General features: G+C 39.9%; 3 protein-coding genes across 3 annotated transcripts; 2 read left to right on the forward strand and 1 right to left on the reverse strand.

Moving 5' to 3' along the window:
• Positions 1-8,425: 8,425 nt before the first annotated feature.
• Positions 8,426-12,336, forward strand: LOC100773191 (olfactory receptor 52E4). Its single transcript, XM_027405024.1, has 2 exons — positions 8,426-8,476; positions 11,398-12,336. Exons 1-2 carry the CDS (start codon positions 8,426-8,428, stop codon positions 12,334-12,336), a joined length of 990 nt encoding a protein of 329 aa, XP_027260825.1.
• Positions 12,337-21,958: 9,622 nt separating this feature from the next.
• LOC113834607 (ubiquitin carboxyl-terminal hydrolase 17-like protein B) lies at positions 21,959-23,603 on the reverse strand. The gene has a single exon (XM_027405023.2). It carries the CDS (start codon positions 23,531-23,533, stop codon positions 21,959-21,961), a length of 1,575 nt encoding a protein of 524 aa, XP_027260824.1. The 5' UTR covers positions 23,534-23,603.
• Positions 23,604-41,028: 17,425 nt separating this feature from the next.
• Positions 41,029-41,994, forward strand: LOC113834604 (olfactory receptor 52N1-like). Its single transcript, XM_027404978.1, is given in 1 exon segment — positions 41,029-41,994. A coding segment is annotated over 1 exon segment (966 nt).
• Positions 41,995-64,621: the final 22,627 nt, after the last annotated feature.

Consider the following 64,621-nt stretch of genomic DNA (forward strand, 5'->3'; position numbering starts at 1 on the left):
GGGGCCCTCCATTTGGAGCATCTGTTGGAATACTTATTTGAGGTAGTATATGAGGACCTCTGAGGACCTAGAGAGAATTTAGATTATATAAGAAGTCATGGTACTTTTTCATTGTTATTTCTGTTCAACTTTAAGCAACAATTCCACAGTTGAGAAATCGTCTGCTTTATGCAATTTTTTACAGAAAAGTTAAATTGCATTTATAATACACTCCAGGAATATAATGCCATATATTTCCTAAGATATTTGTGTCAAAGGTAAAGCAACATTCAGGTAAGTCACTAATTGAAAATTAGACTGAACCATTGTTGTCTTGGATAGATTTAATTGAAGAATGACTATACCTTAAAAAATGTGCAGTAAAGCCTTTTATCAAACCATTATAGACATATTTTATATAAGTATATCATATAGTGTTTATTTTAAGGGGGAACTGCATGCCTAAACTCTTGATCTAGTTGCCTTTTCTATATATTCAGATCATAATGCCAGGATTTTTTCATATTTGGTAATTTTCATGAATTTTCAGGTGGCTGGGCTGGGTGTTTCTCCTGCTTTCTGTGACACTCAGGGAAGTCAAAACATTAAGCATTATTTGGCTTTGCCAGTTTCATTCTCTTATTAACAACCAACTTCTCTACTATTCAGATGATATGTAATACTATATGATGAATGGTCCACAATTTGACATTTATAGAACATTTTCAATGACAACAACTTGATGCTACAAATGTTTCATAATTAAAATTAATTTAAGTGCAAGATAGAGTCATTATTTTTAATGTAACAGTATATGAAATTTCATTTATTTGGGGACTAGAGAGATGGCTCAGTGGTTAAAAGCATTTACTGTTCTTCCAGAGGACCTAGTTCAGTTCCCAACACCACTATGGTGGTTCACAACCTTCTGTAACTACAGTTCTAAGGGATCTGATGCCTTCTTCTGACCTCTGCAGGCACCAGGTATGCATTAGTTGTACAAACATGCAGACATAACATCCATACATTGAATAAGTAAAGAAATATTTAAGCTTATCAATATAGCTTCATATTTTACATTGCAAATGACCTTTGAGTTGCTATTTCTTATTTATTGTATATGGAATGTCAAAAGCCCTTCAATTATTTGAAAACTTTATCAAAACTCAAGTCTTCTTTGTTCTAATTCTGAAATTGTGTATAATAATATTTTCCTCAAACCATCATATTTCAAAAAATTGTTTTCAGAAGTAGATACAAAAATTAAGTCACCATATGTTAAAACTTATTAATACACTTTGGATATATAAAATCTTCTCTGATTTTTAGCTTATTTTCACAGATACTTTATGAGAACATTTTATAGACATTTTCAGGGTTAATTCTGAATATAGTCACATAAGGATATAAGACATATAAATAAAAGCTTTCTAGAATCTCAATAAAGTTAAATGAGTATAAAAGCTAACAATCCTGAGGATTGCTGGTTAAATATATTAGAAGCAAATTCTCCACTTTCATTGTGTATTCACTTAGTTAATTACTAATGTGCTAGGGAGTTAAACTAAGGGCTTACACCTAGACACACACACACACACACACACACACACACACACACACACACACACACCAAATAAAGTTTATATACATACAAAAAATCTACTGAGGCCATTTAGTGTAGCTCATCTGTACAAATGTTTTAGGATTTATAGCTGATTGTTTGGGATTAGATAAGCTATCTGAGAGACCTTATCCTTGAAGAAGACTGGGTCTCTCTACCTCTGAACAGTCCTTTATTGTCTGTGACTCTTCATCTAGGGGTGAGACCTTTTGAAATTTCTCCCACTCATGTTGGCATGTAGACTAGTATGGTCATTATGAATGCCTTGTTTAGGCAACTATATTGTTGAGATTTCATGTATGTATTATCCCCATCATATCTAGAAGACACTGTCATGAAGTGAATATTCTAGACTTCTGACAATCAACAACCTTTGTGTTCCTTCTTCCATGTTCCCTGAGCCTTAGTATAGGTGTTGTGATTTAGATGTATCAGTTGGGATTGGGATCCTTGCCATTGTCTATGGTGGATCTCTGTAGTAGAAGATGGCCACTTGATAACATCACCTTTATAAGTTTTCTTTTCTTTTTTAAAACTTGATTTGCTAGGAATAAGACAGACTATACATATAATTTTGGATATTTCTTCTGATTATTTCTTTTGGATATGTGTGTGGAAATACAGTTTGTTAGTCATAAAATATGCAGATTTCATGTGAGATTGTGTCTACTGGAAATGACAGGGAAGCTTCATTCATGATAAATCAACAATAAGGCTCTGTAAACAAGACTTGAAACAGTAAACCACCAATAGACAGGACAATACAGAATGGTGTGATTTCACCAGGCCTACCTCTAAGCAAAGAACTACAGGGAACAAGAAAAACTGGAAGGGGGAGAAGTAGTCTTCTCCTACAGATAATATCGTTAATTCTATCCGATGTCACATGGTCAGTCCTGATGTCATAAACATGTACAAGCAACATTGAATGGATTAAGAGGGATGCATTTATATATTTATACACATATGGAAAAGGCATTTATATATTTATACATACATGGAAAAGGCATGAATTAGAGAGGGGCAAGGCAGGGCATTGAAAGGGTTGAGGAATGATATGGAAGGGAGAAATGAAGTAATTTTGTTTTAATTTAAAAACATTTAAATATGTGCATTTAGTATTAGTTAGTTCTGACACTTATACAAAATACTTTTTCTAATTTTCTGCTTCCACCAGAAATATATGAAGTTTTTATTCATTCTACAAACTTCTATGAATTGGTATTTTCAGCTCTTTTAAAAATCCCAATGCAGAGGATGAAGAAATGGACCATAAAATTATCTTATGAAGATGATAGAGACCATTAAAGCAGAAACAAGAAAATCCCTTAAAGAAATAGAAGAAAAAAACAAGCAAAAATTACATGAAATGGAGGAAACAACAAAACAAAAAATTCAAGAAAAAAGCGAATCTCTTAAAGAATCTAAAGAAAGTCAAGAAAAAAAACAACCAAACAAGTAAAGGAAAAAAATTAAACAGTTCATGGCTTGAAAGAAGAATTAGAAACAATAAGGAAAACACAGAATGAGGGGATACTGGAAATAGAAAAGCTGGGTAAATGGTCAGGAACCACTGATGTAAGTATAACCAATATAATCCAAGAGATGGAAGAGAGAATCTCAGGTGTTGAAGCCTCTCTAGAGGATATACTGTCATCGACCAAAGAAAATCTCAAGTCCAACAAATCCCTAACACAAACTATCCAGTAAATAAGGGACACCATGAAAACACCAAATCTAAGAATAATAGGTATAGAAAAAGGTGAAGAAATTCAGCTCCAAGGTACAGAAAACATAATCAACAAAATCATAGAAAAAAAACTTCCCCAACCTAAGAAAGGATATGTCTATGAAAGTATAAGAAGCTTACAGAACACCAAATAGATTGTACCACAAAAGAAGTCCCCTTGCTGCATAATAATTGAAACACCAAACTTACAGAATAAAGAAAAAAATATTAAGAGCAGCAAAAGAAAAAGGCCAAGTAACGTATAAAGGCAGACCTATCTGAATTATACCCAACGTCTCAATAGAAACTTTGAAAGACAGAAGGTCCTGGATAGATGTTCTACAAACTCTAAGGGAACATGGATACCAGCCCAGACAACTGTATCCAGCAAAGCTTTCAATCACTATATATAGAGAAAACAAGATATTCCATGACAAAACCAGATTTAAGCAATACATATCCACAAATCCAGCCCTACAGAAATTATTGGAAGGAAAACTCAAACCCAATGAAGATAACTGTGCTTAAAAAACCATGGGCTTGGGTACCAAGGTAATTGTAGCCTCATAAAAAGAGTTTGCAATGAACCTTCTACTTTTATTGTGTGGAACAATTTGAGGAGTATTGGTATTATCTCTTCTTTGAATTTCTGGTAGAATTCTGCACTGAAGCCCTGGGCTTTTATTTTTCCTGGGCAGACTTTTGAGGAGTGCTTCTATTTCCTTAGGGGTTATAGGTCTGTTTAGGTTTGTTATCTGTTCTTGATTCAATTTTGGTAAGAGATATGTGTCCAGAAAATTGTCCATTTCCCATACATTTTCCAATTTTGTGGAGTACAGGTTTTCAAAGTATGACTTGATGATTCTCAGGATTTCCTCGGTGTCCCTCGTAATGTCCCCCTTTTCATTTCTGATTTTGTTAATTTGCCTCTTCTCTCTCTTCCTATTGGTTAGTTTGCATAAAGGTTTGTCTATCTTAGTGATTTTCTCAGAGAACCAACTCTTTGTGACATTGATTCTTTGAATTGTTTTCTTTGTTTTGACTTTATTGATTTCTACCCTCAGTTTGACTATTTCCTGGTGTCTACTCCTCCAGGGTGAATTTGCTTCCATTTTTTCTAGATATTTCAGTTGAGAACTACAGACCAATATCCCTCATTAACACTGATGTAAAAACTCTCAATAAAATCGATTCCAAGAACATATCAGAAAATTCATCCTCCATGATCAAGTTGGCTTCATCCCAGGAATTCAGGGATGGTTCAACACATGAAATTCCACCATTGTAATCAACCATATAAACAAACTGAAAAAGAAAAACCATATAATCATCTTGCTAGATGCTGAAAAAGACTTTAACAAAATCCAACACCCCTTCATGATAAAGGTCCTGGAGAGATCAGGAATAACAGAAACATGCCTGAACATAATAAAAACAATATACAGTAAACCAACAGCTAAGCATCAAACTAAATGGAGAGAAACTCAACTTGATTCCTCTAAAATCAGGAACAAGACAAGGCTGTCCACTATCTCCATATCTCTTCAATATTGTACTTGAAGTCCTAGCTAGAGCAATAAGACAACAAAAGGAGATCAAGGGAATACAAATTGGAAAGGAAGAGGTCAAACTTTTGCTATTTGCAGATGATATGGTAGTCTGCATAAGTAAACCGAAAAACTCTACCAGGGAGCTCCTACAGCTGATAAACCCCTTTAGCAAAGTGGCAGGATACAAGATTAACTAAAAAAAATCAGTAGCCCTACTATATACAGATGATAAATGTGCTGAGAAAGAAGTCAGAGAAACATCACCCTTTACAATAGCAACTAACAACATAAAATATCTTGGGGTAACACTAACCAAAAAATATGAAAGACCTGTAGTAAGAACTGTGAGTCTTTATAGAAAGAAATTAAAGAAGATACTAGAAAATGGAAAGATCTCCCATGCTGTTGGATAGGAGGATCAACAGTAAAAATGGCAATCTTGCCAAAAGCAATCTACAGATTCAATGCAATTCCCATCAAAATTCCAACACAATTCTTCACAGACCTTGAAAGCACAGTACTTAACTTCATATGGAAACAACAAGAAAAAAATCAGGACAGCCAAAACAACCCTATACAATAAAGGAACTTCCGGAGGAATCACCACCCCTGACTTCACGCTCTATTATAGAGCCACAGTCCTGAAAACAGCTTGGTTTATTGGCACAAAAATAGACAGGTTGACCAATGGAATTGAATTAAAAACCCTGATATTAACCTACACACCTATGAACACCTGATTTTTTACAAAGAATCTAATGTCATACATTGGAAAAAAGAAAGCATCTTCAACAAATGGTGCAGGCATAACTGGATTCGGACAAGTGGAAGATTGCAGATAGATCCATATCTATTGCCATGCACAAAACTTAAGTCCAAATGGATCAAAGACCTCAACATAAATTCAGCCACACTGAACCTTTTGGAAGAGAAGGTAGGTGGTTCCCTTGAACAAACTGGTACATGAGACCACTTTCGAACATAACACCAGTAACACAAACATTGAGATCAACAATTAATAAATGGGACTTCCTGAAACTGAAAAGCTTCTGTAAGGCAAAGGACAGTCAGCAAGACAAAACACCAGCCCACAGAATGGGAAGATAGTCACCAACCTCACATCTGACAGAGGGCTGATCACCAAAATATAAAATGAACTCAAGAAGCTAGCCACCAAAACACCAAGCAATGCAAGTAAAAAGTGGAATGCAGAGAATTCTCAACAGAGGAATCTAAAATGGTTGAAAGACACTTGAGAAAGTGCTCAATATCCTTAGCTATCAGGGAAATGCAGCTCAAAACTACTCTGAGATACCATCTTACTCCTGTCAGAATGGCTAAAATCAATAACACCAATGACAGTATATGGTGGAGAGGATGTGGAGAAAGAGGAACACTCTTCCATTGCGGTGGGAGTGCAAACTTATACAACCACTTTGGAAATCAGTAGGCAGTTTCTCATGAAAATGGGAATCAGTCTACCTCAAGATCAAGCAATTCCTCTCTTGGGCATATAGCCAAAGAATGCATATTCACACAATATGGACATATGTTCAACTAAGTTCATAGCACCATTATTTGTAATAGCCAGAATATGGAAGCAACCTAGATGACCCTCAACTGAAAACTGGATAGACAAAATGTGGTATTTTACAAGATGAAGTGAGTACTACTCAGCAGAAAAAAACAATGCAATCCTGAAATTCACAGACAAATGGATGGAACTAGAAGAAACCATCCTGAGTGAAGTAACCCAGTCACAAAAAGATAAACATGGTATGTACTCACTCATATATGATTTTTAGACATAGAGCAAAGGATTACTAGTCTACAGTCCACACTTCCAGAGAAGCTATGAAACAAGGAGGACCCCAAGAGAAGATTGCATAGTTCCTCGAAAAAGGGGAGAGGAACAAGAACCCTTGAACAAAGTGGGAACATGGGGGTGGAGAGGAAATAGATGGGAAGGGAAGAAGGGGAGAGGGGGGAGAACAAGAGGACTGAGACAGGGGAGGAATAGAAGAGAGTAAGAAAGTAGATGCCTTAATAGAGGGAGACAGGTTTGGAGAGATGTCTGGTACAGGGGAAATGTTAGGGGATCCACTGGGATGTCCCCAACTAAGAATCCAAGCAGAGGTGGAGAGGATGCCATTTATGCCCTTCCCCTATAATGAGATTTATGTCTTAGTTACCATTTCTAGAGCCTTCACCTAGTAGCTGATGGAAGCAGAAACAGTCACCCACAGCTAAGCACTGAACCATACTCCTAGAATTCAGTATGGAGAGGGAGGAGGGAAGAGCAAAGGATCCAAGATGGTATTGCAGAAACCCACAGAAACAGTTAACCTGACCTAGTGAGAGCATGGAGACACTAGTCATAAAGCTAGGGAAACAGCATTGGACCAAACCAAGCCCTCTGAATGTGGATGCCAGCTAGGAGGGCAAGACAGTCTATGGGACCTCTAAGAGTGGAACCAGTCTTTAACCCTAGAGGACAAATGGACTTTGGGAGCCCATTCCCTATGGAGGGATACTATTGCAGCCCAGATACAGGAAGGAGGGCCTAGGCCCTCCCCCAAATCTTATGAAGACTTTGAAGTTCCCTGGTGGAGGGCCTCACTCTCCCTGGGGAGGAGTTGGAGAATGGGTTGGGTGGGTTGGTGGGGAACATGGGAGGATGGAAGGGCAAGGGAATGAGGGGATGGATATGTAAATATAAGTAGTAATTAAAGAATTAAAAATAACCTCATACCAGTGACACTATTTTTATGTGTGTCAGCCTGAAACAGTAAAGGGAAAAGCAAACACTGCTGGCAGGAGTGGATTTGCTGCTGTAAAGTGGGGCTTCCTGTTCACTTTCCACAGAATTGTTAAATTGTTGAATTTCAAGTTTAAACATGACTTATAAACTGAAGTGATATAACAGCTGTCTACACTTATCTACATGCAATAATAAGATAAATAAAAGATCTCACTGAGAAAAAAAAGAAAGTACAGTATGGACTTTTGATGGCAAGGTTTGAAATTAAATTATATTCTTTGTTGTTATGCTCTTTGTGTCTTGTTTCCACCAATTTGTTTTCCTATATGTAAGTCTTTATGATAACCTTTTGGCCTGACACCCAGTGATTACAAAACCAAAAATCCATCTCTTTTCAGAGTTCTACTATTGTTCTTTTGTTACAGAAAATGCTGCCCACTTTATCTGTTTCTTGGTTCTTCCACCACCATAGTACTTGGGAATACAGAGAGTAAATATATAAATAACAAAAGTGAACATCACTCAGTATCAGCTTCATTTTTTGTCTACTCTTGGGAACATAAGCCCTATCTGAGGACCTTGTCCTTGAGTATATATGCCAAGATGTTGAAAGGGGAAATAATATTGTGAGGGATATTGAATGTGATTGAGATGAAAGAAATTGTCATTCCTGTACTAAGAGTTATGGAAATGGCAATGACAGGAAACTAAGACGTGGGAAGTACAGATATTTAGCTGTTCAGCACAGTTTCTACTAAGATTGGCTTCAACAGAGAGATGAAACAATGTCAATGGTGAAATGCTCAAACATAGATCACTTCTCCCTGAGTGTTCAGGTAAGGATTAGGTAGTAGAGATTTCTTTCTGTCAGTCTTCACAGGATTGGTACTGACTAAAAGTCTACAAGAAATTTTGTACTCAACTGATTTCCAGAAGCAGAAGTTTCTCTTAGTAGAAAACACATGTTGAGTTGGTTTTCAGGTCTTTCAGAAAAACCAACTGAAGTTATTTGGTCACAGTCAATGCAGCAATCATTGACAGATATTGCCACAAAAACAAGCATTCCTAAACAGAACAACAGATGTCATACATGTGAACAAAGCACCTGGAGAAACTTTCAGTTGGGCATTAAACTGTTAGCTGGCCAAGGCATTAGGTATAATGATTATAACCAGGTCCATATCAACCACAGCCCAAATGCACAGAAAATAGTACATAGGCTGGTACAGTGAGTGATGCCTCTTGTTAGACGATGAAAATGTTGAAACTGGGTTGTGCTGTTTGACATCATCTATGGTTGTGAATGTCTTAGTGCTCTTGCTCTACCATTGCTCAGCTTCCCACATCACATTTTCCAACATGTGTTATTCATATAGAGAAGAGTTTCTAAATTTCACAGAAATTTATTCTATTTAGCCAAATTGCCCATGCCTTACACCGGTTGCTGGGGGGCTAATTTATGTTTCTATGAACTAAAATAATTAGGAGCTTTGACACCCCAATAAAGAATGGCTGTTTTCTGAATTCTAGCATAGTAGAATAAGGTTTCCAGTTCTGGATCATGTTGTTTTTGTATGCCAGGAGACAGGTGGTAGATTCATTTTCATGGATGCTTTATGAATGGGGGAACCTAAAAAATTGCTATTTCCATGCTGCTTGTGATCTGGTAAAAATCCTCTCACCTATGCTCATATAAGTCACCCTAATTTAAAGTTGTTAATTTTCCAGGAGTAAAACCTTAACTACTTTAGTTTTTTTCAACTCCACCAGTAAAATTTGTCCCAGATATGGAAGATATACCATGTGACCATTTCCCCTTTGTTAACACTCAATCAGAAGATTACAGTAGAGCCTGGAGCCTTCCTTCTGTGTGTGTTAAGATCTGTGCTCCATTCTATAGCATAAGCATTGTTTAATATCTTCGGTTTCTCCACAGTATATTACACATTTCCAATGACAAAATCTTGCTCTGTAGTTGTAAATCTGATTCCTCTTTGATGGTTTTAATACTGCTCATTGACAACAGAGCTTAATGGAAAAGTCTCCAGGATTAATCAGGGTGCAGACTAATATTAAGTGGGAGGTGGTTGTCATCAATTCCAGGGTTCTGAAATGCAGTCTCAGGAGGATTACCTATTACATCCAGGAAGAGGAAAGTTTAATAAATCTTCAAGGAATTACGATTCTGTGGGCTATGGGTTGGCAGTAAAAAGTCTGCTATAAGAGAACGATAAATGTTGCTTTTCAGGACAACACATAAAATGAAGTCAGCAGGGGAGGTCCTTCCCTGCCTTCTCTGAGAGGCTACAGATCATGGCCAAGGCAGTGGCTGATGCTCAGGTCCAGGCTCTGGAGTAAACTACTTCATCCAAAAAGATCAAGTCTGACAAACAGAGAGAAATGACACTTCTAGCCTGCTGCAAACCTGTGGGAAAGAGGACTTTTTTAAAGACTATGTAGCACAGACAATGGCAGATGTTTGAATGTTGGGGTAATTGCAGTGTCTTTTATGTTGTTTCTTCTCAGTTTCAGATTATCTAGAAGCATAGATTAAATTTTTAAAAAGGTTTAATATAAGGTGCATTATTTTATGTCATTGTAGATTTTTTATTAGTTCTTTGATGATTTCATGCAATGTATTTTGATCAATCTGGTCCCCTCCCACTGCTCCTCTTAGGACCACCACCCATTACATATCCACTCAATATTGTGTCCTCTTTTGGACAAAAAGAGTCAAAGTAGATTTTGTGAAGACTTGAATATCTATAGGCATTTCAATACAATGTATAAAATGCTCTTGGAAATATATATATATATATATATATATATATATATATTTCCCTCATCTGTTTGTTTGAATCCTGTTGTCGCTTATATCAGAAAGAAACAAAATCTCTGATAGCTTTCCTTTTCCTTCACTCCTTCATTCTTTCTCACATCCCTGATTCCCAATCCCCCAAGGAGAAAGGTACTGGGTGTCCTAAATCCTTTTCTTCCAAAGTGATTATCCTCACTGTCATTCCATGTTTCAGACATCTACAAAAATCTTCTTCCTTCCTTCCTTCCATCCTTCCTTCCTTTTTTCTTCCTCCCTTCCTTTCTTCCTCCCTCCCTTCCTCCCTTTCTTCCTTCCTTCCTTCCTCCTTCCCTCACTTCCTTCCTTCCCCTTTCTTCTTTCTTTCCTTCTACTTTCTTCATTTGTGTTATTACATTTATTTAAATCTCAAATCACTACCTAGCATTCATAACACTTTAATTTTGATCCCAACACTGCAAAATAAAATGATGAAAACAAAGTGTGTGGGGGTTATAATACTGATTACTTTTGGAAGGGTGTGGGGAGTTGTATGAAGATTTCTGAGATGCTTCTTCACTGTTTGAGATGGGGACACCATGGTGAAGTCTGCCTATTCATGGTGTTGCTTACTAGCATCAGCCACCATACATATTTCTGGAGAGGAGTAACACTGGTTCCATGAGACTGCAGGACAGCTAGTGCCCACAGAAGTACATTCTTCTCGCAGATGGGACTGTAGCTCAGCGGGAGAGCATTTGCCTAGCATATGCAAGCCTTGGGTTTAATTCTCAGTGTAAACAAAGATTCTTTCAAGAATGAAAATCATTGTTATCCCATGTCTTAAATGTTTAATGTTAATTACTAACTTGAGTGTGTTCATATGTTCACATGTATAGTTAATACCTGCATATGCATTTCAAATGGTTGATTTTATTTGTTTCACTTTTTTTTCTCTCTCAGATTTCAAAATACAGAGGCACTGAGTTCCATCCCTCTGTTTTCCTCTTGCTTGGAGTTCCAGGCCTTGAAGTGATGCATGTGTGGATTGGTTTTCCTTTTGGCTTTGTGTATTTGATTGCCCTTTTTGGGAAAATCAGTATTTTGTTTGTGATCAAAAGTGAACACAGTCTTCATCAGCTCATGTACTACTTCTTGGCAATGTTGGGCTCTATCGATCTGGGACTATCCACATTCATAATTCTAAAGATGCTAGGCATCTTCTGGTTTAATTTACAGGAGATTAGTTTTGAGGGATGTGTGACCCAGATGTTCTTCATCCATATATTTACGGCAATTGAGACTGTTGTGCTGGTCGCCATAGCCTTTGACCGTTATGTTGCCATCTGTAATCCTCTGCAGTACAGCCTGATTCTCATGAACAAAGTGATTGGTCTCATCCTGGTGGTGGTGTTTGGAGCAAATTTCATGTTGGTCATCCCTCTTGTGTTTCTCATTTTAAGACTGCCTTTCTGTGGGCACCATATAATCCCTCACACATACTGTGAACACATGGGAATTGCTCGTCTAGCCTGTGCCAACATAAAAGTAAACATGATATTTGGGTTGATTCTTATATCATTGGTGCTTGCTGATGTTCTTCTAATTGCCATCTCTTACATTCATATCCTACGAGCTGTCTTCAATCTTCCTTCCTGGGATGCCAGGCTCAAGGCTCTTAACAAATATGGCCCCCATATCTGTGTCATCCTGGTCTTCTTCACTCCAGCTTTTTTCTCCTTCATGACCCACAGGTTTGGCAAGAATGTTCCTGCATACATTCATATTCTCCTATCTAATCTATATGTTGTTGTGTCCCCTGCCCTGAATCCTGTCATCTATGGGGTAGAGACTAAGCTGATTCAGGAACAGGTTTTAAACATCTTTTGGAAGAAAAGTTGACATAAGCCATCTCAGAGATATGCATCTTCTCCCGGGGAGAAAGGATTATATTTGTTAACTACAGAATATTTTAATAGGAAAAAATAACCTGTGGCATTAGTATTATTACATTGATTATTTCTAATACAGAACATACCTAATACAGAACACATAGTATAATGAATATGAAAACAATCATTATGAAAATATATGGAATGCTGGCCAGAAGGATGGGCCAAAGGGTAAAAGCACTTGCCCCCAAGCCCGACAACCTGAGTTCAATGCCAGGGAACTGCTTTAATTAATTAACTTGTAGAATGACTAAGGCTTGACACAATTGATCAGAAGGGTTTCATTCCCTTCCAGTTTAACCCTTAGATGGTGCACAGGATGTAGTAAATTCTGTTAATATTATCATATGCATGTTAATATTATATATTACCAGTTTTTAATAGTTTTAATATTCTTTCAATGTTTCTAATTGCTTGTTTTTAATCCATAATTTTACTAGTATTTCATTACATATCACAAACTAAGTTCTAAAACTATAAAACCAAGGTACTTAACATTTTTAAGGGTTTCTGTTTTCTATGTCTGTATCATCTATGAGCTCTTCCCCAAAGTGAGCTAATGTTCATTTTCTGTAGAGAAGTTGGGGTTACATAAACATAGAATGTAGAGGGTATAGGAAGGGAGAGATGATAAGCAAGCATTAGGAAGGATGAATGGGAGAGGTAAGAAGAAGAGAGGAGAAGTATCGGGAAGACTGACAATTTCATAGATGCATCAGTGAGTTAGAGAACTTAGGGTTCTCAGAAGTGGATGCAGTCACATACACATAAATCATATTCTCAAAAGAAGAGTCAAACCTAACTCTCCCTATAGCAATTATTTCCAGACTTGAATTTAGTTCTTCATCCATTGACCTTATGTTAAATATGTTGTAATGTCCAATGCTTTCTACCTTGTGTTTCTTCTTGTGAATTATGAGAGTGAACCTCAGCAATAAACCCACTTTTCACATTTTTGTTTTGTGTAGATATCATATTATCTTCTTACTCACAGAGTACTTGCTTAGCAATGCACTTTTTTGTTTTCCAAATCTTATGTACAAAATACACACAATGCAGTTATCTTAATAAACTTTTATAAAGATATAAACAATGGACTTCCAAATATTGTTCTTAAATATTGTTTTCTTTCAGTGACTTGAAATTTACCAGACATCCACAAATCAAACTTAATCCCACCTCATTTCCCATTTGGCTACAAACACTCACATTTGATTTGTATAATGTGCTACATCAGTGGCTGTATCCACTATCATACCATCTTGCCAAAACTAATTTCCTTCAATAATAATGGATGTGCTACTACAAGGCCTAACTTCTGCTGTGGCAAAACAGATTAAACTTCTAGTTCAATCTTTTCAAGAAGCTTGATAAAAGCCATCATTTTATTATCCATTTCTCACTTTCACTTTTGAAGTACTGAGATCCATTTGGTTTTTTTGCCTACTCCCAAAACATAGATGCTATTTCTTGTTCCCAAAGCAACAATGGCATGGTCATTTCTAGAACAAAGACTCCCTGCAAATATCTTTTGTAATAAATGGACTACTAGTGATGTGAACAACTTGGTCCAACTCTCTGATTCTTCTCCCACTTGAAGGGTGGTTTATTAGATAACCTTATGATAATTAATGCTTCAAAATTGCATTATATTTCTCCTTTGTTCAATTCTAATTTTAATGAAACAATTATACAGGATACCAGTGTGAAAATGAAGGGACTCTGGCCAGCTCAAACAAGGCAAGCATGGCTCTGGCAGGCCTTGCCCATTTCTCCCATTCCCTGTGCCTTGCCAAAATCTGTTGGATTACATTGCTAAAGCTAGCCCCCAGGTCTATTTGCTTGATCACTTCTTCATCCTGAGGCTGACTACCAAGGTCCACCTATGAAAGTATTAAAGTCCATCAATCAAAAGCCCCTTTGGTTCACCTAATTAAAGTGCACAATCAAAATTTTGTGCCACATCTTAGCCCATTCTAGCACAGACCTCTCCTTTTTTCTCTTATTAAAAATCAACCTGCAAGGTCATTTGCTGCTGTTTTGTTGCCTGTGTCAGAAAACAGCCCCTTTAACTTTGCTTCCCCACTTAATAAAGGCGCTCTCTGTGGAAACAGGTGTTTGAATATGGTTTGTGCCTAATCTAGAATCCAGGAGGGATTCCCAACTGTAGAGGGATTCCTTCATTGGTACCAAGGTGTGGATAGGCCAGGAATCCCTTAAACTTTTTTCACTCATCCCAGTCTTTCTAGCACCATAGTCTCTCATCCAATAACAGCTGATTGATTAGTTCACTACCCTTTGTGTCCTAACTAGTCTCCAGGCTTCACAACAAAAAAGATCATAGTTTCTAAAGGTTTTTAGAAAAAAGGCACTTAAGTTATGTAGGTCAAGGAAAAAATAAATGATTCAAGGTATACAAATCTAATAAACCACCTCTCTCTCTCTCTCCCTCTCTCTCTCTCTCTCTCTCTCTCTCTCTCTCTCTCTCTCAATTCAGAATGTAAAATCTGTTACCCTAGAGAATCCTAATACTATTACCTCACATTTTCTATAGAATACATGAAAATTTCCAGTTGCAAACCCACTGTGTGGCACTTCTCCCATTTACTCATGAAACTAATCACCATTTACAAAGAAACAGAATGTCTATCTCTCTCCCTTTATACCCTCCCTCATCCTTTTGCCTACCTTCAGAAACTCCACCCGCTCCCCCTGCCCCTCCCAGGTCTCTTCATTTCCCTCTCTGTGCCCCACCCACTGCCTAATCCTCACCATCTCTCTTCATGAACATGCCCTGTCCCCCCTCCATGTCTATGTCTATTCCAACTGACCACCTCCATCTCAGTTTTTCTCCTTCCTCATTTTTGCCTACCTACCCCTCAAACTCCTACCTACAAGCTCATCCTTCCTCTTCTTCCTCAGTCACAAATAGGGTTTCACTACATATCCCATGGCTAACCTGGAGCTGTCTATGTAGCCCAGACAGGCCTTGAAAACACAAAAATCCTCTTGACTCTGCTTCCTGAGCATGTATTGGGAAGGAGTGTAGACTTAAATTGTGGGTGACATGGGAAAATATTCTCACCAAATTTGACTAAAATGTCTATAGCATCACTGTGATATATCATGAATTGAGCAACTTTTTTATTTAAAAGTGTGTGTGTTCATCATTTTACATGTATATATCTAAATTACAAAAACGTTACCAAATGAAACCTGTAGGTCAAATGGTCATGAGTGTAGAAGATCAGATCTAGGGTGACTAAATGAGCAGAAGTGGTGAAACTAAGTATATACAAGTTTTAGTCAGGATTCTCTAGAGTGACAGGATTTCTGGGATGAATATCTCCCAGTATTAAAAAGAGGGATTAGCCAGACTTTGGTGGTATATGCCTTTAATCCCAGCACTTGGGAAGCAGAGGCAGGTGGATCTCTGTGAGTTTGAAACCAGCCCAGTCTACAGAGCAAGTTCCAAGACAGACTCCAAAGCAATACAGAGAAACCCTGTCTCAGAACCAAAAAAAAGAAGGGGGGATTAATTAGAATGACTACCATGGTAATCCAGGTATTGGCAAATCTAACAATGGCTGGCCATAAATGCAAAGTGCAAGGATCCAGTAGTCAATCAAGCCAGAAAGCTAAACATAATAGCTGGTCTTCAATGTATGCTGTAATCTCAAAGAAGTAGACTCTAGCTTGATGTTGGTGGCACATGCCTTTAATCCCAGCACGTGGGAGGTAGAGGCAGGTAAATCTCAGTGAGTTCCAGGCCAGCCTGGTTTGCAGAGCAAGTTCCAGGACAGGCTCCAAAACAATACAGAGAAACCCTATCTTGAACAAACAAACAAACAAAGAAGTAGGCTCTAATACCAGTGATTAAATAAACTGGCTATCAAGGCAAGAGTAAGGAGGCGAATGGCAAAAGCTGTCTTGTTCATTGGCCAGAGATAGGCTTCCAGCAGAAGCTGTTGCACATATTAGGTCTGAATTAAAGATCTGCATTTAAGATGAGTCTTCTTACCTCAAAGAAAACCTCTAACGGGTGTTCCGTACACTTTTCCCTCTTAGTGAAATCCAGATTTAGTCAAATTGACAAGCAAGTATAGCTGTCATAATGGCCAATAATCTTAGAAACAAACAAATACACTCCTGAAAGGACCCATGCTGTAACACAAAAGATAAATGACTCAGAGACTGATATCGTGATTAAGTTTAACTTGATAATCAGGGAAGCATAGAAGTCCACCACTAGCTGTCACTTCAAACTCAAGACTGAAACTGCTGATCCATATGCTAGTTTTTCCCCAATCCTCAAATTGGAGAAAATCTCAAACTGGAGAATCATGACACTTAAATGTCTTCCTATCTTCCCTGATACTGAGCTTCTTGCCATCTTCAGTGAGGCTGGAGAATCAATGCCTTCTAGTCTCAGTGTGGCAGAATGAATACCCAATCCTGAATTTGCTCCTTTCCTATATACCTCCCTAATGCTAGGATTAAAGGCATGAGCAATATGCTCTTTGAGACTGATTCCATGTCCTGTATACCTGGGTGGCCTTGAACCCAAAGAGATCTGTTTACTTGTTAATCCTGAGTCCTAGGATTAAAGGTGTGTACTAGTACTCCTAGCTTCTTCCCACTGTAATTAAAGGTGTGTGCCTGCTTTCTATGCTCCTGATTGACTTGCAGTCTGACCCTCAAGTAAGCTTTAATAAATAATAAATAATGTATCACTACACCTTGCCTCCCCCAATGTGAAAGCTGCACCAAGTACAAGATTGTGTCCCACAGTCCCTCATCTGAAGTAATTCTAAGGCAGACTGGAACACTCTGATTCCATCTTGAGATCAGAAGCTATATTACAAGGTGAAAATAAGTTCATTTTTGTTTGTTGTAAAACTTCATTTTGTGCTAATTGGAATTTGATTTGACCATACCTTGAACATCCCTGAAATTTAACTTGTGCCCAATCTGACTGTGCCTTGAACTACAGTGCCCCCACACCACTAGAATTTCTGCAAAACTGCCTCAACTCTGCTATCTGCTTTTGTAGTCTCCTTGGCAAGTTCCTATGTTGACAAAATTGATTCTGAAGACTCCTAGAATTTGATCTCTGAAATGAGCCTAGAAAGTTAATTTTCAGCAGATATCCTGAAGATCCCCAAATTGTGGATGGAGGTGGGTAGGTGAGAATAAGGACTTAGAGAACCTGCATGATAGAGCAGTGTGAGACAGCTCAAGTGTGATTTCTGTATCAGATTGTGCTAGAAAAGACACACATTTAAACCAAGCACACAAGGGGAGAAAGAAGGATCTCTAGAAGTTCCAGATCACCTGGTCTACAGGGCTAGTTCCAGGATTTCCAATGCTTCACAGAGAAAAAAAAAGAAAGAACAAAAAGGAGGAATAAATATGGGAGTGCTTTGAAAAGAACAGGGCATCCAGATGGACCAGACAGATTCAATATTAGTGTAAAAGCCAATTTTGATATAAAGTAAGATTAATTTGTTTCTTATACTACAAATATCATGTTTGACTCACAAGTACTCTCCACCCCAAAATGAAAAGGTAAACAGTCAAGGAACCTTGAGACAATCTGCCAAAATGTTTGTCAAATATTCAAATCAATTTTGTGCTTGTGTGAAAATCTCTTTCAAAATCCTGATGTTACACATTTCAATTTTATACTTTTCTCTAGAAAGGGGCCTGAAAAGTTAATACAAACTATATTTTAAACTCCCATATTGTAGTGTCATTCCTATGCATAGTAAATAAACATGCTCAATTAGCTTATATTGGGGTGGTAGTTTGCTTCCTACATAATTCAGACCACCACCTCAGTGATAGAAATTCTGGTTTGAAGGTGACAACAATTCACTTAAATCATATTTCCATACATTTTTCCTTCTATCATACTTCTGTCCTTCCAGGAGCTTCCAGAGTTCTGCCTGTCTGTGCCCCTAGACTGCCGGGTTTAAAGGTGGGGCTTTTCAAGCAAAATCTGATAAAGAAATCACACCTGAGCTGTCTCACCCTGGTCTATCATGCAGGAACTGAAAGCCCTGATGTCCACATGAGGCTGGAGGCTGTCTGAAAAGGCACACAGACCACAGAGCTCCACAGTCTCTTTTGTACAATTCAGTCAAGGTCACTTGATGGTAGATGTCATGTATTCTCTAAGGATTTAGAATGCCCTCCCTGAAAAACAAATGTGCTTGAACCTGCAGCTGTTTGCACTTAGAATGTCCACCTGAAAAAGATAATCTTTAATCTTCAGTCTTTTTCTTAAGTGAATATGAGTAAGGATGGGAACTAGCATTTCAGCTACCTCGCTGTTCGTATTAATATAGGATTTATAGGCTCAACACAATCTCTAATTACTGATAATAACATTTTATGAAGCCCTGCGTCCTCTCCTGTGTAACTGCAGTACAGGTGATAAAATCACCCATGATCTCCCAGCCGGTTGACATAAACACACTGGATTTCATCTCCCATTTAAGCAATGAAAACAGATGCCTATTTTTCCATTCCTAAGCAGAGTAGACCCTTCCAAGAGTACTCAATATTGATTTGTATTCATGGTGAAACGAAAATACCAACGAAGAGTGTGAAGTAACAGAATTTATTTGGTCCAAAGAATTGGCCCTCAAGAACAATGAATAAGAAAGTCCCTACAAAGGGTTCTATATAGCAAACCCAAAAAGAATATCTGACAGCAAATAATTTAAGAAGGCTATTTGACCAACCCCTTGCTGACTGAATGGAAATCCTGCAACCAAAGTATGTGGGTGCTGAGTTGAGTTAGTCTCTACCTTGCATAGAGTACCTGAGTAAGAGAAGAGACTTCTGCAGGAGTCCCCCAAGAACCAAGAAGATTTCTGGAGATTCACTCTTCCTAGGACCCTGGAAAGTTTGTTTTCCACATCCAAGCTGTCTTTCTTAGGCACTCAGCAAGGCAAGGTATGGAAACAGATGGAGGGTGAGACATCCGCACATCGTGGGGTACAGTTGCAAGTCTCTTGCTTTTCAAGTGCCTCCTCAAGTTCACAGATGTCTTCAGGACCCCCCCCCCACCACCACCACCACCACCGAGGGTCCGTGAGTTTTTTCTGAGCATTAGGAAAGAGGTAGAGGCCTCCAAGTTGGCTTCTTTTTCTTCTTGTTGGATCTTGCTCTTTGTGGAACCACTGCCTGGCTTTTGTTAATAATACAGGGCCAAGCTTGGCACACTGATCTTCAGGCAGGCTATCTTTGTCATACCATGAACAAAACATCGCCATCACAAAATCTTTGATTTAATATCTATCCTACCAGCAATGCCTGTAGGCTCATGCCAGTTTGAATTTTGGGGAGTGGCCAAACAATGACTGGTCTGACCTCTGGCCTATACCAAGATGAGCCCATGCACCACATTGCATGCAACACAACCGGCAAACAGATAAATACACACATAAATAAATGTTTAAATAAACGAATAAACAATTTCTAATTTCTAATGAATGATTCTGCTATGTTCACCCATGGCTTCCATAATGAATATGAGCATTGGTGCCTAGTCTTATTGTGTCCTCCGATTCCCCATTAGCTTGATATTCTGGGAAGGCCTAATCTCCTCTGAAGAGAAATGGAGGATGAAGGGAACAGGGGAGAGGGGAGATGTAGCAGTAACTGGGAAAAGTGGAGGAAGGGGGAACTGAAGTGCGGAAAGTACTGTACAAGAGAAAAACCAATAGGAAGGAATGAAGCAAGGAATGAAGGAAGAACGAAAGGTAGGAGGATTGCAAGGAAGGAGTGAAGGAAGGAAGAAAGGAAGGAAGGAAGGAAGGAAGGAAGGAAGGAAGGAAGGACTGGAAGGAAGAAGGAAACATGATTTATTTGAAATGATTTCACCCTCATAACAGAATTTCTATCAGTGAGCTGGCATCTGAATTTTTGAGAACGCAAACTGCCACCCCTGTTAAAGTGAATTAAGCAAGCTTTATTTCCTAGGCTCAGAACTGGATCTACAATATGAGAATTTAGAATACAGTGTTGGTTAATTTACAGGCTCTCTTCTCGAGAACCTTACAAAATGAGATCTTTGTAAAATCATGATTTGGAAAGAGATGTTTACAGAACCTGATAACAGATGAGATTATTTGACAACTAGTGTGGCAGAATGTCACACTAGTCCTTGACAGGACTCCCCATCATCCTGGGGTAGAGTCCTACTGTAGCAAAAAGAACAACTTATTCTGACCTTAAAACAAAATGGCTTTGACACCAATATGGAATCAGTCTGCTCCATCAGGATGCCCTGTTCATTCCAAAGAACTCTCAAGTTTATTTCTTCATTTGGTTTTCTTCATTTTCTTTTTTCCTCCGTGCAGACTTGGAATTGGTAAACTAGCCCTGTAGACCAGGCTGACCTGGAACATCCATAGATCTGCCTGTGTGTACCTCTTGGGTTTAAAGGTGGAGCTTTTCAAGCAAAATCTGATAAAGAAATCACACCTGAGCTGTCTCATGCTGGTCACTCACACAGCTTCTGTAAGCCCTGATGCCCACATGGGCTGGAGGCTCTCTGCAAAGGCACACAGACCACACAGCTCCACACTCTTTGTTTACAATCCAGTCAAGGTCACCTGATCCTAGATGAAACCTATTCTCTAGGGATTTAGAATGCCCTCCCTGAAAAGCAAATGTCCTGGAACCTGCAGCTGTTTGCACTTAGAATGTCCAGCTGAAAAAGATAAGGATCTTTAATCTGCAGTGTATAAGAGTAAGGCCGGGACCTAGCTTTTCAGCTAACTCGCTGTTCATAGTAATATAGGATTTCTAGCCTCAACACAATATCTAATTACCGATAATAACATTTTATGGAGCCCTGCATACTCTGCTGAGTAACTGCAGTGATTAAATCACCGGTGATCTGCCCGCCTGTTGACATAAACACTCTGGATGTCATCTCCCGTTTAAACAGTGAGACCACATTCCTATTTTTTCCATTCCTAAGCAGAGTAGACCCTTCCCAGAATACTCAATATTGATATGAAGTCATGCTGAAAAGAAAAGACCAACAAAGAGTGTGAAGTAACAGAATTTATTTGGTTCAAAGTATTGTAGCTCTAGAACAATGAGTAAGAAAGTTCCCACAGAGGGTTCTATATAGCAAACCGGAAAGGAAGATCACACAGGAAACAGTTAAGGGAGGCCATTTGAGCAGCCCCTTGCTGGCTGAATAGAAATCCAGCATCCAAAATCTGTGGTCGCTGAGTTAGTCACTAGCTAGCATGGAGTCGGTGAGGAAGAGTAGAGGCTACTGCAGGAGTCCCCCTGGAACCCAGAAGCTTTCTGGAGTTTCATTCGTCCCAGGACCCGGGAAAGTTTGTTTTCTGCATCCAAGCTGTCTTTCTTAGGCACTCAGCAAGGCCAGGCATGGAAACAGATGAAGGGTGAGACCTCCGCACATTGTGGGGTCCAGTGGCAAGTCTCTTGTTTTTCAAGTGCCTCCTCAAGTTCACAGATGTCTTCAGGACTCCCCCCCCCCAAACCACCACAACCGAGGGTCCGTGAGTTTTTTGTGAGCATTAGTAAAGAGGCAGAGGCCTCCAAGTTGGCTTCTTTTTCTTCTTCTTGGATCTTGCTCTTTCTTCCTGACTGCAGAGTAACCCAGAGTCCATGGCTCTGGGGGCAGGTGGGAACCTGGAGGAATCGTGCCATGGGCGGTTCTCCTTGTCGGGCTGGTTCCTGTCCCAGTCCTCTCTGCTTCTGGCCCGGTGGATTCCAACTCCATCAGCTAGTGGAGTGAATCCAGGTCGCTTGAGGTTCAGCCCACTTTCCGGGCGCTTGTTTTCCTCGAGCACCTTCCACTGGTCTAAGGACTTTGCTTGGGCCGCAGCCTCTTCCAGCTCTCGCCGTGGCTCTGCGGCCTGCACACAAGATCCTCTCTTGTGCTTTTTCTGCCAGCCTTTCCCAGCGTGAGCCTTGTTTCCTGTGCCTACTGGCATATTGACACTGTCCCCTCTGCCATCGGTCCTCTGGACATAGAAGAGCAGATAGGCGGACTCACTCAGGACAGAAGCCACTTCGCACCTGGTGACCGTAGAATCATCCATCTTGTACCACTTCCCGTTGCCAGCCCTGACATAACAGAAGTAATGTCCAGTGTGGCAAGTCGCACCAGCGTGGACCAGCGCGGCATACAGGAAATACACCAACGGTCCTCTGTTAGACTGAGACATGTATGGCACCAGGTTAAGGGACTCGGGGTACCTTACTTTCCTGTCCATTTTTCCACCCGCGGAGTCTGAGGAGCATTTCAAGACCAGCAGCAGAATCTTCGAGGCGCCTTGGATTGTCAGGCTCTTCAAAGCTGGCGTCTTCTCCTGGCAATTGTCACAGAGGTAGGCGTTTTCCCCACACAGTTCTTCGGCCTTCACTAAATACTCCAAGGCTTGGTTCACACTGGGAGCCTCATGGATATCCAGTAGGACGTCCAGGAATGGGCTAAAGGCATCTGAGGTGCCCTGGCACTGGAGACACCTGACTTGAGATCTCCACGAGCCTCCAAATATCTCGTAGATCGGGGTGCTGTCCTTGGAGGATTCTTCTGAAGGCTTTCTCCCTCGAAGGCAGGCTTCGTGCATGGCATTCAAGGTGAACATCAGAAACTCGTGGGCATCTTCCTGCTTCTGCCGGTGGAAGGCACCAGTCAAGATCTTCGAGGGCTGCATGACATCCTTGGAGTGGAGGAGACTCTGATTCACTTGAGCTTCCAGAGCACACATTGTGCAGCTTCCCGGGTGGTGACAGCAGCTCCGAGAGTGCTCCCGGGAGAGCATGTAGTTGGCGAGTGGAGGCGTGTGTGTCAGACACTGCAAGGCTGCATTAAGGTAGCAGCTGTTGCCTGTGTTCAGGAGACCCACACCCACGCCGAGGGGCCTCTCCCAACTCGCACTGTGCTTGCCCCTGGCAGCCAGCTCTGCTGTCTCCTGAGCATTATCGTGGTGGAGGTCTTGGGCCAAAGGAGATGACCAGGCTGAATCTGCAGAACCATAAGAACACGAAGACACTTCAGAATCTACAGCATGGCTTGAGGGCTTGCAACCTGTACCGGCCTTCCAGGGAGACTCAACTTCGGAGAGCCTCTGAGCTGCCTCCATATCTCCAGCCGCCACTTGCAAACACCTGGCTGCAGACTTCTCTGGGAGCAGGTGGATGGATGCTACTCTCTTCTGCCAATCACTCCAAAGGTGCACCTGGCCCAAGTGCTGACGCTTTTATACCTCAGTCATGTGGCCACACCCACTAAGCCCAGCAGCCACAGCCAATCCCCTACAAGCCTCCAATTGCCAAAGGGCAATTGAGGGTGTGGCTTATGCAAAGCAGCACTAAAATCTGATCTGTTTGGCGCTCCTCAACCTTTGAGTCTTAGTCTTGGATTTCCCTTGTTTAAAAAAAAAAAGAAAAAAAATTGTGAAACCACATCAGATACAGATAGAAAGATAGCAGGAGTAGACCTGCCATACAAGAGTCTCTTCTGCTGGGCATTGTTGCACACACCTTTAATCCCAGCACTTGCCAGAAAGAGGCAGGCAGATCTCTATGAGTTCCGAAGCCACCCTGTTCTCCTGAGCGAGTTACAGACCAGCCTTCAAAGAAAGATAGAGAAACGCTGTCTCCAGGTTCAAAAACCAAAACAAGCAAACAAACAAACAAACAAAAAGTCTTTGGACTGTATGGCTAACTAGTATGGCAACTAGGATGAAAGGTGTGTGCCACCACTGCCTGGCTTTTGTTGATAATACAGGGCCAAGCTTGGAACACTGATCTTCAGGCAAGCTATCTTTGTCATACCATGAACAAAACATCGCCATCACAAAATCTTTGATTTAATATCTATCCTACCAGCAATGCCTGTTGGGGCCATGCTGGTTTGAATTTTGGGGAGTGGCCAAACAATGACTGTTGTGATCTGTGGCCTATACCAAGACGAGCCCATGCACCACATTGCATGCAACACAACCGGCAAACAGATAAATACACACATAAATAAATGTGTAAATAAACGAATAAACAATTTCTAATGAATGATCTGCTATGTTCACCCGTGGCTTCCTATCCTAACCATCATCAAAGAGGCTTCCCCCAGCAACTGTTGGGAGAAGATGCAGAGACCCACTGCCAGAAATTAGGCAGAGCACAAGTATAGTAGGTAATTACCAATACGGAGTCAGGTAGAAATATAAGGGTATTTAATAGGGAAAAGCCTTACTTACAGAGCGGACCAGCCAGCCGGTGGTAGTCTGTACAGCAAGAAGCAAAGAGAAACCGAAACCGAAAACGCAGTCCCCCTACTCACTCTGACCACGCCCTCACAAGCCCTCAGGTACTCCTGTAGCCAGCCCCTAAGAAGGCGTGGCTACAGCTTCCCCTACAATTCCCCTTTTAGTCTAAAAGAGGATTAAAACTTAACAGTATAAAGGTAAAATATAACTAAACCCTAAAGTCATAAGCTATTCCTATCTAGGTATATACACTATCCTAAGTGACAACAATGGGGAAATGGGGCGTAGCATTCTCCAAGTTACTTCCTGCTGAAATGGGACTTTGATAGTCATATGGGGTCCTGTAGAAAGAAAATGTTAGTATCCAGTCCATGTTAGATGGGATTCACTTGATTGAAGGTCTCGCTTGAAATCCTCAACTTGATTGAAGTCAGTACCCGAACATCTGGCCGGAGTGTCAGTTGAAATGGAGCAAGTTGGATCCAGTGCAGTCATGGAGATGTGGCCAATTTTCTTTCCAGGGTGTCCAGGGATTGCTGTCAGGCAGGTCTTCATTGGCTGTGTGGGACTCAAACATGAACAGTTAGCAGAGAAATGTTTGCTTGTGTATGTACACATGCTAGCATGTGTACACATGCTAGCAACCATGAGAGCATAACAATTATGAAAGGGTGTACACCTTGAGAGAAAGATCCAAGAAAAGACAAAGACAGTCCCCAAATTCTTCTTTTATTCTGTATTACATCAATTGGCTTCTTGATACAACACAGAAACACTAAAGCTTAGTTAAATAATGTGCTTGGATTTTAGAGGAGGAAAGCCAAATCCACCTCTAAGTCCAGCATTGGTTTAATTGAATAGGGACTAGGAAATAAAGAGAAATAGAGTTTTTTGAGAGACAGCTGTAAAGTTTACCGTATGGCACATTCCTTCTATTTGATGGTTATAGCTACCTTTTCTTCTTAAGTATCTACCCATGCAGTGTCTTTTGCCTTCTGAAGATGAGTTTTCCTGTGAAGATAAAAGCAAAATACTTCCCTTTCCTTTGGGAGGTTTCTATTTAGTTTATAAGATATACCTTAGTAGAATACCTGTCATTTGTCCTCGTTGAGAGGTTTTTCCTTTTCCAGTCGAATCTTGATCAACTTTGATGGTATCCAAAGTTTTTCTTCTCCTGTAGAAACCAATGCAAAACCCCTACCCCAACGTAATACATGTCCTGGTTTCCATGCAGAGGTTAGTACATCTTTGAAGTATACTGGCTGATTGAGTTCAGCAGTTTTTTCCGTAGTCCAGTGTCTTTCTGCAGCTGTTTGTCCTTTTTCATTGGCATTAAGAAAGTTTAGTGTTAATAAAGCATTATGCAACCTATGTTTGGGGGGTTTAGTCTTCCAAGCTTGTTTGTTGAGCATCTCCTTAAGTGTTCTATTAGATCGCTCAACCACTGCTTGTCCTGTAGGATTGTGTGGTATACCAGTAACATGCTTTATGTTATAATATTTGAAAAATTGTTCCAATTTCGTAGAGACATATGCTGGAGCATTGTCAGTTTTTATTTGTGCAGGTATACCCATAACTGCCATCACCTCTAGCAGGTGTATAATAACAGAATCAGCTTTTTCAGAGTTAAGAGCAGTAGCCCATTGGAACCCTGAGAATGTGTCTATGGTATGATGCACATATTTCAAATTTCCAAACTCTGCAAAGTGAAAGACATCCATCTGCCAAACCTCATTTCTCCGAATGCCCTTAGGATTACAACCTGCTGGCAATGGAGTTTGATTATAAAAGGAACAAGTAGGACAGTTTTTCACTATCTCCTTGGCTTGTTGCCAAGTGATAGAGAAGTCCTTTTTCAAACCTTTGCTATTTACATGATGTTTCTTATGAAATTCTGAGGCTTCTAGCACACTTCCAATTAATAAACGATCAATCTCAATCAGTCTCAATATGTAACACGACTCTCTCTGCATACTGAGAATCAGTAACTATATTAAGAGGTTCTGTAAAATCCTTAAGTACCATGAGAATTGCATATAATTCTGCCTTCTGTACAGATGTATATGGACTTTGAACTACTTTACTTACCTCACCTGCTTTATAACCTGCCTTACCTGATTTGTTGGCATCAGTGTAGAAGGTAAGAACTCCAGAAATGGGAGTTTGTCTTACAATACGTGGAAGAATCCAGACTGTCTTTTTTATGAATTTAATTCTGTCAGTTTTGGGATAGTTGTTGCTAATTGTTCCCAAAAAGTCAGTAAGAGCTATTTGCCAATATTCATTATCTTTCCATAAGGAAGAAATTTCTTCATTAGTTAAAGGTACTATAATTTCTGCTGGATCTTTTCCAGTCAGCTGGCGAAGTCTTAATTTACCCTTTAAAATCAAATCAGAAATCTTTTCTATATATGTCTTTAACTTTTTATTCTGTTTATGTGGCAGAAATATCCATTCCAATATAGTGTCTTCCCTCTGCATCAGAATTCCAGAAGGGTATTCTCTGGATGGCAAGATAACCAGAATACAGTCTAAATTAAGGTTTATCCGATCTACATGTGCATTCAATATTCTGTTTTCTACCCATTGTAACTCTTTTTCTGCCTCATCAGATAATATTCTAGGACTGTTTAGGTCCTTATCACCTTTAAGGGCCATTTTTAAATGCTTTAAGTCATGTCCTTCTACACCAATAATTGTCTGTAATTGAGAAATTTCCCCTAATAATTTCTGAAGAGAATTAAGAGTTTGATACCGATCTCTCCTAATTTGTACCTTTTGAGGTCTGATTCTCTGTAAGTCTATCTTGTAACCTAAATAGTTAATAGAATTTCCTCTTTGTATCTTTTCTGGTGCAATCTGTAATCCCCAACGAGGCAGAACTTCCTTCACCATTTCAAACATACGTTCCAAAGTTTCCTTATTAGAATCTGATAAAAGAATATCATCCATGTAATGATAAACAAGAGATTGTGGAAATTTCTTACGAATTATTCCCAAAGGTTGCTGTACAAAGTGTTGACACAAAGTAGGGCTATTGAGCATTCCTTGTGGCAAAACCCTCCATTGATATCTCCTAACTGGCTGTGAATTATTAAGAGTTGGTACAGTAAATGCAAATTTTTCTCTATCATTTTCCTGTAACGGTATTGTGAAAAAACAGTCTTTTAGATCAATGACTATGATAGGCCATCCTTTAGGTATTAAGGAAGGTAATGGCATTCCAGGTTGCAGAGAGCCCATTGGTTGAATTACCTTATTTATAGCTCTCAGGTCTGTCAGCATTCTCCACTTACCTGACTTCTTTTTGATGACAAATACAGGAGAATTCCAAGGACTGGTAGATTCCTCTATATGTCCAGCATCTAGCTGTTCCTGTACTAACTTTTCTAAAGCCTCTAGCTTCTCAGAGGTCATAGGCCATTGTCCTACCCAAACTGGTTCATCTGTAAGCCACTTCAATGGCAGGGCCTTTGGCTCCTCTGAAGGTCCATCATTTGTACCTAGTTTCTGTACAGCATGGATGGTTGGTAACCATTTTCCATAGCGTCTTACCAGATCTTTTTCATAATTTGTATCTGACACTGGAGGAATATTAATCTGAGTATTCCATTGCTGTAAGAGATCACGACCCCAGAGATTTATAGCTATATCTGCCACGTATGGTTTCAGTATCCCTTTCTGTCCTTCCGGTCCAATGCAGACCACTGAGTTAACACTCTGTCGAACTCTAGATAGAGTTCCAATTCCTAAAAATTGTACATTTGCCTCTCTAAGAGGCCATTTCTGAGGCCAAGACTTTTGAGTAATAATAGTTACATCCGCCCCAGTGTCCACTAAGCCAGAAATAACTTTATTATTAATTTTAACTTTTAACTGAGGCCTTTTATCATTAATAGAAGCTTGCCAAAATATGCGTTTCTCATTTTGTCCATTCACACTTGATTCTTCATCACTATTCAAACTATCACTATTCAAAAAAGAGCAATATCTTTTTTCACAATATGCAAAGAACTGTCTATTGTTCCTGTGAGAGATTGTCTTCCACTGCTATTGGAAATGACCTGACCTTTCTCGATGTGGGGGACTTCTTGAGGCCCCCCTCGGGGTTTCCCGACCTTAAGGGGTTTCCTTGTATGTCCCTGGTCGATCTACATTCATTGGTCCAGTGTCTGCCCTTACCATACCTTCTACACAATCCAGAAGGCAGTGGCCTTCCATATGAGGCATTGTTAGAATTCATTTGTCTACAATTTCTCTTAGTATGTCCCATTTTACCACAGTTGAAACATCTAGGTTCCTGGCGCCTTCGTGGTCTCAAGGGGAAGGCTCTTCCTCCCCAAGGTTCTGGTTCATAGTAGTAGTAACCTCTAGCCTCTTGGTACCTATGTTGACCTCTGTAAGGTGCTTCTCCTTGCCAAGCCCTTACATCCTCACCTCTAGAACTTTTAATTTCCTGTTGCCGTTTTAAACCTTTGGAGATGGCTTCTCCTACCCAAGCTCCAGTATCTTGCACATTATAGTCAATGTTGGCTGCATACAAAACCCATTCTTCTAACGGAGCTGATCTGATCTTTAAAGGCAAAAGTATTCTTTTGCATATAGGGTTTGCATTTTCATAAGCTATTGTATATATAATTGATTGTCTTGTTTCTGGATCTGTTACCTGTAATTCTACTGCCCTAGTTAACCTTTGTAAGAAGTCCTGGAACTGTTCTGTAGGTCCCTGTTCTATTCTGGTATAAGCTTCTAGACGTTCTCCTGGCTCACGAACCTTATCCCAGGCATTTAATGCTGCTTTCCTGCAAAGAGACAGTATATCGTCATCATATTCAGCCTGAACCTGTGGGTCAGCATAAATACCCTGACCAAGAAGCTTATCTAGAGGGGCTTCAAAACCTTCCTTTATGCCCTGACGTTCAAGGAGCTTTGCCTCTTCCCTTACCAATGCCTTCCACTGGATTTGGCATGAATTCTCAAGTACAGCTGTTACCAATAGTTCCCAATCTGTGGGTGTCACCCTGTTAAAGGTTGCCCATGAATGTAATAGCTGTTTTACGTATGGGCTATGGAGACCATATGAGACAACTGATTCTTTAATATTCTTAAGATCCTTCAGCTGTATAGGTTGCCATTCATAAACCATTCGTCCATGAGGGTGTTTCTTAGAAGCTGGCTTTTCTACCATGGTAGCTGGGTACACTAATGGTGTATGAGTAACAACCTTAGAAGAATAGTCACGATACCTGGGTGGAGTAGGTGCCTGGGATTGGAGTGATTCTGCTTCTGAGGCATCCCACTGATCTTTAAGCCTAGCAATGATATCCTTTTGAAAAGTTTCAATCTCCTTAATCATAAAAGATTCCAAGCACGTTAGTGAATCTGTAAATTGCTCTAACTGCTCATCTACACGTTTTTCTAGGTCTTTCATACGATCATCCTTAGACAGCATCTGGATGGCATGGAAACTGCCTTCTAGGTATTGGAGTCTAGATTCCAGGTCATGATTTGCTGATTTTGAGTCCTCAGCAATCGACCGTATGGACCTATGTAATCTGTCAGCCCTGTACTGTAAATTATCTTCCAAACATTCAAATCTAGACTCAAATTTCTGATCTGTTACCTTGGATGCTTCAATAATTGATTGAATGGCATTGTCCAATTCTTCAACCCTATGCTGGGTATTTTGCACCGATAAGTCTAGTTGATGAGTAACATTGCCTATCTGAGTTTCTAGCTGGCTACAGATATTCTTTAGCTGGTCATGGTCTTCTGACAGCCTAGCCTCTAAGGCCTCAGACATGGAGGATCTCTCTGTGTTTATCTTATCATAAATACGCTGTATCTCATCAGACAGCTCTGTCTTTAGTGTATTGGACACAGAGCCAAGCTTATCATCCAATTTCTGTTCCACTTGCTGCACAATTGTGGTCTGACCTAATCTGTTTTCCAAAACCTCATTGCGTAAAGCTGTTATTTCCTGCAAGCAGGTGGTGAGGTTATTTCTGTCCCTGTTCCTGAGTCCTCTGGCTAGTAATACTATTTGTACCAGCAAGCTGACTGCCATGACAGCATATAGGCCAATAATTGGCAAATTAGCATCCTCCTCAAACAGTGAATTCACGTAATAAGCAAAAACATTACCAATTTCAGCAAATGATAAATATTCCGCCATGATTTTACCTGATTTCTACTCCAGATGCAGTAAATATATTTGACCAGCAGGTAGCACAGGCCTTCAGTTATTCCGAGGCATTTGGCAGCAGTCGGTCAGCAGTGGAGAGCGGTCACAAAAGCGGCTGCGCTTATCTTAGAGAGTATACGGCTTTTCAGCTTTGGCTTTCCCGTTCTGCCGCAAGGGGAAGCCTCTGCTGAAAGCCGAAACTTACTCACCTCTAGGCAGCTAGAAATTGGGTGGATGACTCTGAGCAGCACAGCTGCCGTGGGTCAGCTGCTAGCCGGGAATGCCTGTGGAAAGAGGGTGCTTTCCGGGCATAGGCAGCCGGCCCGATGGAACCCACAGCCTGTCCCAAATGGGGTGTGGGTTTCCAATATCCCGCTTCTGACAACCAGATATGGTAGATAATTACCAATAAGGAGTCAGGTAGAAATATAAGGGTATTTAATAGGGAAAAGCCTTACTTACAGAGCGGACCAGCCAGCCGGTGGTAGTATGTACAGCAAGAAGCAAAGAGAAACCGAAACCGAAAATGCAGTCCCCCTACTCACTTTGACCACGCCCTCACAAGCCCTCAGGTACTCCTGTAGCCAGCCCCTAAGAAGGCGTGGCTACAGCTTCCCCTACACACAAGGTTTCTGGCATAAGAGCAGAAGGAATGATTGTAGGAGGAAGAGGGTTCAAGGACACCACGAGAACTTGCCACATAAGATAACTTAACAGGGCTCAAAGGGTCTCACAGAGACTAAAGAATTAATCAAAAAGACTGCATGGGTAAGAGCTTAGTTCACCTGCATATACGTCATAGGTGAACACCTTTGTGATTTGCTGGAAGCCATAGCAGGGGCAATGGGCAAATCTCTGAACATTTTTGCCTGATCTTGAGACCCTTCTCCACCTACTGTATTGGTCATCCAGCATGAATATGAGCATTGGTGCCTAGTCTTATTGTGTCCTCCTATGCCCCATTAGGTTGATATTCCGGGAAGGCCTAATCTCCTCTGAAGAGAAATGGAGGATGATGGGAACAGGGGAGAGGGGAGATGAAGCAGTAACTGGGAAAAGTGGAGGAAGGGGGAACTGAAGTGCGAAAGTACTGTACAAGAGAAAAACCAATAGGAAGGAATAAAGCAAGGAATGAAGGAAGAACGAAAGGTAGGAGGATTGCAAGGAAGGAGTGAAGGAAGGAAGAAAGGAAGGAAGAAAGGAAGGAAGGAAGTTAGCAAGGAAGGAAGGATGGACTGGGTGAAAGAAGGAAACATGATTTCACCCTCATACCAGAATTTCTATCAGTGTGCTGATAAAATCTGAATTTTTGAGAACGCCAACTGCCACCCCTGTTAAAGTGAATTCAGCAAGCTTTATTTCCTAGGCTCAGAACTGGATCTACAATATGAGAATTTAGAATACAGTGTCGGTTAATTTACAGGCTCTCTTCTGGAGACCTTTACAAAATGAGATCTTTGTAACAGCATGATTTGGAAAGAGATGTTTACAGAACCTGATAACAGATTAGATTACTTGACAACTAGTGTGACAGAATGTCTCAAGGTTCCTTGACAGGACACCCCATCATCCTGGGGTAGAGTCCAACTGTAGCAAAAAGAACAACTTATTCTGACCTTAAAACAAAATGCCTTTGACACCAATATGTAGTCAATCTGCTCCATCAGGATGCCCTGTTCATTCCAAAGAACTCCCAAGTTTATTTCTTCATTTGGTTTTCTTCATTTTTTTTTCTCTGTGCAGATTTGGAAGTGGTAAACTAGCCCTGTAGACCAGGCTGACCTGGAACATCCATAGATCTGCCTGTGTGTACCTCTTGGGTTTAAAGGTGGAGCTTTTCCAGTAAAATCTGGTATAGAAATCACACCTGAGCTGTCTCATTCTGGTCAATCACTCAGCTTCTGTAATCCCTGAAGCCCACCTGGGGCTGGAGGCTCTCTGCAAAGGCACACAGACCACACAGCTCCACAGTCTGATTTTCTCCATCCAGTCAAGGCCACTTGATGGTTGATGTCAGGTATTCTCTAGAGATTTAGAATCCTCTGACTGAAAAACAAATGTCCTTGAACCTGCAAGGTGTTTGTACTTAGAATGTCCCTCTGAAAATGATAATAATGTTTAAACTACAACCTTTTTTTAAAGTGTATATGAGGATGGAGGATTCCTAGCATTTCACCAACCTAGCTGTTCATATTTATGTAGAATGTGTAGGGTCAATTCTATCTCTAATTACTGATAATAACATTTCATAGAGCCCTGAGACCTCTGCTGTGTAACTGCAGTTAGGGTGCTTAAATCACCCATGATCTGCCTGCCTGTTGACATAAACACTCTAGATTTCATCTCCTGTTTAAGTAGTGTAACCACATTCCTATTTTTTCAGAATATACAGCATGGCTTCAGCCCTTCCAGCCTGTAACGCCTTCCTATGAGACTCACATTCTGAGAGCCTCTGAGCAGTCTCCATATATCCAGATGACAGTTTCAACCATCTTGCTGCATGCTTCTCTGGGAGTAGGTGGATGGATTCTATTCTCTTCTGCCAAGGACTCCAAGAGATCACATGTCCCAAATGTTGGTGCTTTTATACCTCCCTCCTATGGACACACCTACTAACAACAGAGACTGCCAATTCCCTATATACCTCCAATTATAATCGGGAAATTTAGGTTATGGCTCATGCAAAGCAGCACTAAATCTGATCTGTTTGGGAGCAGTTACCCTATAAGTCTTCAACTTGGATTTGCATTGTAAAGAAAAAAAAACATGAAACCACATCAGATAAAGAAAGCAGAAGTAGACCTGCCATACAATTCCTTTTGCTGGGTATTTTTCCACTGTCCTTTAATCCCAATTCTCCGGAGGCAGAGGCAGGCAGATCTCTATGAGTTCGAGGCCACCCATTTCTACTTAGCGAGTTCCAGGACCATCATCAAGCAGTAGAGTAAAAACACTGTCTCCAAAATCAAACCAAAAAAGTACAAGATAAAAATGAAAATGAAAAAGAAAATAGAGTCTCCTTGATATTGTTAATCCCACCCACAGAATGTAAAGGCTAAGGTCACAAATTGCTTTTGGCCGAAGCAAGTAGGCTTCACTTCTGGGCACAGCATATCAGGTACAGGGGCAGTGCCACCCTCCCACCCACCTATGCCCAAACCACAGAGTCTCAGGAGGTCACCTGGAAATTAACTTTCTAGGCTCATTTCAGATGGTAAATTATGGGTGTATTCAGAAGGAATTTTGTCAACATATACATTTTTCAAGTAGACTACATAAGGAGATAGCAGTGTTGAGTGTATTTCACAGAAAATTTTGTGGTGTGGGCACAGTGTATTTCAAGAAACAGACATATTGGAGACCAAGTGAATTGCAGGGATGGTCAAGGTATGATCATGTCAAATTCCAAGAATTAGAAAATGAAATTTTGCAACAAACAGAAACAAACTTATTTCCACCTTGTAATATAGCTTCCTATCTTATGATAGAGCCAGACTGTCCCAGCCATGGCTTAGAGGGACTTCAGTTGAGGGACTGTGGGACACAATGTTCTACTTGATGCAGCTTTCACATTGGGGGAGGAAATTTCCCCAAGGCCAGGTGTAGATATACATTATTTATGATTTATTAAAGCTTGCTGAGGATCAGACAGCCCAGTCAATCATGAGCCATAGAAACCAAGCACACTCCTTTAATCCCAGTGGGAAGAAGCTGAATTACTGGTACACACCTCTAATTCTAGGGCTCAGGATTAACAGGTACACAGATCTCTCTGAGGTCAAGGTCACCCAGTTATAGACAACATTGAATCAGACTCAAAGAGTCCATTGCTCATGCCTTTAATCCCAGGATTCAGGAGGTATACAGGACAGGAGAAAATTCTGGGTTAGTCATTCTTTCTACCACACTGAGGATACCAGGCATTGATTCTCCAGCCTCACTGAAGTTGGCAAGTTTCAGGGAGGATAAGAAGACATTGACATGTTAGGGTTCTCCAGCCACAATGAAGAGAGGCTGCAGTTTGAGGCTCAAAGAGTCCATTGCTCATGCCTTTAATCCCAGAATTCGGGAGGTATATATCACAGGAGAAAATTCAGGGTTAGTCAGTCTTTCTACCACACTGAGGATAGGAGGCATTCATTCTCCAGCCTAACTGAAGATGGCAAGACTTAGTATCAGGGAGGATAAGAAGACACTGAAGTATCAGGGTTCTCCAGCCACAATGAAGTGAGGCAGCAGTTTGAGGCTTGGTGGTGTGTGAATCAGCCTTTCAGTCTGAGTTTGAAGCAACAGCTAGTGGTCAGTGGTTTTGCTACCCTGATCTTCAGTTTGAACCACAATATCAGTCTCTGGGTCATTTATCTTTTGTGTTACAGCAAGGGTCTTTTCATTAGTGCATTTGTTTGTTTCTAAGATTATTGGGGCTATGATGGCTACACTTGCTTGTCAGTTTGACTACATCTGGATTTCACTAAGAAGGAAAAGTGTGGGGTACACCTGTGAGGTGTTTTTGTTATTTGAAGTGGGAGAATCACCTGTGATCTGAATCTTTGAGGTAGGAAGACTCAGCTTAAATGCAGATCTATAATCCAGACCAAATCTCGGCAACAACTTCTGCTGGAAGCCTATCTGGGTCCAGAGAAGAAGCCAGATTTTACCATTCAACTCCTTGCTCTGGCGTTGATAGCAAGTTTATTTACTCACTGTCAGTAGAGCCTACTTCTTAGTAATTCCAGGATACACTGAAGACCATGTTTAGCCTTCTTTCCTGAGCAACTACTGGATCCTTGCACTTTCCAATTATGGACAGGCATTGTTAGATTAGCCAATAGCTGGATTATCACGCAAGTCATTCTAATTAATCCCATTTTTTTATATAGGGAGATATTCATCCTAGAAGTTCTTTCACTCTAGAGAATCCTGACTAAAATATGTTTATATTTAGTGTTACCTCTTCTACTTATTTAGTAACGCTACATCTGATCTTCTAGACTCATGAACATTTGACATACATGTTTCATTTCCTAACAATTTTGTAGTGCAGATATACATATATATTGATGAACACATGCATTTTAAATAAAATAGTTGCTCACATTCATGGTATATCATATTTATGCTGTTGACATTGTGGTCAAATGTGGCAAGAATATTTGCCCATGTCAACCACAATTTAATTCTACACTCCTTCCCAAAACATGCTCATGAAGCAGTGACTAGAGGATTTCTGTGTGTTCAGTGCCAGACTGGGCTACTTAAAGAGCCCCAGGTTAGCCATGGATATGTAGTGAGACTATTTGTGACAGAGGAAGAAGAGGAAGGATGACCTTGAGGGTGGGGGTGTGGAGGGTTAGGTTGATAAAAGTGAGGAGGGAGGAAAAGTGAGATGGAGATGTTTAAATAGGGTGGACATAGACGTGGAGGGGGAGGGACAGAGCATTTAGTTGAAGAGAGATGGTAAGGAATAGACAGTGGGATGGGCACAGAGAGAGAAATGAAGAGATGTCAGAGGGGCAGGGGAATGTGAGGAGGATCTGAAGGTAGACAAAGGGAGACAAGTGAGGGGATGAAGGGAGAAGAGAGAGATTTTGTTGCTTTGTAAATGGTGGTTGGTTTCATGGGTACTATGAGAAATGCCACACAATGGATTTGCAACTGGAAATTTTAATGTATTCTATGGAAAAGGTGAGGTGTTAGGATTCTCTATGGTAACAGATTTTACACACTGAAATGAGACACAGAGAGGGGGTGTTTAATTTATTAGAATTTTATTATAATGACTTACATACTATGGTCTGTGTAATCCTACAATGGCTGCCTATGAATAGAAAATTCAAGAATCCAGCAGCTATCTGTCCTAAAGCTGCATGTCTCAACTGGTCTTCAGTAGAGAGCAGAATCCCAAAAATCAGTTTCTAATGCCAGTGAAGAAATTGACTTGCTAGTGAGGCAAAAAGCAAAAACTTTCTTCCAAGTCATTATATAGGCTTCCAGGAGAAGGCATGGCTCAGGATGATTTTCTCAGTCCAAAATATGTGGATTGTAACTTTGCCTTCCTACTTCAGAAATCTTCATTAAAGTGAATGTCCTACTTAAACCAAAAATCCCTCAGAGGTGAGTGCTCATTTTTTGTTAATTCCAGTTAGAATCAAGTTGACAAACATCACAGTATTTGTACCATGTTTTCAGAAAAGTAAGCAACTTGTAGAAACATAATAAGGTCTTGAATTGTACACGATGAAGGGAGAAACATAGGAGTAAAAAGCATTGAAGAAAGTCTGGAAATGATGTAAGTTCACTACTTTTGTTTAAAATTATCAAAAAACAACCAATACTGAGGTGATTTGTGTTTATCATAAAATGGGGTCTTAATTCCTAGGATAGGGTTGCCTGAATTTACATTTAGTGTAGACTGGGATGATCCCTTCAAAAATCCTCCACTCTTTGGCTTAAAAGGAATAAGATTTAGGTTTAGATAGACCACACCAAGAAAATTGTAGTTTGTGTTTCTGTTTTTGTTTTTGTTTTCTGACTCAAGATGTCCCATGGACCATATTGACCTTGAGCTTCTTCTGTATGCTTTTATATTTTTTAGTTTTTTATTTTTTATATATTTGAATTACAAACAAGATTGAATTACATGACAATCCCAGTTCCTCTCTCCATCTATTCCTCCCCTACCACCCCCTCCAACTAAAATCCTACCTATCATATGTCCTTTCTTCTAATCTACACCTGACTCAAACTTTCTGCTTCCTTATGACCTCTGCATCCCTGTATGCTTTTCTTGAACTCCTGACATCTTACCTTTGTTACTACAGAGCTGATATTGGTGGACTGAACCTACAGCCTGGCCTCAACTCCGGCTATTTTTAAGTATTCCCTTAGGAGTTTTAGAAGCAGGCTTAGGGTGTCTAAAAGGGTCCCCTCCAGCTTTCTACCCAGTGCAACCATGGGATTCCTCTGAATGGAAATAACAGATACACAGGCCCAACCAAAGGGTCACTGAAACAGAAACAATACCAAATAAGCTCAGAAAATTATTTTTCATTAACAGGTGATGAGGAGAATGGAGCATGAAGTAGAAGAGAGGTGGTGGGGACAAAAGATCTGCCAACCTAGAAGAGGAAATGAACTCTGGATGTGATCTCAGGAGAAGTACATAGCACATAGCAAACAAGAACAAAGTGAGGTTACTGGAAATGCCTAAGCATAGAGATGTGGGCTGTTGTTCTTTTGGGACCAACCACACACATAAAGATGTAGACATCTGTGATAGATTAAATGTAACTGGCCCCCACAATCTCATAGGGAGTGGCACTATTAGAAGGTGTGACTTTGTTGGAGTGTGTGTGGCCTGTGGAGAAAATGTGTCACTGTAATACAGGCTTTGAAGTTTCCTATCAAGATACCCCTGAGTGTGTCAGTCAACTTCCTGTTGCTCATAAGATGTGGGAATCTCAGCTACCTTGCCAGGACTGTGTGTGCCTGCACACTTCCATGCTCCCCACTAGGATGATAATGAACTGAACCTCGGAAACTATAAACAAGCCATCCCAATTAAATAGTTTCCTTTTAAGAGATGCCATGACATTGTGTCTCTTCACAGCAATAGAAACCTAGACAACCTTAGACAACATCACTCTGGCAGACATCATTCATGGTAGTAGTGTGGAGATAAGGAGGTCATTGGAGTGTGGTATTCAGCCAGGGTAACCATACTGTTGAGCTTCCAGTCCAGTGTGAGTCACTGTCTCAAACACTAAGTCACAGAAAATTTCAGGAAGAAAGAAACCAACATCTTCCAAGGACTTCCATATGCTACTGTAAAACTCCAAGTGCCCTCTTATCACAGGAATGCAGCACACATACACACACACACACAAACAGAGAGACAGACAATTGTGGCAGACATAGGGAGAGAGACAGAGGGATAAACAAAACTCTGATGTTTTAGCTAAAGTTATTTCTAACCAGGACACCAATAACACGAATTTTGGGGTAAATACAGAGATATACTTGAAAATATTTGAGTGTTATAATCATATAAACACATTACAAACTGGTTTGAGTTCCTGCAAGCATTTAGCCAAGGATATGTTTTAAATGGTTGTAGCTTTGTTACCTGGCTATAATTCCACATTATAATTCCAATTCTACATATGCTCTTTGGAATCAGTTTTCTGTAACTCTGGGAGGATTCATTATACTTAAATGTATTATTTATTTTCTATTCCTGGGTTAAAATGCAATCACTAGAACAATTTATAGAAGGAGGAGTTTATTTGGGCATATGGTTCTAGAGGGATAGTAAGAAAGCATAGAAGCAAGCAGCAGGTTTGAAAGCAAGAATGGAAAACTGAGAGATCACATCCTTATTAACAAGCACAAAGCAGAGGAAGCAGATTAGAAGTGGCCAAAGCATTTACTCTCAAAGTCTAACATCCTCTCTCCCGTGGCGTACTTCATCCAGCAAGGCTGTACCACCTAATCCTCCCCCAAGAAGTGCTACAAGTTGTGAACCATGTGTTTAAAGACCTGAGACTAGGGGACATTTCTCATTTAAACCATCATTCCCAGTCATCAATAAAAAAAGGATATCTGCTAAAAATACCTCTGGTAAATACCCTATAGCACAGAGATGCTAGCATTACACAAAGATAAGAAAAAGGCATAAAACAAGAAAGAAACATTCACTTTTTTCACAGACACCATGATGATATACCTCCAGATAATCCCAAATAATCCACAGAAATTTATGATGATAATAATAAAATTTATCAACGACACTAAATGCATGACATATACCACTCAATTGTTTGACTTTAAAAATATATTAATGTCAATGCAGGCTATGGTGGTGCACAACCTTAATTGTAGCGCTGGAGAGGCAGAGGTAGATGAATCTATGTTTTGAGGCCAGCTTGTTCTATAGACCAAATTACAGGATTGCATGGGTTACATAGAGAAATTGTGTCTCATAAAAAGAAAAGAAAAGTAAACAACAAAACCCCAAAAAACAGACGTGTGTGTGTGTGTGTGTGTGTGTGTGTGTGTGTGTGTGTGTGTGTGTAATATCAGTTTTATTTGGGGTACATTAAATTTAAAAAGAGCATATAAAGATCTACTCCCTGCTGTACTTAGGAAAATTGACATCCTCTCGAGTTTCAGACTATGATGGAAGATAAATATAGTTAGGCAGATAATTCCCAGTGGCTCAGTGATTGTCCTTAGCATCCAGATATAGCTATGTTTAGGCTATTCACACCCATACAGGTGGGAGATTACTATTCCCTGGAGGTTCACTCATGCACACATATACAAATTCACATGCATGGAGAGAGAAAAAGGGAGAGAGAGGGAGAAAGAATAATGGAATAACATGTTCCTTCTGTGGTTGCCTCTCAAGTTCTCAATAGAGGTTTTATTTTCCTGAATGCTAAAGATGTGAATAAGACTTCACCCATGGATAATTGTTTTCTTGAGAAACATCGCTAATCTTTAGGGTAAGCATCAGATTTCTACATTGGGGTTGTATTCTTCTTATGAAAGAAAAGAATACAGGGTAGAAAGGATGGTAAGGTTCAGATAGTCTTGTCTCTTAACATTTGAGAAAGCTCAATGGATCATCTTGGAAGTCTACATCACCATATAATTTGCTTACTTTTCACTTTCAATTACGTGATTGGCATTTGACTTCTAAAAGGTAACTCCAACAAGGGTTGTTTTAACAGAAGAACTCTTGGTCAAACATTACATGGCAACCAACAACAGCAGGTATGAGTGAAAATATTTATCTTGTGCAAGTATGGAAAGAAAAAGAATGATATATATTTATCCCAAAACTTTCAATTTTAATATTGTCTTTCTTTTCAGAGAACTGCTTCTCTTCCACAGTTATTATATAATTATTTCTCAACTATAAGTGTCCCTAGAACTCATCTCCTCAGCCATTATTGTTTGAAAAAATGTATAAAAGTATAAAAAAGCATGGACACAAACTGTATGAACCACATGCAAGAAAAATAGGGAAGCACAAATAGTCAAAGAGAGAATGATGCACAAGAAAGAGAAATTAGCCTTTATTGGGAGGAAAATTGCATTTATTGCATAGTCTGTGATCTTTAGGGATATTTTCTGTTACAGAGAAAATTCTGGAATCCTCTACAATGAACTTCCAACACTCATGTCACTTCTGAATGGCAGCAGCCTGACTCCAGCTTTCTTTATTCTCAATGGCATCCCTGGTTTGGAAGAGGTGCATTTGTGGATCTCCTTCCCACTATTTACCATGTACAGCATTGCTCTTACAGGGAACTTTGGACTCATGTATCTTATCTACTCCGAAGAAGTCTTACACAAACCTATGTACATCTTCCTAGCCCTGCTTTCCTTCACAGATGTGCTCATGTGCACCAGCACTCTTCCCAACACTCTCTGCATATTGTGGCTCAATCTCAAGGAGATTGACTTCAAGACCTGCCTGGCCCAGATGTTCTTTGTGCACACTTTCACAGGGATGGAATCCGGGGTGCTGATGCTCATGGCCCTAGACTGATACGTGGCCATCTGTTACCCATTGCGCTATGCCACTATCCTCACTAATGTAGTCATTGCCAAGGCAGGGATGCTCACTTTTCTAAGGGGTGTGATTCTTGTCATCCCTTTTACATTCCTCACCAAGCGCCTGCCATACTGCAGGGGTAATGTCATTCCACACACCTACTGTGACCACATGTCTGTTGCTAAAATATCATGTGGCAATGTTCAGATCAATGCCATCTATGGATTAATGGTTGCCCTCCTCATTGGGGGATTTGACATTCTGTGCATCACAGTCTCCTACACCATGATCTTACGGGCAGTTGTGAGTCTCTCATCAGCAGATGCTCGACAGAAGGCTTTTAGTACATGCACTGCTCACATCAGTGCCATTGTCATCACCTATGTCCCAGCCTTCTTCACCTTTTTTACACACCGCTTTGGGCGACATACCATCCCTCCCCACATACACATCATTATGGCTAATCTCTATCTACTCATGCCTCCCACCATGAACCCTATTGTGTATGGAGTGAAAACCAAGCAGATACGAGAGACTGTCATTCGATTCTTGTTTAAAGGGAAAGAAAGTTCTTCTCAAAAAATTTAATGCACACTTTTAAGAAGTCATAGTTCCCTTAGCCTGCTTTAGGTTAAACAACTAAATATAAACAAGCAAAAAAACACAAAGCCTTAGTCTGGCTGTAACAAGTGCATGCATGTGACTCAGATTCTTCTATCTATTTTGAGCAATTGCAATCATGTTCATGTAAGTAGAAAACCTGTTCTGAATCCAAAATTTCCTCCTGTTAGCTCTCTGTGAGTTCACTGTGTTCAGTCTTGATGGACAAGTATTGTTCTCCCGAGTTACAATCTCACAAACATTACAGTAGTCTTTAGATCACAGGCTTAGAGTTGACTGCTTCCAAAATAATGGCAATGGACAATATGTTGCCTGTCTTCAGCAATTTTTGTGCTTATTTCCTCATCTCAACTTAGTGTTCACAAGATCACTTGCAGTTTATTCTTCTATCCTATGTTATCTGTTTTCAAATCCCAAGTTTCCCAGACATATTCATTGGTAATTCATACACATGATCACAAAAAAAACCCTTTTAAGAGAATGTGAATCATGGGATGATTACTTCTACAGTCTAGAAGCAGGTGTAATGGCAATATTCATCAATTCATTCAGCAAATTAACCGACAATATAGTTTGGGTTTAAACAAATATAACCATAAATGAATGACATGAAATATATGCTTTTATTTCTATAGAAGTCAGGAACAAGCAAACTGTTTCATGTTGTTAGACATTAGGATCTTGTTTTCCCTCTGAGAGTGAGACACCATATAAGGCAGACATGTCTGAGATACTTTAGTTTTGGTTATTGACATGGATGACAGGGGATAATCATTAATCTTTTATTCATGCTGTGAACTTTTTCTTCATACATACTAAACATCAGTCTGATTTTTGTTTCTAATAACATGAATTGAGCAATATCCCAACTGTCTGTTCTTTAAAACATTTATTTTTACCTCATAGGGTAGTTATGCTTGGTTTATGTATTATATGTATTCGTTTTTCTTTAAGAAATATATTAAACTTAGTGCAAATTATATTTGCGCATTTGTACAAACTAAAATAAAAATTTGCACAATATAGCAGTGAAAAAAATCCCTCGGTTCATCTAACTCCTACCCAGTGTGCTCTTTTAAAGTTGTTGTATTCACATGTATGTGCTGCTACTCTTCTTTCATGATGATTCTACTTCAAGGTGTGTTTGAACTGTAAGTAGATCATTGATCCCTATGTTGCATACAATGAGGACTTAACTCAGTTACTACATATGGTTTCACATATGTTGTTTACTGTAACATGTGGGATACACACAGTATTTGTGAGTAGATTACTTTTACCCAGATATAAATGTGAGGAGGCCATATATTTGATTTTATGATCTTAAAAAGGCTTTGTTTGGTATGATTCCAAGAGTCTTCCTGAATTTATTGATAATTTCAGTGTAATAACTGAAAACTAATAAACAATTCTTGCATTGGTATCATCATATGAACATTAGTGAGTATGGAATATGAATATTGATTACAACCAATCCAGAATTTTGGCTCCTTCATTCTTGGTCCAGTATTATTACCCTATCATTTCTGAAGTGTGTTTCCAGGATCAATGATTTTCAGTCTTAAAATGTCTGAGTATATGATTTACTCCATAAACAGTAGAGGCATTTGTAAGTAATAGGATCAAGCCGACAATTAAACCTATTAAGAAATTACCTCATATATAAGAATAAGTGATCCTTAAAATATCTCAAGAGAGGATAACATTGAAAAATCTTGTAGAAGGGAAGAAAAAACCCAAGGAATAAAATAAGTCTGGCCAAATTGTGCACATCCTTCATACCAGCTAGATTTTTTTCTCTCTCTTGGCTCTCCTAAGGATTTTTTATGCCCATGTGAGCTCCTGTAGGGGGAAATTATGCCAACGCCTACTTGGGGCTGGTCACAGGTGCCACTGACCACACCTGCTTCGGTGTGGTCAGAATGATGTAGCAAGGGTTTAAATATCAGAGAGGCATACACTTGGCTCTCTTTATCTCCCTCTGGCCTGGCTAAGTAGACAGGCAGGCATCCAGTGTCAACCTGGTCACTGGCTCCATTGTGTGAGTACTTTCTTAATAAACAATCTGTTATCAATCTAGTTCTGATTCCACATTGTGTTCTGCATTAGCTGTTGTGAGGAGTTTTGAGTCTGAACCCGAAGGTGGGTGGTGACATTTGGTGAGATATATTCCAATGCTGCATCAGTGCCTGAATAACCTTTCACCTTTCCCTCCCATCTCCCTCTCTGTCCACTCACACAGCTAGGAAGCTGCCTGTGGGTTTCATTCCTCCCAGGTCAGTCTCCTAGCCCAAGCAAGGATTTTGGCATTTTGCTTCCTTGGGTTTCCCTACCTGAGGCTCCTCCCTTTATGTGTGAGTCTTTGCAGCCACAGTAGGCACTGCCTAGCACACAACTGTTTAGTGCCAAGTACTGCTCGGTAACCAAAAACAGCACTGCTCAATGCCTCGACCTGGTATGGCCCTGCAGGTTTTCCAAAGCCTTTTCTGCTAACAACAATCAATCCATTCCATCCATTCTAACAGGGTCTGGAAATCTTTCAGATATTTTTCAGATAGTCTTGAGACAGAATTCACCTCCACACATCACAACCCGGCACCTATGCCACCTGCTGGTTAAATGCAGTTACTGCAGCTAGACGACAACTGGTATAGGTACACTTGCAGAATGGCAGACTATTAGATAATGCAGAAAATTGGGAATATTCTTGCTACTTATGTGAATTCAATGTAAGAGGAGGCTTATGAATTGCCAGTGATGTACCTATGTAATATGTTAGCAGTCAGCTTTATACTCCATATGATATCTGTAACCAGAGGATTGAGACACAGGGAAAAGGACAGCTTAGCAAATTGAATGCAGGATATAAAAAGCCAGCCAGGAAAATTTGATTTCTAAAATGAAAGACATGGAATATTTAGGTAAAGAAGTTGAGACTACCATGTCTGGCCAAGTACATTACCCACACAGGTAGAAAAAAAAACATTGCCAAATGGAAACCAAAATTTGTTCCATGACTGATGCTTTGAATGCAAAAATAGTTAAGAACGAAGACAGGATTCAAGACCTAGCACAGGAGTTTTCTCCATGTTGAGGAATTTACCACCACAGGCAAAAAGCTGGAGTATAGGATTTGATACTTAGAAGGCCTCTGCCTTCTGGATTATGCAGGAGATGTGGTAAAGGCAGGCAATGAACCAATGAAAGCAGATCAAACAGAGACATACAAGGAAACCTAATACAATTAGGAAACTCCTTGAAGTGTCTCACAAAGGAGCCATCATGGAGAAAGGTCCAGTCATTCCCAGTCACTTAGAAGGACAATCTCTCACAGAATGAATAAATAATACATTGCCTATTGTAATAAATGATACTACTCTAGATACTAGTTTAGCTAGTGATTAAGAATCAAACATGACTGGAGGAGACAAAAATGCATATTTTGGCAAATTTCTATTAATGATAAGAGGCGTCAGTTGAAAGTAAGAATTAATAATAAAGTTATTACCAGTCTTGGGGACACTGGGGAGGATGAAACTGTGATAATCCAAAGGAACTGGCCTCAGAGATGGCCTCTCAGAGAGGTGAATGTGCATTTTTTTAGGGATTGGAACATTATCTAGAGTATGCCAAAGTGTAAACTGGATTGTCTCCATTGGACTGGAAGTTCAGAGATAAGGTTAAAACCATATGTAGCAAACATAGCTATAAATCTCTGAGGTCAAAAGAAGCACCTCCTCTTACACTGAATTCACATAAGTAGCAAGAATATTCCCAATTTTCTGCTACAACAAGGACATCTGCTCTCCTATGTTCATAGCAGCACTATTTGTAATAGCCAGAACCTGGAAGCAACATAGATGCCCCTCAACTGAAGAATGGATAGGGAAAATGTGGTACATATACACAATGGAGTACTACTCAGTGGGGAAAAAAGCAATGGAATCTTGAAATTTTCAGGAAAATAGATGGAACTAGAAGAAACCATTCTGAGTGAGATAACCCAGTCACCAAAAGACAAACATGGTATACTCACTCTTATGTGGATTTTAGACATAGAGAAAAGGACTAACAGTCACACTGCCAGAGTAGCTAGTAAACAAGGAGGACCCTAAAAGAGACATTCATGGTCCCCTGGAGATAGGGGAAGAGACAAGACCTCTTGAGCAAATTGGGAGCATGAGAAGGGGGTGGGCAGCTAGGAGATTGAGAAATGGAGAAGAGGATGGGTGAGGAGGATATGAGGAAGAAGAAAGGTTGACTTAGGGGAAGAATAGAAGAAAACAATAAAGGAGATACCATAATATAGGGGGACATTTTAGGTTTGCAGAGAAATCAGGCACTAGGGAAATGTCTGGAGATGAAACAAGCTAACAATCTAAGCAACAGAGGAGAGGCTACCTTAAATGCCCTCCCCTCATAAAGAGATGGAGGGCTTATTCATATGACATCCTATAACATTCCTGCAGCTTCTGGTGGATGTAGAAGCAGACACCCACAACTGATCACTGAACTGAACTGGAATCCAGTTGCAGACAAGGATGAGTGATAAGCAAAGGGGTCCAGACCAGACTGGTGGTGATACCTACAGAAACATCTGACCTGAACAACAGGGATCTCTTGGTTCCTGATCCAGACACCATGAACTTGGGTTTCACTGGGGAGACATCAGAAATCTACGGGACCTCCTGTAGTAGTTCACTACTTACTCCTAGCATAGGTGTGGACTTTGCGAGTCCATTCCACATAGAGAGAAACTCCCTGAGCCAAGACATACCAGCCTAGGCCCTTCCAAAGGATACAATAGACACTGATGACACCGTATGAAAGGCCTCACAATCCAGGGGAAGCAGAAATGATAAGTGATAGGTAGGGTTTTAGTTGGGGAAGTTTCGAGGGGAACAGGGGAAGAAGATGGAAGTGGGATTGACATGGAAAGCAATCTTGTTTCTAATTCAAATAAAAAAATCAGAGGAAAAAAATTCCGGTGTCAAGCTCCATTGCCAGCATGTTATACTCCAAAGGGCATTTGGATGAATGAGGTTTGGCAGATGGATCCCTTTCTCTTTCAGGAATTGTGGAATTTAAAATATGTGCATCATACTATAGACACATTTTCAGCGTTTCAATGGGATACTGGTCTTAGCTCTGTAAAGGTCTATTCTGTTATAACACACCTATTAGAAGTGATGGCCATTATGGGTATACCAGCACAAATGAAAACTGACAATGCTCCAGCATGTGTCTCCAATAAATTGGAACAGTGTTACAAATATTATATAATAAAGCATGTAAACAGTATACCACACAATTCCATAGGACAAACAGTGGTAGGGAGAACTAATAGACCATTGAAAGAAATGCACCATAAACAGGCTGTGGGAACAATCCCCCCCAAACATTGGTTACATAATGCCTTATTAACAGTAAACTTTATTTTTGGGGGAGTGTTGAGAGTTTTGAGACAGGGTTTGTCTGTGTAGCTGTGGAGTCTATCCTAGTACTTTCTCTGGATACCAGGCTTTTCTCAAACACAGAGATCCGCATGCCTCTGCCTCTTGAGTGCTAGGATTAATTGCCTGCACCACCGACACCCAGATAACACTACACTTTTTTAATGTTAATGAGAAATAGGAACAGCTGCAGAAAGACACTGGACTACCAAAAAAAACCTAATGTAGTGTATCACCTTGTATACTTCAAAGATGTATTCACCTCTGTATGGAAACCAGGACATGTGTTAACTTGGGGAAAGGGGTTTCCCTTTGTTTCATCAGGAGAAGAAAAACTTTGGATACAATCAAAGTTGCTCAAGATTCTAGTCAAAAAAGAAAAAAGTTTCGATGAGAGGAAATGACAGGTAATCTACGAAGGTATATCTCATACACTGTATATAAACTTCACAAAGGTAAGGGAAGTGTTTTGTTTTCATCTTCACAGGAAAATTCATCTCCAGAAGTCAAAGGACTTAAGAAGAGAGGGTAGCTATACCCATCAAACAAAGGGTATGTGCCATATGGTAAACTCTACAGCTGCCTCTCAGAGAACTCTATTTCTCTTTATTTCCTGGTCCATATTGAATTAAACCAATGCTGGACTTAGAGTTCGATTTGGCTCTCCTCCTCTAAGATCAAAAACATTGTTAAAATAAAATTCAGAGTTTCTGTGTTATATCAAGAAGCCAATTGATGTAATACAGAATAAGAGAAAATAGGGGACTGGTGTCATTTTTCTTTTCTTGGCTCTTTCTCTCAAGGTATACATTCCCTCCTAATTGTTATTTTCCCATTTTTGCCTTTCCCATGAGCCATACATATACAATTAAAAATTTCTCTGCTAACATTTATGTTTGAGTTCTATACAGCCAATGAAGAACTGCCTGATAGCAATCCTTGAACCCTCTGGAAAGAAAATAGGCCAGAACTCACTGTGTCCACTGAATTCAACTTATTTTGTTTCAACTGACACTCTGGCCAGAACTTCAGGTCCTGATTCCAACCAACACAAGAACTTCAATCAAGATAAGGACTTCAAGCTAGACCTTCAATGAAGCATCTCCCACATAAAGGGACTGGTTATAATCCTTGTGAGTCTGTCACGACTCTACCATTTTCTTCCCAAAGGGCCCCACAAGGTAATTGTCATCCCATTTCAGCAGGAAGAAACCTGCAGAATATTCTGCCCCCTTCCCCCACTGTTGACACCTAGTAAGGGCCAATTTACTATTGTTTAAGGTTGGGTTTGGAAGGAGGTGTTCAAGCTTGGACATCTCTTTACGATGATTAATTCATCACCTCTTTAGTGCTTTCTACCATATTCATAGAAACTATGTTAAGGTCTGAGTCTTGTGCTGTAGTTATAATGTCATTCTTAGGACCTACTAGAGTAGAGTGGCTGTGTTCTAGTTGAGACATTTTGTCCTGGCTGGTATTGATTGTGTTTTTACACTGGTGTCTAGCAATCTGGGTTTGGGAAGATTGTAATTCTAGGTGCTGATATCTGGTTTTGTCTTGTAGGTTTATGTTACCCTCTCTGGTTCTTAGGAGGGTGTGTTGGTTGTGTGGCCTGGTGTTAAATACTTCTGGGATTCTGCTAGGCATGGCTACTTGGGGTACCACGTCAAATGAGTTTTTATGTATTGGGAGTTGATAATTAGGAATGAGAATTGGCTGGGGGGGGGGGACAGAGAGGTCCATAGGAGGAAATACCAGGATTTTTTGAATCCCCTAGGAATGAGAGCAGAGAGTGGGAGAGGCCCCAAGTTTGTAACAGAACTGAGGATGGGAATGGGGAATTAGATACAGGGAAGAGGATGGAGAATGAAGAGCAGAAACTTGCCTACCTGATTCACTTGCCTGCTTACCTCTGTGCCAGGCTTGGCTGGCAGGTTCCCAGAGACTGCCTATTGAGTTGAGGCCTAGGATAAAGCAGGAATTGGGAGAAGAAAGGTTGGAGGAGAAGAACTATGTGATCCCCTAGAGTTAGATGGAGGAAGGGAGCAAAGAGAGCCTGACGCAGGTGGTCAGCTACAGAGCTATGGATGAAACTGGGGGATTGTTTAGATAGTTTCTTGTCCTACCTGGTCCCACAGCTGCTTATCCCAAAATAAACACATATAGGTTTATAATAATTGATAAACTGTTTGTCTGATGGCTTAGGCTTCTTCCTTGCTAGCAATCTCTCTTAATTATTAACCCATTTCTACTAAACTATTATTGCCATGAGGCTGAGGATTACCTGTAACATGGGATGTTACTCCTTCTCAGCATGGTGTCCCTCTGGTGACCTCTCTCCCTTTGCTCTAACCAGCATTCTCCTCATCCAGTAGCTCTGCATGTACTCCCTGCCTGACTACTGGGCAATCAATGTTTTATTCTTCAACCAATAAGAGACTCATGTCTATAGAAGAACATTCCCCATTTATTTTCTGTCTAAATAAAAAGAAAGCTTTTAACTTTACAATAGTGAAATAATATATAATAAAACAGTTATCACATACAAACTGTAGCTATCAATATATAGTTCATTAATATTTGGCAAAATTTAAAGAAAATATTCTATCATCTATCCTATCTTTTTGAATCTGAAGTCTTATGCTTAAATTATCTTTTATTATAAGTAAGGAAAACCATAACCATAACTATGTGTCTTCAACTCCATCAAAGAACACAGAAGGATAATATATAAACCCTAGAATTGACAGAGACATATTTCTGCCTGGACAGTCACCCAAAGTTCTTCTGTAACAGTGGGGCATCCATCTTCAGCCTCTAGGCCTCAAGTGTCAGGCAGACTTCAGATAGCCGGAAGTTTGAAACTGTCCCCCTTGTGTTGGCAGTTTGTCAGTCATTTTTCTCTGTGTCCTGCTGAATATCTAACAGATTCTTCCATAAAGGAGGAACCCTTCTGGACTCTCCCATCTTGTTTTGGCAAGTTCAGCAGTCACTTTCCTTTGGGTCATTCATGTCCAGCTTATACAGCATACAATTAAACTGTCCCGACAAGACTAGTTTCTGACCCAAATGGCTAGTCATGACATGTCAAAGGCAGACTCTCTAACAAGTTTCTTTGATGCCTATCTGCCTCTTTGAAGTAATTGGTGTTGTCAGGAACAGTTGTGACTCTTTGTCTTGAAAAACCCTAATAAAGCATTTTAAATGCCATGTTCTGTAGTTCTTTGAAAGGTTTGAAGAATATCCATCTCAAAAATATCTCAGTATATCTTGAAAACCTAACTAAGCAAAGTGTTGGCTATTATAGGTGACTATAAAATCTCTATTTCATTACGCATTATATTTCTAAAAGAGCTGTATAAACACAATACCTAAATATAAGTAGAAATATACATATAACAAATTTGACCTTAAAATTGTATCAACAAACCAAAATCCATACAAATGCAAAGTATTCATTTCCATATCATATTCCCTTTCTTTTTCCTTTAGAATAATTTGACACTTAGCCAATTCTAACAAACCCTGTTTAAATGAAAAGAAACATTTATTAACAATATTTGGGAATTTGGGCATCGTTCTTTCCAAACTGCTTCCTGATGTTCAGGGGTGCTGTCAATCACAATGGGATCCTGAGAAAACCCAGAAATCTGTCCAAATCCTGGCTGCATCATCCCAGCTGTTGTAGATGTCGAGTCACCTGAGACACCGCTTCAGGGGGTCTTGCTTGATCAAATCATATCCTTCTGGAAGGAATGCACAGGTTTCATCTTATGTGGAAACAAGAGTTGAATTTCTTTTCCAAAGTAACATGTTGTTAGGCTTAAATTTTAAAGTAAAGACATTTTTCAAATATATATGTTGGATTAGTACAGCCACACTTGTAATCAAATGTTTATTAGCAGCTGTTGCTTCCTCATCAGCAAACAATTCAAAAGTAACACAACAAGATACAGTATCCAGACTCTGTGTGTATTTTCTATCACTACCTGGTGTTTTTTTTTAATTATTATTACTTTTACTTTTATTTTTTCATTTTTTTGAGACAGGGTTTGTCTGTGTACTTTTGCCTGTCCTGTAATTCACTCTGTAAATTAGGCTGGCCTTTAAATCATAGAGATCTACCCAGCTCTGCCATCCAGGTGCTGGGATTAAAGGTGTATGCCAAAACACCCAGCTACTCTATTTCTTCCCTTTTTTTAAAGTACTTTCTGAATCGTTTTCCTTTTCTCTCCCCAAGCCTTCATATATTTTATACATAGTGTAACATTTAGAGGTTTTGTGTCTATGAATGTATCTTCCCCTTATATCTCTATTTTTCTGGCCACAAGACTTTCATCTGCTAAACAACATTTCTAAGATTAAAGTGTCAGCTGACTCCATTCTATTCTTTGGCTTTCTGAGAGTCAAGCTGCATTTCTAGCCTCCAGCTTATTGCCATTACTCTGTGGAGTTTCTAGGTACATGCCACCACCAAGAAGCATGCTGCTGGCATTTAATTGTTTGTTAGGAGGGCATCTTAAAATGTCCCTTGCTTTTGCCACTAATGCTGAGTCAGGAAACCTTCCTTAAAGGAGCCATGAGTCTCTGCTTGTCTCTAGCAAATGCCTACCCAAGAAAATGCTGCTACCAAGAAGCTGTGCTTGCCTCTGTTCTTTCGTTTTTAAAATCCATTTTTGAGCTTTTGTCAGGTTTTACCTGAAAATACGCACCCCATGTCTAGGAGCCATTTTAGATGGAGTTTCCTCTCCAGGCTGGTCCCACAGCTGCTTAGCCACAAATAAACACACATAGGTTTATAATAATTGAGAAACTGTTTGTCTGATGGCTTAGGCTTCTTACTGACTAGCAATCTCTCTTAATTATTAACCCATTTCTATTAAACTATGTATTGTCATAATGTTGTGGCTTGCCAGTAATCTGGCATGTTTTTCCTTTGACAGCATGCTGTCTCCCTGGTGACATCTCTTCCTTTGCTCTACCCAGCTTTCTGCTCACCCAGTAGCTCTGCCTATACCCCCGGGCTATCTACTGGCCAATCAGTGTTTTATTCTTCAACCAATAAGAGAAATACACACACACACACACACACACACACACACACACACACACACACACGCATATATACATACATACATATATACATACATACATACATACATACATACATACATACATACATATGGACATCCCCCATCTGGTTTGGATTCAAAAGGGAGGATGGATAAGTGGAGTTCTTCAGTTAGACTACCTGCTTCTCTGGCTGGAGTCTTAAAATTCATTTTAAATCTATAGTCACTATATATGGAACTGTTCTGTAGGTCCCTGTTATATTCTGGCATGAGCTTTTAGGCATTCTCCTAGCTCAAGAACCTTATCCCAGGCGTTTAATGCTGCTTTCCTGCATAGGGACAGTATATGGTCGTCATATTCAGCCTGAACCTGTGGGTCAGCATAAATACCCTCACAAAGAATCTTATCTAGGGGAGCTTCAAAATCTTCCTTTATGCCTTGACCCTCAAGGAGCTTCACTCCTTCCCTGTACAATGCTCTCCACAGGATTTGGCATGAATTCTCAAGTACAACTGCTGCCAATTGTTCCCAATCTGTGGGTGTCACCTTGTTAAAAGTTGCCCATGAATGTAATAGATGTTTTATATATGGGCTATGGAGACCATATGAGACAACTGATTCTTTAATATTCTTAAGATCCTTCCGCTGTATAGGTTGCCATACATAAGCCATCTGTCTCTGAGGGTGTTTCTTAGAAGATGTCTTTACTACCATGGTAGCTGTGTACACTAATGGTATACGAATAACAATCTTAGAGGAATAGTCATGATACCTGGGTTGAGTAGGTGCTTCAGATTGTAGTGATTCTGCCTCTGAGGCATCCCAATGATCTTTTTTTTATAGTCTAAAATTCCTTTTTTTATTAGTTCAAGTTAGGGAACAAGTTTGTTTCACATATAAGTCCCTCTCCCTCTCCCTCCCCTCACTCTCATCCCTCCTTCCCCACCCCCAACATACCCCTAACCCATCCACCCACCACTCCCCAGGCAGAGTAGGGCCCTCAACAGGGGCTCTGCAAAGTCCACCAAATCTTCCTGTGCTGGCTCTGGGCCCTTCCCCATGTGTCCAGGGCCAGAGTGTATCCCAGAGTGGGATGGGCTCTCAAAGTCCCTTCTTACAACAGGGAAAAATACTAATCCACTACCAGAGGCTTCCTGGAGTGCAGAGGCCTCCTTATTGACATCCATATACAGGGATCTGGATTAGTCTTGTACTGGCCTCCCAGACAGCATCTGGGTTCGATGTGCTCTCCCTTGTTCAGGTCAACTGTTCCTGTGGGTTTATCCAACCTGGTACAGACTCCTTCAATCTTCATTCCTCCCTCTCTTCAACTAAATTCCAGATTTCAGCTCAGTGTTATGTCTGTGGATGTCTGTCTCTGTTTCCATCACCCACTGGATGAGGGCCCTAAGATGGCATAAAGCATAGTCAACAATCTCATTTTAGGGGAAGGGCTTCTAGGTTATCCTCTCCATGGCCTGGATTGTCAGATGGTGTCATCCTTGTAGGTCCCTGGAGATCTCCCTAGTTCCATATCTCTTCTCACACCTATAATCGCTCCTTTTAATATGGTATCTCTCATCCTGCTCTCTCACCTCTATTCTTCCCCCAACTCAGTATTTCTGTTCCTCCATTTCCTCTCCTCTACTCCTCTTCTCTTGCTCTTATTCTGGCAGTATCCTCTCCCCTACCCTCATGCTCCCAATTAGCTCAGGGGTTAATTCCACTTCCCATTCCTGCGGTGTATCGTAGTTTCTTTGGTTGTAGGAAGCCGGTTCCTGCATTATAATGCTGCCTGAAGACACCAAGGTGTGAATTACTTCACAGGCGCTGGGTAATCTCCATTCCTTTGATCTCTGCCTATCCCGTGGCTCATTCTTGCCTGAGGAGCTGAAGCCATTCATAGGGTAATACGTCCCAGGCGGCTGGTCAGCCTTTTATATAGGGATGGTTTTCTTAGTTCAATGTCTCTGCTTAGTCTCTGCTCAGTCTAATGCATTAAAGCTTGTCTGCAGAAGGATCCGAGTGTCCTGCGTGTGTTTCTTGCTGGCGAGGAATACAGAGCGGGCGCGGGACATTTGGTGAGGAGGATTATAGGCTGGTAATTCTTTGCTCTATGTCTAAAATTCATATATGAGTGAGTACATACAATGTTTATCCTTTTGTGACTTGGTTACCTCACTCAGGATGGTTTCTTCCAGTTCCATCCATTTACCTGCGAATTTCAAGATTCTGTTGCTCTTTTCTGCTGAGTACTACTCCATTGTATAAATGTACATTTTCTCTATCCATTCTTCAGGTGAGGGGCATCTAGGTTGCTTCCAGGTTCTGGCTACTACAAACAATGCTGCTATGAACATGGTTGAACATATGTCCTTGTTGTATGAACATGCACTATTTGGGTATAACCCAAGAGAGGAATGGCTGGATCTTGAGGTAGACTGATTCCCATTTTTCTGAGCAACTGCCATACTGATTTCCAGAGTAGTCTTACAAAGTATGGATCTATCTGCAATCTTCTGCATGTCCGAATCCAATTGTGCCAGCACCATTTGTTGAAGACGCTATCTTTTTTCCATTGTATAGATTTAGCACCTTTGTCAAAAATAAGGTGTTCGTAGGTGCCTGGGTTGATATCAGGGTTTTCAATTCAATTCCATTGGTCTATCTGTCTATTTTTATGCCAATACCAAGCTGTTTTCAAAACTATGGCTCTATAATAGAGCTTGAAGTCAGGGAATGATGCCTCCAGAACATCCTTTATTGTAAAGAGCTGTTTTGGCTGTCCTGCATTTTTTATTTTTCCGTATAAAGTTGAGTCATGTTCTTTCAATGTCTGTGAAAAACTGTGTTGTGATTTTGATGGGGATTGGGGTGAATCTGTAGATTGTTTTTGGCAGGATTACCATTTTTACTATGTTAATTCTACCTATCCAAGAGCATGGGAGATCTTTCCATTTTCTGGTGTCTTCTTTAACTTCATTCTTTAAAGTCTCAAAGTTCTTATTGTACATGTCTTTCACTTTTTTGGTTAGTGTTACCCCAAGATATTTTATGTTGCTTGTGGATATTGTGAATGGTGATGTTTCCCTGATTTCTTTCTCATTGGATTTATCATCTGTATATAGTAGGGCTACTGATTTTTTTGAGTTAATTTTGTATCTTGCTACCTTGCTGAAGGTGTTTATCAGCTATAAGAGTTCCCTGGTAGAGTTTTTCAGGTCACGAATGTAGACTATCATGTCATCTGCAAGTAGTGAAAGCTTTACTTCGTCCTTTCCAATTTGTATCCCTTGGATCCCCTATTCTTGTCTTATTGCTCTAGGTAGAACTTCAAGTACAATATTGAAGAGGTATGGAGAGAGTGGACAGCCTTGTCTTGTTCCTGATTTTAGAGGAAATGCTTTGAGCTTCTCTCCATTTAGTTTGATGTTGACCATTGGTTTGGTGTGTATTGTGTTTATCATGTTTAGATAAGTTCCTGTTATTCCTGTTCTCTCCAAGATCTTTATCATGAAGGGATGTTGGATTTTGTCAAAGGCTTTTCCAGCGTCTAGTGAGATGATCATGTGGTTTTTCTTTTTGAGTTTGTTTATATGGTGGATTACATTGATGGATTTTTTTATGTTGAACCATCCTTGCATCCCTGGGATGAAGCCTACTTGATCATGGTGGATGATTTTTCTGATATGTTCTTGGATTCAGTTTGCCAATATTTTATTGAATATTTTAGCATCGATGTTCATGAGGCCTATGGTTCTTTAGTTCACTTTCTAAGTCATATCTTTGTGTGGCTTTGGTATCAAAGTGATTGTAGCCTTGTAGAAAGAATTTGGCAATATCCAATCTGCTTCTATTGTGGGGAACATTTTGAGGAGTACTGGAGTTAGCTCTTGTTTTAATTTCTGGTAGAATTCTGCAATGAAGCCATCTGGCCCTGGAATTTTTTAGTTGGGAGGATTTTGGTGATTGCTTTAGGGGTGATAGGTCGATTTAAACTGTTTATCTGATCTTGATTTAATTTTGGTAAGTGATATTTATCCAGAAAACTGTCCATTTCCTTTAGATTTTCCAATTTTGTGGATTACAGGTTTTCAAAGTATGAATTGAAGATTCTCTGGATTCTCAGTGTCCATTGTTATATCCCCCTTTTGTTTCTGATTTTGCTAATTAGCATGCTCTCTATTTTTGGTTAGTTTGCCTAGACATTTGTCTATCTTGTTTATCTTCTCAAAGAACCAACTCTTTGTTTCATTAATTCTTTGTACTGTTTTCCTAGTTTCTACTTTGTTGATTTCGGCCCTCAGGTTGATTATTTCCTGGCATCTACTCCTCCTTGGTGAGTTTGCTTCTTTTTGCTCTAAAGCTTTCAGTTGTTCTGTCAATTCTGTAATGTGACTTTTCTCCAGTTTCTTCATGTGGGCACTTAGTGCTATGAACTTCCCTCTTAACACTGCTTGCAAAGTGTCCCATAAGTTTGGGTATGTTGTGTCTACATTCTCATTACATTATAGGAAGTCTTTAATTTCTTTCTTTATTTCTTCTACAACCCTGGAATGGTGCAATTGGGTGTTCTTCATTTTCCATGAGTATGTATATTTTCTGCAATTCATATTGCTGTTGAATTCTAGCTTTAATGCATGTTGATCTGATAAGATACAGGGGGTTATTTCAATTCTTTTGTAACTTCGGAGGCTTGCTTTGCTGCCAACTATGTGGTCAATTTTAGAGAAGGTTCCATGTGGCGCTGAGAAGAAGGTATATTCTTTTGTGTTTGGATGGAATGTTCTATAGATATCCATTAAACCCAATTGGGTCATAACTTCTGTCAGATCCTTTGCTTCTTTCTTAAGTTTCTGTCTGGTGGTCCTGTCTAGTGGTGTAGGGGGGTGTTGAAGTCTCCTACTATTATAGTGCGTGTGGTTTCATGTGTGGTTTGAGCTTTAGTGATGTTTCTTTTACAAATGTGGGTGACTTCGTATTTGGGGCATAGATGTTCAGGATTGAGACTTCATCTTGATGGACTTTTCCTGTGATGAGTAAGAAATGCCCTTGTTCATCTCTTTTGATTGTTTTTAGTTTAAAGTCTAATTTGTTAGATATTAGGATTTATACACCAGCTTGTTTCTTGAGCCCGTTTGATTGGAAAATCTTTTCCCATCCTTTTACTCTGAGGTATCGCCTGTCTTTGAAGTTGAGGTGTGTTTCTTGTAAACAGCAGAAGGATGGATTCTGTGTTCCTATCCATTCTGTTAGCCTATATCTTTTTATGGATAAGTTAAGACCATTGACATTTAGTGATATTAATGTCTATTGTTGTTGGTTCTTGTTTGTTTTGGATTCGTTGATGGTGGTATCATTGCGTGTGGATTTCGCCCTCCTGTTTCTTTTTGTGTTTGGTAAAATTAGATTATCTATTGCCTGTGTTTTTGTGAGTGTAGTTATGTTTGTTGGGTTGGATTTTTCATTCCAGACCTTCTGTAGTGCTGGATTTGTGGATATATATTGTTTGAATCTGTTTTTGTCATGGAATATATTGTTTTCTCCATCTATAGTGATTGAACGTTTTGCTTGCAACAGTAGTCTGGGTTGACATCCATGCTCCCTTAGTGCTTGTAGGGTATCTATCCAATACCTTCTGGCTTTCAGAGTTTCCATTGAGAAGTCGTGTGTGATTCTGATTTGTTTGCCTTTATATGTTACTTGGCCTTGTTCCATTGCTGCTCTTAATATTTTCTCTTTATTCTGTAGATTTTGATGTTTGGTTATTATTTGTTGGGGGGACATCTTTTTTGTGGTCCAGTCTGTTTGGTGTCCTGGAAGCTTCTTTTACTTTCATAGGCATATCCTTCTGTAGGTTGGGGAAGTTTTCTTCTATGATTTTGTTGAATATGTTTTCTGTACCTTTGAGCAGTGTTTCTTCACTTTCTTGTATACCTATTATTCTTAGGTTTGGTCTTTTCACGGTGTCCCATATTCCCTGGATATTTTGTGGTAGGGATTTGCTGGACTTAAGGTTTTCTTTGGTTGATGAATGCATATCCTCTAGTGAGTCTTCAATAGCTGAGATTCTCTCTTCATTCTCTTGAATTCTATTAGTTATATCTTTAGTTCCTGTCATTTATCCAGTTTTTCCATTTCCAGTATCACCTCATTCTGTGTTTTCTTTATTGTGGCTATTTCAGCTTTCATGCTTTGAAATGCTTCAAGAACTTCCTTCACTTGTTTGGTTGTTTTTTCTTGGGTTTCTTTAGATTCTTTAAGAGATTTGTTTATTTCTTGAAGTTTTTGGTTTGTCTTTTCCTCCATTTCATGTGATTTTTTCCTTGCTTTTTTCTTCTTTTTCTTTAAGGGATTTTCTTGTTTCCTCTTTAAAGGTCTCTATCATCTTGTTGAGATAATTTTTGAGGTCCATCTCTTCTTCATGCTCTGTGTTGGGCTTTTCATATCTTGCTGGAGTGGAGTCCCTAGATTCTGGTGGTGTCATAATGGTCTTTCTGTTGTTGAGTGAGTTCTTATTCTGTCTTCTTCCAATATCTTTTTCCAGTGGGTGCAGGAGGGGGCTCTCTATCTCCTCTTGTGACCCAGTGGTGTGTGGGGGCCAGCAATTCAATGTCCGCTCCTCTGGATGGTCTTGCCTCTCCTGGTAGTCTCCTTACTCTGAAGGAGTTAGGCCTCCATAGGGGTCAGGTGAGAGGGGTGAACAGGAAGGAAGAGTGGGGTGTTTCCAGACTCAGGGAGTTCCTCTCTGCCTGGGCAGGTCTACCCCCAGCAGGCGCATGCCCGGGGAGATCAGCGTGAATTATGCTTTGGACAGGAGTTGGGTAAGAGCAAGAGGCTCACTCACCTCGTTGTCGATCAGTGGGTGGAAAGGCCATCCCAATGATCTTTAAGCCTAGTAATGATATCCTTATGAAAAGTTTCAATCTCCTTAATCATAAAAGATTCCAAGAATGTTAGTGAATCTGTAAATTGCTCTAACTGCTCCTCTACATGTTTTTCTAGGTCTTTAATATGGTCATCCTTAGCAAGCATCTGGATGGTATGGAAACTGTCTTCTAGGTATTAGAATCTAGAGTCGATGTCATGGTTTGCTGATTTTGAGTCCTCGGTAATCGATTGTATGGACCTATTTAATCTGTCAGTCCTGTACAGTAAATTATCTTCCAAACATTCAAATCTAGACTCAAATTTGTGACTGCTACCTTAGATGATTCAATAATTGATTGAGTGGCTTTGTCCAATTCTTCAACCCTATCCTGCATATTTTGCACCTTTGCATCTAATTTCTGGGTAACAGCGCCTATCTGAGTTTCCAGCTGGCTACAGATATTCTTTAGTTTGTCACAGTCTGCTGACAGCCTAGCCTCTAATGACTCAGACATAGAGGATCTCTCTGTGTTTATCTTATCATAAATAAGCTGAATCTAATCTTTGGTAACAGACAGCTCTGTCTTTAGCATTTTGGACACAGAGCCAAGCTTATCATCCAATTTCTGTTCCACTTTCTGCACAATTGTGGACTGACCTTATCTGTTCTCCAAAACCTCATTGTGTCAAGCTCTTATTTCCTGCAAGCCAGTGGTGTGGTTATCTTTGTCCCTGTTCCTAAGGATCCTGGCTAGGAATGTTATTTGTACCAGCAAGGTAACTACCATTACTGCATAAAAGCCAGTAACTGGAAGATTAGCATCCTCCTCCAACATTGAATTCACATAATAAGCAAAAATATTACAAATTTTAGCAAAGGATAAATATTCTGCCATGATTTTTACTCTTTGACCAGCAGGTGGTGCAGGTGTTCAGTTAGTCCACATGGCATTTGGCAGCGGTCCCTCAGGCAAGGTGGTGGCAGCAGTGGAGAGAGGTCACAAAAAGCAGTTGAACTTATCTTAGAGAGTATACGGCCTTGCAGCTGCAACCACTGAAAGAGATGAGGCTTTACCATAGAGAGATCCTCCATGTCTGAGTCATTAGAGGCAAGGGGAAATGTAGGATCCTGCTGAAAGCCAAGGCCTACTTCCAAGGCCTCTCAAATAAGGGCAGGAGGCCTCCAGGTGGGGTAGGCCACAGTCCAAGCCAGTCCAGTGCCTGCAGCTAGAAACAGTAACCATGGAGAAGTCTGTAGAAATCTCCCAGCTGGGCAGACTGTTCTGAACAGCTCATCAGCAGCTGGAATGCACTTGTGTGGCACAGTGGGTTGGCTCTGAGCCGGGAGCACCTGTGGAGAGAGGGTGCTTTCCCGGCCTAAGCCAAAGTCCCGGTGGGACCCACAGGCTGTCCCAAATGGACCTAGGTTTACAAGATCCCACACCTGACACTGGATAATGTGGGAAATTACCAATAGGGAATCAGGTAGAAATACAGGGGATTTTAATAGGGAAAAAGCCTTACTTACAGAGCAACCTAGCCAGCCTGCTGGCAGCAGTCTACAGCAAGCCAAAAGTGAAACAGCAATCGAAACCCACCACCTTACTGCCTCTCACTCTATGTCACCCTGACCACGCCCTTGCAAGCAGGGTCAGGCACAACTGTAGCCAGCCCCTAAGCAGGCATGGCTACAGCTTTACCTACAACCCTGTGTTCAAGGAGATAAATGGATTAAGAATGGAATAAAAAAATTGGTGGCATCAGGGCAAGTTCCCTCATAGGTTCGTTTCCAACAAGTGAAAAGGAATTGAAGAAATATTTAGAGGCAGTTGAGGTGGTGCATGCCTTTATCCCAGTGCTGGGAAACCATAATATTTATGGATCTGTGAGTCTGAAGCCAGCCTTGTCTACATATCAAGTTTCAGGACAGCTAAGTTGAGGTACAAAGGACAGAAAGTTGGTGAAGATGTTATTGGACAAGGAGACATATTCCAGCCCCAGCAAGCAGCAGAAATTGGCAGCTTTAGAGTTAAAAATACGAGAAAGAGCTTATGGAGTTTCTCTCTGCCTAAAAACAACCACTGAGACCAGGCATGTGTCTGGGTGTTTCCCTGAATGGAGGCCTAGTAGAGAGGCATTGTGTGAAGTTGTGAATATGAAGCCTGGATTTCCTTGGAAAGTCCAATATATTAGAGATGATAGAATCATGGGATACCTGTGGAGGACGGCTGCTAACAGGAAGTGGAACCAGCCCAAGAGCAAGAAGTGTATTTACAGTCATCAAAGCTGATTGGAGTTGGAGATCTGAAGAATTTTTCAACATCAGATAATAACATGCAGAATTTGGTTGTTGGTTTTTGGTCCTGCTTTGGTACAAGTATTTCCTACCTATATTCCTTCCTATGTTTTGAATCGGTAGTGTATCCCTGTGTCGTTATATGTTGGAAGTATGTGATTTGATGTTAATTTTACAGGGGATTACAGTTAAGTGATTGCTATGAGTATCAGAAGGGACTTTGAAATTTAAAACATTGTTGAGAACATGATAGACTATGAAGACTTTCGAAGTTGGACAGAATGCATTTTGCATTATGATGTTGTTACAAATTTATGGAGCTCAAGGGGTGGAATGTGGTGGTTTGAAAGTGATTGACCCCCATAATCTCATAGGGAGTATTTTGCCATGGGTCTTTGCATCTGCTCATATCAGTTGCCAAATAATGCTTATCTTATGACAATTAGACTACACACTAATCTATGAGTAAAGCAGAATATCATTCAAGAATATTCATTGGTTTTTGTTATTGTTGTTGTTATGGTTTTTGCAGCTTACCTATGGTCTATTCTCGATCTCTGGAAGTCTCTTATATGTGCTGATATATAGAGAGATGCCTCCCGGACATTGTCTCCTGGCTGGAAATACCAGCTCACTGCATGGGGTGGGGGGAGTTCTCATGCAGACAACAAAGGATACTGATGCTCAGTAAAGATAGTTCCAGAGGGGAAAAAACCTTCTAAGGGGTTAAAGTGTTTAAAAGTGTGCAAAGCTTTGGGAGACAAAATAAAAAGGGTATAGGTGGTCCTAATATTGTAACATGATAAACAAAAGACCCAGAAACAGATATTGGGATTTATTTAACCAGCAAGCTGAAGATCAGAAAAGCAAGGTACCTGGCTACTAGCTCTTAACTTTACCTCAGTTTGTAAGGTGATCCTGTCACCACCAAATCCCAGACTTTTATCTTCTCCTCAATGTGGCTGGAGAATCTTTTAAGGATTAAAATCCTTGAAAGGGGAGTAGGTAATATTTTTAAAAGCCACATAATGATGGAAAAACAGAGAATTTCTGGATTCTGTATGTTATTGTGCTATCTTTCAAGGTTTTGGCTGCTAAAAGAAACTGGATTAAGAAAGCTGTTAGAATAAACTAACGTATATATTTTAAAAAATATCTGGAATTCAAAACGTATGCTTTTGAGGAGAAATCAAGCTTTTATTTCCACAGTGCATGAAAGCCTGTAGATTCATTCCAGATTTTAGATTATCAGGTTTGACATGGAAAAAAAAACCCTTGTAACCCTGGCAACAGACATAAAGAAATTAACCTGGAAACTACACACTTAATGCTTATTTTGTGCTCAAACATACAACAAAAAGTAATGTTTAACTGACTTATACACACCACATATTCCATACCTGTATGTTACACTTAAAAGTATGTATTTTTAGAATAAGGAGACGAAAACCAATGAAAATGAATGACCCAAGTTATCCAGCATCTCAGGGTCTTCACAGAATTCTGCATCCAAAGCAGCTTCAAAGTTCTGGACAAGATGATTAAGACCCAAAAAACACTCCAGCCAAGACATAAAAATTATCCTCATTTTCTCAAGGTTCCTCCAAAGACACCAGTGTCTACAAACACCACAGAGTAGTATAGAAAATGACATCCAGATTCACAAAAGACAGATAATGGAGGTTTACTATCATTTAAGAGCAGTGGTTAAAAGTTGTTACTCATCATGGTTTCTTAAAAAAATGTCTAAACAAATGAGTTAAATTAAAAGATATCTTTTTAAAGAAACAAAGGAAGAGACAGTATAGAAATGATGAGATAAAAATGTAGATTGTCTGCATTTTCCAGCAACTATCAATCTTAAATATTTTACATTGGGATGGATTTGGCTTAGTGATAAAAATTTGAAGTGATTTTTGTTATACTGTATGTATGTTTCTACTCTTGTTTGGGTTATTGTGTTTTTGGCTTATTTAAAATGTAGTATATAATTAACAAATACAGATTAATAGCCATCTATAAGAGTTAAACATAGTTCTGTTAGTTATGTTTTCATGGTCATCTACAAATCTATTTAGATATATATTGATGGTTTTGAAACACTTGAAAGACCTACAGAATATGGCATTTAATATGTTTAATAATATAAAGATTTTTGTGACAGTGAGAAATGTTTCCTTCTGCCAACCCAAGTTTACTTAAAAAGAAGATGAAGGGCAACAAAGAAATCCTACATGGAGTTTGTTTTCTTTATGGCTAAAGCTAGCTCGTTAGGAAAAGAAACTGCCCTTGCCTCAATTGCTGTCAGTATATTGTCTAAATTGGACAAGCAGGATGCAAAAGAAAGTGACTGCCAAACTTTGCCAAGACAAGGTAGGATAGTCCTTCAATAAACCTGCTTCTCAGGAAAATCTGTCAGATATAAACTATGCCAGTAGGCCAAAGATAGATGCCCCAATATTGCAGAACTTTGGGAATATGTCCAGGCATTCAGTTGTCTATGTTGTTAGGTAACATTCCACCCTTCTGGGGTCTTTGACAGAGTAAAAGACTAAATATTTAAACTTGTAATTTTGCTTAGTTTTGATGAAAAATTAAATTAAGTATAAATTTTATACTCACAAAGATAAGATAAATAAGAACATATGGATAGACTGGACATTGTGACTGTAATTCTTACTTAATAACAGTTTTTATCCTATCTAATATTATTATGTGAAAATTAAAACCTTCCTTTTTATGTAGAGAAAATGGGGAAATTCTGTAGAATAATCCTTCTATACACTATGAAAATGTGGTGCTCGCATTGTTAGTAAAATGCTATTGGCCAGTATCTAGGCAGGATTTCGGAGGCAGAGAGAATGCTGGGAAGAAGGGCAGAGTGAAATGGGTCTCATGTCAT

This window comes from Cricetulus griseus, chromosome 3 (assembly GCF_003668045.3).
Source record: "Cricetulus griseus strain 17A/GY chromosome 3, alternate assembly CriGri-PICRH-1.0, whole genome shotgun sequence".
Classification (NCBI taxonomy): domain Eukaryota; kingdom Metazoa; phylum Chordata; class Mammalia; order Rodentia; family Cricetidae; genus Cricetulus; species Cricetulus griseus.

Bases quoted from the DNA above. Each gene is read 5' to 3' on its own strand.
- LOC113834607 (XM_027405023.2), bottom strand. From the start codon at position 23,533: ATGGAGGCAGCTCAGAGGCTCTCCGAAGTTGAGTCTCCCTGGAAGGCC.
- LOC100773191 (XM_027405024.1), top strand. From the start codon at position 8,426: ATGTCAATGGTGAAATGCTCAAACATAGATCACTTCTCCCTGAGTGTT. The intron at 8,477-11,397 runs GTAAGGATTAGG...TTTCTCTCTCAG, and splicing joins ACTTCTCCCTGAGTGTTCAG to ATTTCAAAATACAGAGGCAC.